The following is a 59,489-nucleotide window of genomic DNA, read 5'->3' as shown; positions in this document are numbered from 1 at the left end:
GCAATTTATATCAATAAGATAGTTTTGAATGCTTTTGTTACCGTTTTTTACAATGAACTTTACACAAACGTCCGTTTTCTGGTTCAGAATACAATTGAAGTAGTGAATGGTTTATTAAATAACATAATGTGTTGAGTTTAATCACTTGCAATTGTGAAGACATAATGATTTAAGAAATAATGAATACATTGAAGAAAATATTGATGGACTTTTATCAAACGAACATAATTCTGAGTTAGATAAAAGTCGATTACGACTTTTTGTGTTCTGCTCAATTCACATTTGTGATCCCATTTTCATTTCATAAAAACCAATCTATTCTTATATTTTAACAAAAATGAAATGATGTCAATGATACCTCTTTAAAAAGCTTGTTTAAAATACGATTTAGATCGGTTGAAGTTTAAAATGTATGTTCATATTATGAATGTGAAGAACTAATCACTAAGCTTCTTCATTAAACAGTTACATCTTCTGAACTAATGCTTGAATAACATTTTGAACGACGTTTTGATTGTGAGTTTCAACGCCTTTGTAATTTTATTATAAACACAATTACAATGGCTATTAAATATTCTGCAAAGAGAGTTGCTGAAGATTGGTATATAAAGGGGAAGATGAACTGATGAATACAACTATCAAATTTTTCCACCAGCTCACAACAGGGAACGTTTATTTATCCGTACGAAATACTAATGAAGATACAATTATAATTCATAATGTAGTTATTTCATCTACTGATGATATTTGGACTAAATATGGAGTAAATGGAATAAACTGATATTCCAATAAACGAAAATAATATATGTGTTAAGTTTAAAAGTTATTTAACATTTAACCACATAATCCCATGCACGAAAATGAAGCAATGAAGTAATCGGAATTTATATCTTTAGTCGTATATCTTTAATCGCAACTGATACTTCTAACTGGTTTATTGATTATCTACAAAATATGTAAGAAAAAGTCGGTTCATTTTTTAAAATTTTATTTTAATTATTTATACTATTTAAATAATTATTTTTTTACTTTTTCTTATTAGATCTAAACTTGCTACTGATGAATTTATATCAAAAGATTTATTAGATATTGTTTGCTTCCTGAATTCAGATATATATATATATATAACACAAAGAAAACTACATTTATGTAAATATAGCTCGAATAATAAAATGAGTAAAAAGTTGTCATCATAACGTTGATATAAAAATAACCTCTAGGAAATATTCACAAATCGCCTTCGGATATTAAACAACATATACTCACTAGTGACTGGCTTCAAGGGGTATTTCCTGGAGTTCTAGTGAGAAGCAGTGATCAGTGGTGTTCAACCGGGTCTGTTGTGAGATAGTAACTCACTGAAGAAAATGGTGGACGTGTCGCTCAATTTAGTGAATTAATTGAAGTTAGACATCAACACTAATGGATGCCGGCCAGCTCAGTGGTCTATAGGTTAAGCGTTCGCTGCGAGTCCGATAGGTTCTGGGTTGGAATCTCGTGAGGTGGGATCATGGATGCGCATTGCCGAGGAGTCCCACAGTAGTACGAAGCGGCTGTTTATTGTTTCCAGGTTTTCCATGGTGGTCTAGCTTCAAATGACTCATGATCTCAACTACTGAAATTGGTATAATTAGTATAAAACCTTTTCTGCTATTAATTTCTTAATCTGTCATATTAAAGGAACTCATTTTTGCGGTTGTTTGTGTTGCTTTTTTACTAATATCTGTTATCACATTAAACCTATTATACAATATATTATTATAACCTCTACTTGGAATCTGTGTAACACCCGTTTTCCGGGTAATTATCAGTGTAAGTATGTATTCCTGTCCATGAATACTTTTCACCTGATCAAATTATCCATTTTTTTCCTTCACTTCTTATTTACTCTTATCTTCTATACGAATGATTTATCCTTTCCTCTTACAATTTTAGGTTTTCTTTGCTCTTATTTTCATATATTCATTTTTTTCTCATTTAATCTCACTTTCAGTTCTTTACAGCTGAAATATATTTACTGGATATCTCATTCATATGTTGTTATGATTAAACAATTTTGTTTAAAGTAATATGTATTTCTAGGGAAAAGACTTCTAAATAAGCTGAACGAAGATTAAGTAATCAAGTAGAATGGACGATATAATGATAAACAAATTTATTATTTTTGTAAATGATTTACTGGTTTTCATTTTAATTTCTTTTTAGTTTTAATCCACGCATATAAATGGATATATATACTTTATAAGTAATATATATATATATATATATATATACATATATATATATATATATACATTACTTATAAAGTAAATTAATTTTAATTAAGAGTGAGGTTATTCACATTCATATTTTTATCGATGTTTATCTAATTTTTAAAAAGAGTTCTTGTTTGTTATAATACTATAATCATTAATGGTCAAGTGAGATATTTAATGTTTTAACTAGTAATGATACTTTTAAAACAATTAGTCCCTTTGATAAATTTCGATAGTGCAATGAGAAGACGAAGTTTATCAGAATTATGTGATATATTTGCGCAATACATTTCGAACAACAGGATAGACAGATATTATCCTCCATTGAGAAACATTTAATTAAGACTGGTTGACCTCAAGTCAGCATTTGTAGTGTTGTACAAAAGCCCTCATGGATATATACTAAGGTTTATTAAAGCCTTGGTTATACGGAAATTGAAACCCCCATTATGTGTTCAAAAACAATTTGTCCTTACCATTAACCTACCCAGGTAACACGGATTTATTATCGAGAGTGGTTATTACATTGTTTTTATGTACTTTATAATTTTTTTTCTTTGTCACGGCCTAACCTTAACCTGTCTAGTTAACCTTTTGATTTTCATATAAAAATATCCTAACAAGTATATGTGTGATCAGATTGTTCGAAATGTAATGTGCAAATATATTACATAATTCTGATAAACTTTGTCTTCTCGTTGCATTGTCGAAATATTACTTTTATTCATAGAAAAGTTAGGTATGTTCGTTACAATTGATGATAAATGTATTTATCAAAATACAAAATTTGTTAGGATGGCTTGAAGTTAAATTTCATCACAGGCTGACATCAAGTGGAAAACAATTTAAAACCAGAAGCACTAGAAATTTTTATCTTATTCTTATGGTGTTCATTCATGAGTTTATCAGTGAATGAATTTAGAATAGCAGGGATCTGTAACTAATCTGAGGTATTTACTTCTATGAAATTGCACATACGCTTAAGTCTATTCCATTTGCGACATAGCTAAAAAATCACAATGGATGGCCAATTCGAAGATACTACCAGTCATAATGACTAAAATTTACGTTCGGGCTACTTTCATAAAGTGATGAAGAAATAAACTTCTATTAAGAGTATGAGGTTGTGGGGATTGTTGAGTTTTAATGACGATAATGAAGCGATCAATGTTCGACAACAATGAAGACCTGGACGAACTGGACGGCCGTTTCGACCTAGCGCGAGACTCCTCAGAAGTGCGCATCCAAAGTATTGCTGGCGAACGCCTAACTTCTCAACCACTGAGCTGACTTCTGACGGTGTTAATGATTAACTTCGAAGAATTCCACTGACTTCTACCAACTCACACCCGACACGGTTCAACTCCGCTTGCATGCCTTCTCACTACAACTCCGAGAATCGCCTCTTGAAGGCAGTCACTAGCATTATAATGGTTGAAAAGAATTAAGCCAAATATAGTTGACGTGATCATTCCCATCAGTTCTAAAAACTTTAAGGATGATGTATGAAAGTTGGTTTAAGAAAAGTAAACCCTCTTTATATCACATTAAAAACCATTATCAAGTAAATAATACTGATGGTAAATTCTGTGTAGTTTTCGTTCACAGAGGTCCGTCGTTCTGAGTATAAGTGATAAGCGTTCCTGACATAACAATCAGCAACAACCAGACACAAAAAGTAGCATTAAAAGAGCTAAGACAATAATCATTCAAACGACGAATTATAACATAAACCCATGGTTCAAAACAGACCTAGACAATGCACAAATGATAACGTCCCATCGCGTTGTATTTACGAATTTTTATGTTGGTGCGGACAATGCAACCAAGCATCGTGGATTAAGTGCCGAAACGGCTTCAAAGGCAGTTAATGTCAAATGATCTGATCAACCTGGGAAGTAAGAAACCATGTTCATCGATAGCAAAACACATAGTTGAAACGGGGCACAGAATTGACATTAATACAGATTCGAAAACGTTGTATAGAAATTGTAGCGAATGGATTCTCAGGTTTATTGAAGCCTTGGCTATTTGTAAATTTAAACCCTCTTATGTGTACAAAACCAAATTGTCGTAACCTTGAATTTACCCTGGTAATCCTTAAGTCATTTTATGGCCTAGGGTAATGCGACAATTTCCTATTCTTTCTATACGATGTCAATTCTTTCTCTCTCCTTTATTTACAATTATCACTTTCTTTACTTGAACTTTCATTTGACTGACTTTTATTCATCTTTATATAAAATGTCCTGACAAGTACGTATGTGACCAGATTGTTCGAGATGTATAGCGAAAATGAATTACATTTTCCAGATCAACTCCGTCTTCTCATTGTTTTATCGAAATCTACAAAAGGAAATAATTGCTTTAAATTTCTTACACAACAAAATTTGGATGTTAAAAAGACTGGAATTCATCAATCGATAATTCATTAAACTGAAAATGAATAAATGGCAAAACGGTTGTGGTCAAATATCATATAACGAAAATCGTCAATCAGAACATCGACTTCTATGACCTGTTCCTGTGCTTAACTAGTGATGGGTTAAGTAGGACGGGCAGCTTTGAGTCATCTGTCAGCTCTTTTTGTTCTGTATATGTAGTAACTTTTCGTCTAGCCCAGCTCGCTCATTCCACAACACAAATATCAGCCCTCGCTGTGTGAATTATTCATTTCAGACATACATGGTTTATATACAACCAGACTAGACCGCATCACACCATAAAAGTAATTATACAAGATCAAGCCGATAGTAGCTGGAAATATGGGAACTTTAACTAATAAATTGGGAATAAATTAAGAATGCTATGTCGTATTGCAAAAGCCAATAGGTTAAATAAGAGCTAATGATAAAAGCAATATTAATAAACATATAATTTATTTGCTTAATAATTAAATAATTAGAATAAATGTAATAATAGTCTATGAATAACCCCTAGCAGTTACCATTCATCTATTTTTCGTTTGGTTACAACAGGTAGTTATATTCGTCAACAAAGATGGGAATGTTTCTGGAGTTTGTCATATACACTATGAGATTCTGGCTCAGTGGACTAGAGGTTAAGTATTTACGTTCAAGATAGGAGATCCTGAGTTAGGTCTACATTGATGAGGACGTGGACACGCATTGCTTCGGAGTCTCATACAAGAACGATACAGTTTTCTAGTTCTTTCAGGTCTTCAGTGATTCTCTGAGATCAATTTGTGATGTATTCTCTGTAACTTAATCAATCTTCACAAATTGAGTATACTAATAATTCAAATATAATTCATACTGACTTACCAATAAAATAAAACCTACATTCAATGCTTTAGTTAAAAGTTCGATTGAAATCTGGGAATTTCACGTTGATCTAAGACCTTTTAGATTTTTCTTTAAAACTGGTCGACCGAATATGCTTTCGCTATTCGAGTATTATCACAGAAATTTTCATTTTTAACATCATGGACCTGTTAAGTCAACCACATCATTTCTATAAACAATCTCATTATAAGTAATTAACTTGATTTTATTCCAATAGGTGACAAAGAAATTTGTGTAAATTTCAAAAGTGTACAAATCATGATCAGAGCACAGACTTAAATGAACAGAAAATTGGTTCTTTTTATCAACACACTAAAAATCTTTTACTTTTAGCTGACAAACATATGACAAATAAAATACCTAAAAGTACACAGTACAAAACTTTGATTTCAAAAACCATTTATTTAATGTTAACAGATCTATTTGATTGACAGGAAATTTTATTTAATCTTTGAATAGAGTTGTATATAACTGTCAAGTGTTCAGAAAAACATTGACACTTTCTTATAAACAATAGCAGTTTTCTTATCAATGTTGTTTTATCTTGTTCGCATCAAATATTCTGTCTAATATTTTTCAAATTACGTCAGATAAAATAAATAAGAATATTTTTGGAGGAAATCGGTAAAATATTTTAATTTGCGTGAATTTTATCTTAAATTAATATTGATTTCAGCTCATTCAGAATAACTGTCACGAAAAGTATATCATAGAATTTATGAAAAATTATCCTTGAATATGGATTGAAAACCGGGATAACTTTCGCGCATCAAAGCTTCTAGAACGCCTAAAGTTTTTGAAAATGTATAATGATGTGATTTTTCTTCGAAATACAGCTACATCACCAGTCTTTTTCTTCCACTAGGATCGAGTCTGTGGATAGAGAGATTCAAGCAGAAGCTTCAGTATGAATGTAGTCTTATTTCATCGACCATTTGTTATGAAGTAGCGATTGCTAGTCTACAAAAGTAAATGCCTGCTTTTTTAACACGCATTACACGATCACGTTCAACACAATTCACGCTGGATCAGAGTGTTCGTAGTTATTAATAGTAAACTCACTGGATAAATCCTTACTATTCTGATGCGATTGTCTTTGGTAACTTTTTAATCTTATGAAGAAGAAAGAGCGGATTGAAGATAGCACAAGTACATTTGGAACTGAAAATAACTCTTTATTCATAATTCCGTACGTTTGTCTTCTGTAAGCCATCATAGTGCAATTTTATCAGAAAAAATAAAACTACTTTTGTGCTCGGTTGTCATGATGAATAAATTTAGACATCCCATGTTATAGTTTAACATTAAAGCACTATCCTAAACGTACAGTTAAAATACAAAAATGTAGCAATTGTCTATGATATATGTTATCCAGTGATTAATGGTCAGTAGTTTAAAAAGATTCGTCTTCAATCCTGGTCTTATATCAAAGTTGAAAATGAACGATAATTCAAAATCGACTTAGCAAGTTGACATTTTGTAGTATTTTTCTACGTCTTTTGGTATAAATTAGACTGACCATGACTTAAAGGTAACTTTCACTGAATCATTGAAGGATGTTGTAATACCTTTCATATATTTGTTTCCTTTTGTAAAAGAAAACGTTTTTGGTTTGCATCACCAATCGTCTATTGTTAGAAAAACATTGAATAACAGAAACCATTAGACAGCTGTTTCCATGTTTGTAGCAACAGTTATCCACGATCTCACAAAGGATTGAACACAAGTTAGTAGCCCCAGACATGATTCCGATTAAATCTGACGAAGATGATTGTTATCGGGATATACATACCGCTAATCCTCGTATATAATTAATTAAATCGCTTTAGTGATTAACAATGAAAAGTAGTCAAATACGAGAATGAAGTTTGAATACGTATATTTTGTGCACTCATTGATCTGAACAGGTATACAGGGAAACGAAACGATGGGAACAAAGAGGAAAAAAGGAAGCGAAACGGATCGGAGATGGCAGATGTACCAACTCTAATCAAGTGTGACTCGATGTTTATAGTCAAACAATAATAGTTACAGACACATAACGAATAGGGTAAGTAATTAACACACTCAAATAAAAACAGAGTTAATATGCGAATAATTGACAAGGTAAGAATGTGACTTGAGAAGAATGAATATTTTGATCTGTCCATAGGCTAAAATAACCAATGTGGGCTTGGCATAGTATAAGCCCCTACAACAGGACTATCATAAAGTTTTTCGCGTCTATAACTTCAGTTAGTGCTTGATATTAAACTGTATACCGCAACAGTATCAAGTGTCACAAATATTAAAAATGGATGGTTTAAAAGTAAAGAGTTCACTTTGGGCTCTCTTAATCGTGACCTCGATGCATGGTGTGGTCCTACATGCAAATTACTGAAGAAATGTAAAGTGGGATCCAACAAGTGTCCAATGGTTTCAGATTTTCAAATTCATGTTCAACTTCATGACCGTCTGATTGATGGTAAAAATTATTCTAAACCACAGAAGCAACTTGTAAAAGCTCGTTTGCGCACACAGCTAAATACTTCTGCTTTACTTGTGACGATGTTAATAATGACCCTCTCAATGTACTTGAAATAAAGCATGGTTTACTATAAATTCATCACACTAAAGAAATCTCTGATTTCTTCGAATGAGGACAGTTCCAATGCATTTAGAAAAATGAATTATTTGAAAACCACGATTAGTTCATTTTCGGATACCAATCCTATTTTTCGTGAGGTAAATTCCATTTTTGCAGTTCGTGTAAGTTTCTGTATGTACACTGCCATAAATCCAACGAGACTGAACATATACAAGAAGTTTGTAAAAGCAATAAGTCGTCGATATTTAAAAGACTGAATGATTGTGAGCTGGAATCAATTAATTTGGACACAGAAATGGACTTATTATTATTATTATTTATTGGCTTTATTCAATATTATATTTTAGTACAATATAGAATTCTCAGCACAAAAAAAGATGTAAGTCGATCAAAACTTACAAAAATGGTTTCAGTGGGACACCAAATATCAAAACAGAATTTAAGGTAACAAGTGATAAAATCAGTAGTGATTTCCATTGAGTCATGTGTAAATAATTCCCAATTAGTCGTATGAAACATGTTTTTCAGATTTCAGATATTCTCTTCTGAGTAGTTCCTATATTTGACTTCCTTGGTTTGGTGTAAGAGTGTACTCTTCCTATGCTTTCCATTGACATTAGGTAGAACACGAATTATACAGTGATCCAAGCTTGACAATGGAGCATGTTTACGAGTCACATATTTACTCACATCATTAATGAAAACGAAGTTCAAATAAAAATTCACACGAGTAGGAAAATCTACTACACTTTGGTGACCTAGTGACTTAACGAAGCTACAGTCACAGAATTGAAATCGCCAGAGACAACTGAAATTGAATCACTGAAGGCAGTAACAGCGAACGCAGTAAGTTCATCAGCGAAAACAGATAGCGCAGATGATGTACAGTCACGTAGATATTGGTAAAATTAACATATTTGTATTTATTCAGATGTTTTGGACGACATCTTAGAGTTAGACAGTCGATGAAGTCATTTGAAAACTTGAAACACGCAGACGAAGATCGATATCAGTCCACGTTTACAAACGTAGCTACACCGCCGCCACATACCTTTTTATTGTTTGATCGATCCTGACGATAAATTTTAAAATCACGCAGTGATACCAGGCAGTCGTCCTGTGAATCATTTAACCAAGATTCTTGAATTGTGATGAGACCACAATTACGATACATATTTTGACTTAGTATGAATTGAAGATAGTCCACTTTGTTGATTGCTGATCAGAAGTTACAATTTAGCAGCTCGGGAATCGACATACGATTAATGTTCATTCTCTTTAACGCATATTACCAACCAACACGATGTCTTTTATACTACTTTTTTGTAACTTGTTCAGCGAAGGGTTGCACGCTTTTCATAAACGCGCTTGTACAGGTTATGTGATTAATGGACATAATGAAACGTTAAAACAAAATGAAAAAACAAAAAAGATAATTTTTCGCCTACTTCCACTTACAGCAGTACCTCACACTTAGATGTAAACGGAGAGCCCGTCTTTCTAAAGCGCACACAAGTATAATTCCTATACTTCGTGTATCACTCGTACTGATAACCATTATTGGATAACTCCTAACAGTGAATACATTTAGAAAGACAATACGAAGCAATGACTACAGTTTATCACCGTATATCATAGGTCACAAGACCAATGAGCGGATACGAATAAAATGTGAATGTGAACGCAAATGAAAGTTCAGGTGAATGAACTAGTATGGTTAAAACAGCACACACATATATTAACAAAAGAATAAGTTATCGGTAAGTTTGATTAACTAACATTTGAGCCAGTAAATAGAGTATATATCCAGGCTGTAGCAAGTGATCAGTTACACATGATCATACTAGCGTGAGAATAATAACGTAAAGACAAGAGCAAATTTTTGCTATTACGAATGATACCGTCTATCAAAAAGTTTATTAAAGGATTTGATAAATTTCAACGTGTACAAATCCAAGTGTAGTTGAGGGTGTTATGACGGTTGAGGAGACACTTTGAAGAATAAGATATATAGAATAGTTGGCAAGGAGATGGTAATTAGGGTTGAGTTGTCCATTTGGACAACTTCTATTGTGGCTCCGCTAACGGCCAACAGAAAAGCACTTCGATTTTGTAGTGACTAACGCCTAATGATAAATATAGGGTATCCTAACAGAGTTGTACAACTGAAGAAACTTTAGACATGCTATATAAAAATGGAGCGTCAAACTAATTTTCTAAAATAGACATAAAAGATGCATACTTACAAATTTCACTAGATAAAATTTTTAGTTGACTAACTACGATTCATACACCATTCAGGCTAATCAGATGCAAATTTATAGCGCTCGGATCAAATGTGTAGGCTGTGATATTCCAGAAATTTATTGATCAGATTGTTACTGGTCTTTGTGATGTTGAATCGTATCAAGATGATACCATAGATCATGCTAAAAATTTGAAGTTGAATAATCAATGCCTTTTAGAGAAATTTGAAAGTTTAGGGACATTATTTTTGTTGCAAATTCTTTCAAGTGCCAGTATCAACTTAACTCTATCAGTTGTCTAGGCTATACTTTGGATACCAAGTGTTTTAAACTTGATGTGAGTCTTATAGACCCATTGATTCAAGCACATTTACCTAAGAATATCTCAGCCGTCAGACCATTGATTGGTGTTATTCAATTTCGTTCTAGATTTATTCTTAACTTCCCAAAATTATTATCTCCACTTTTTGGATTAGTTTCTAACACAGACTTTGTCTGGGAGCAACGACACGAGGATATATCAAGGAACACTTTATAGTTTTTAAATGGTGGGGCTTTCCTCAAACCGTTTTCATCGACTGAAAAACCTATCTTTACTACTGCGGTTATGTTGTGGTGTCAGTAACTATGTTATGCGCATACACCCTATTCTAGCTTCTGGAAAGGCCAATTTATCCATTCTTGTTGAGTCATATTTTGACCTTATTAATTATTCGCTTATCAACCTTGACTGTTTTTATAGGAGCGTATGTGCATGCACTTCTTATCCTGTTCATCACATGTCTGTAACTTATTTTTGTTTGACTGTGAATCTTGATTAACACTTGATTAAACGGAGTTGGTTCACAGGCCTTCTCCACCGCATGTCATTTTACTTCGCTTCTCCAATATGCTTTACTGTTCCTTCTTTGTTTCATCTCCCTGCTCGCCTGTTCAAATTAATAATTGCATAAAATATACATATTCAAAATCCATTGTCGTCTTTGGCTTATTTAATTCCTTTATTCACTAACACGGATTAAGAGGATAGGCGACATATATATCTCGATAGCAATCATTCGATAACGATCATTTGTCCGATCTAACTGGACTCAGAATAAGGGCCAAAAAGTGTTGTTCTAGAGCAGAATGGGAAACCTATAATTTTTCTTTCTAGATGATCAAGGGTGAAGAAGGATATTCTCAAATCAAAAAGGCGGCTGTAGCTGCAATATAGCCATCAACTATAATGCAATAAATACTTGCCTGATGTAAAACTCCACACCGTAACTGACCACCAGGTGTTAGACTTTATTTATCATCCAAATAAGTCACTTCATTGGTTACCTGCTTTCGCTGTCCAGAGACGAAATTTAGGGTTGAGCACCTAGTGGCTAAAAATACACCACATGCAAATTTCCATCATGTCATCCGTATTTCGAAAGACGACTTGACGAAAGTGATTGTATGTTGGTACAACCATTACCTATTGATATAGCAGGACTTGTAAGGGATATTCGTAAATATTTTGGAACTTTCATAAATGTGATCAAACAAGGTTGGAATGTCCTGTGTAAACCTAAGTCCCCTGAGTTTTACAAACAGAGAGGAAATATATCATTACATCCTGAAAGTTTTTGTGCCTTAACGACAAAATGATCATTCGCCTAAACTCTGATCTGCATTATGAGTCGACCTTCGTTCCACCTATCTGGGAGCAGAGAAAATGAAATAACTTGCTCGTCAGACTTGTTGGTAGTCTGAGATTGATGCTGACGTAAGTTAAAAATCAGAAAACGGTTATGCCTGTCTTCCTAATCTATAACATAATGAAACTAATTGGAATGCTCAGGCTACATATTATGAGTCGTGTCAATGTATTCAGGTGGATTTCTGTGGTCCATTTTTAAACTCTTGTGATATTTTGGTTATTATTGATTCTACTCTGAATGACCAGAAGTAGTATTCTTAAGGAAACCGTACTCAAAGGGTAATGATAAGAATATTGAGTCGTGAAGGCCTATTCAGTGTATTATTAACTAAAAATTGAACCCATTTTACAGAAAACAAAACATGAACAAAGGGCCTAACAACTTGTATACCGTCGTCTTCAGTCACTTCAGTGAGTCACATTATTCTGAAAGAACTAAAAAACTTCACCTATAATTTTTTTCCTAGATGTCTCAATGCGAAACTCACAGAAGTCCAGCTTAGAACTTCAAACCTCTAATACTTAAAATTATTCAGTGAAAAGATCATTAGAAGTGCTCTTTTGCTGAGGAAATGACCATGAGCCATCTGAGGCAATCATATTTCAGTGAAATAGTAGTCGGATAGTATAGTTGTTTGTTTCAACTGAACATTAATTTCTAAGCAGACATATAGACAAATTGAGGAATTGATGAAGTGGGTGGTTCCAATTTTCATTCTGATAACATTCAAATGAATCCCTATTCTGTAGATAGTTCCGAAATAATAGATGAATAAAGTATAAGTCAGAATTATAAACAACTGAAAAGATCTGACTGAACAGCATCGAGTAGAAAAAGAAACATGATCCACTCTTTATCCTCAAGGATTTAGCGAATATGTTCTAATGACACAGTAGATGACGAGATACTTCAACTTCGACAGATACTCGTCAGAAATGGTTATCCACCTAGGTTTGTTGATAGAAACTTAATACCAAGACAAAATCCTGGAGAAGTATCGACAATTCAAAAGAAAATTCCATATGAGTATCGAATTAAAAGGAGATAGGATTGTCGAACTCCTGAATAAAACATTTTATTCAACTAACCTTCTAATAATTTTCTCAAGCCAGTCTATTATTCGCGGATGTACTAAAGATAAACGTCTGCTTTGGGTCACATCGATTAAGGTCTTGGCTTTGAATCACGCGTGCTAGATCGTGGATATGTACTGCTGAGGAGTCCCATACTAGAACGAAACGGCCGTCCAGTGCTTTCATGTTTTCAATGGTGGTCTAACACTCATCGGTTAATGATGTCAATCAAAAACTTAACAATCTCCACAACCCTACACTGATGAAAATATATTGATTCGAGACTCTTATTATCAAACGTGGTTACGCAGTAATCAAGAATTAAGAGGAGAATATAAGGATGAAAACAATTTACGGGTCAGAATTATGAAAGATAATTGTCCACTTGATAAATATGAAGAAAAACAAAAACATAAAGGTCATAATAATAATTGAATCATAATCATTGATAATTGTCAAAGGATTATAATAACTGATTAGGGTTTAGAATTACGAAACACTGATTTAAAAAATCATTATTAAAAAAACCAAAACAGACTACAAAAGGAAATTAGGCCCAAGGAAGAATGAGAGGTTGGTAAAAATACAATAAAAGCCTATGTAAACAATATAACAGCATTATTTATAACAATTATGAACCCCGTTCGCTTAAGAAATCTGCATTCATAACAAGACACGTTAACGTAATGTCTTGTAAGATTTATTTACAGTATCGAAGAAACTGGGTGAAAATTTCCAGGACTGAAAAACTGTTATAAAACCTAGTAAGCTAAATCGGATACAAAATAGGTCGAGCGGGAGATAGATTGGAAACAAAAATAAATTGATTAAATGTAAGATGTTGACAGTTTCCTAAGTGCATGGAATAAACAAGACAGACTGACTATGTTCAAATCACAGAACACGATTATGATGAAGAGATATGTCAAGATTTTTACTTGTAGGCAATCTTGCACAAGGTCAAACAATTAATGCCGTCCTTGTAAATGAAAGTATTCATCAATGGATATTTCTCTATGGCGTTAAAAAAGGTACTGTTAATCGCACTGCTGTTTTTGGAAAATGAGAAGGCAATAAAATTGATCATTATATTCACTGGAGTTCTTTATTATACTCCACTGGTATTTCTCTGCGAACAATTTCTCGACTATCCAAAATCAATAAGAATAATTTGATGTTTCATTGAAATCGTGGATCGAGCAAAACTATACCGCCATTGAAAACCTGGAAGCCATGAATGGGTGTCTCGTCCTAGTATGGGACAACGACCTGTAAACTGGACGTCAAACGCAGGACCTCAGATTCATAATTTCGATAGGATTCAAAACTCTTCACAGCACTATGATGACAATTATCATCTACCCACCAGTGAATAGCTTCAAGATAAGATTCCTAGAGTGATAGTATGAGACATCTACGATTCACTATATGGGACTCGATGCCAGGACCTTATGTCTCGCGTGAACGCTTAACCTCTAAACCACTGAGTCATCAACAAACAGTATTAATTCCTAACAATCCACCAGTTCACCATATTGCGCGACCATCCTCCATCGGAGTTCTTGTAGGAAACCATGACCCGCGAAGTTCAACCGTATTGGGTATAAGGCAGTTACACGCCAAAGTTAATGGAAGATGGCCGCACGATATCATGGATTGATTGAAGCAAAACGTGTACACCATTCGATCCTAGTTCAATGGTCTCCAGGTTAAGAGTTCGCGCGCGAGGCCGGACGTTCTCAATGTGACTCCTGGTACGGGGACCGTGAATGTGTGCTCCTGAGTAGTCCAATACTAGGCTAACGTGACTATTCAGAGCGTTCAAGTTTTCGATGATCGGGTGACTTAAATGGGTTTGTGATTTCACTGCACTCAAGTATTAAAATTCCTTTGTATGGTCATTGTTTAGGGTTTGAATTATTCCATCACCGATATTCAGGACTATATTAAAATCAGTCTTCGTTTGCATGTGTATATCTTGTGTTGATTGAGACAATATAGACATTTTGTCATAACATTCTTTAAAAAAAATGGATTGTAATTAGAAGTGAATTCCAGGACGTATATTTTGTTAAACGTGAGATATACTTGCATGTTTACTATGGTACTTGAATTCGGTCCCCATAGCTCCAGCTGATTGAACCCAGACTGAACAAACGCGCTCCCTGGATTCCACAAACTATTTTTCCAAACCTATACTCACTTTAAACCTATGAATTAAAGCAAAATCCATCATTTCTGCATAAATCGTGTTTACTTATGACAAGAATGCACCAATTGTCAGTAATGAGATAAAACTTTTAGTATTTTAATTACTATATCTACAAATAATACCAATCACCTGTTTTAAGTTTTCACGGTAAATTATTTCAAAAGTGCTCGTCAGATGAAGCTAGATTATTTGCGGTGTACTTTTTGTGTAAAAAATCAATCGTATTTCACAGTTATGGATTCTTTATTCTTTTTAGTCATACAACGTTAGTTAATATAACCCTATTCGAGCAGAACTTAGAATTTATTGAGTTACGATTTTATTCACATCAGTGATTTTATAAATTTCTCAAAAATTTAAATTTACAGATATTGTTCAGACTATGTCTGCGTACGTAGAATATAGACAACTGTATAATTGCTTTTTTATATTGTAAGAATCATCATAACAAAAAACACATAATATACACTTGGGATTTATTCTTTTTGTAGGTTAGGTTATATCCTCTATGTAAGTATGAGGTTTAATTTATCCGTCGTTGATGTTAAGGGCAGCAATCGGTCGGTCTTTATAAGTAATTGTGAGTTCGTAAAAGCATACCTCGACATTGTTTTTAGTTTTAATATACTCATGTGGTGGTTAGAGTTTATAAGAACGAGGAAGGCTGAAACCCTTCAGACAACTTATGCCTGAACAGGCTAGTGTAAATCTGATCTTAGTAGCTCAGTATTTAATATTTTGACATATTAAGAGAAAGGTATTGAATTTGAGTTTTAGTAATAAACATCAATTCTCGTAACCAGTAGCATTCAAACGATAACATGTTAAAGAATTATGAAATGCTATTCCTGAATTTTACGGCCTATCAACATCCAAGCATACTAAGGGCATTTCTATTTTTATATTTCATTGAATCTTACTTGTTGTTAAACCTATTCACATAATTTCTGGACTTTTGTGGTTCAGGAAGAAGCGTTTAACTACATTCGTAATTTGTTTTCATAGTCTCTATTTCTATATTTTAATAGTTTTATTTCAAGAAAATCTTTTTACTTGCTTTTGTTACTAGTAGTGCAATTATTTCGATAGTTTTGGTTCCCATCATTGTAGTTACTTCTGGACATGGTGACGTAATGTATGACAACTGAAACAAATATTTTACAACTTAATAAAACAACACTAATTAATAGAAATATTTCATATAAAGAAATAACTTGAAATAGAACATTAACTAATAATGTCTACAAAATGCCAAATATCATTTGTGCTAAATAAATAATGACAATATAGAATTTGGGACTGTTCATAGTGTTATCATTTAATCACGTTCTGACTGAAGCAGAAAATAAATAATATCAGCAGATAAATGTAAAGTGATGAGGTAACACAAAAACATCAAAAATATTTTTATAATTGGTAGATATTCTTTTGTGAAATCCGGAAAACTAAAATAAATAATGAAATATACATAACTAAGCAAATAAATCCTATTCGTAATGCTTATAAAAATCAAACTGAAGATTTAATATTAATCAATTTGAAATAATTAGACACTTTCAAGATTTTTCCCAAAAGGGCTTCATCATCAAGGTAGTTTTGTAACGAGTTATTGAAACTCAGGGAGAATTGACAATTTGTTTCAAGTTAGTTTTAAAATTTTCAACACTGAACAGCCATGATCAATTTAGACACGAACGAAGGACACTTTGATCATTCAATACATTCATGGTAAGTTTAATTTTAAACTAGGCAGTGATAGTCATAATAGACAACAATAGACAATAAGAGACAAACTTCAAGAGGTTTCTGTAGTACTTGTGATAAGTCATGATTGACAGGGTCCAGATATTTCAGGAGTGAAACAGCTGTCACCGATAGGATTGGACGATCCTCAAACCATTTTCAAAATTAATTTTAGTCATATTTGCTCAGTTGGTGCAGATGCAAACATTCTAGCTAAACGGCCACAGAGAAGTTTAAAGGAGCTATGTGTGGTAGTACCTCTCCTACAATTAAGTTTGTTAACGGTTGCTTTTGTTGAGCCCATTTTATTAAATTATTTAACAGACAGTGTCATTCGAACAGTAACAATTTATCAATTTCTTTGTATTATTACTACTATCATGTCTGTATCAAAACTTGTTTGCCTGATCACACACACATCACGCATATATCTCTCCAGATTAAATGTTAGTTCCTTAAATATGGCTTGATTGATCATTCGCTTTTCCATACATATATCTGAGTGCTTGAATCTAATTAATTGATTCGACTCTGAGTTCGCCTTTGTACTCGCTTGCTCGCTCGTATCAGCCTTTCTGAACTATAGTCGGAGCTTCGTGTTGCTTTCTAAATCTCTACACCGTTGTGGTTTAATTATTAAGGGTTATCAGGGTGATTGATAAATGAAGCCCACAGAGTTATCTTGAAACCGAGCCACTGCAGTGTGATCACTGGTGGGGTAGTGGATGTGCACATTTGGGAGTTCCCCGTTATGATGAACCAGCTATCCCATGCTATTCGATCTTAAAAATTAGCCTGACCGAGATCAATCTGTAAAGAATACAGTTTACATTAATAATGTCTTTAGAATGTTGAATCAAATTTCAACAATTCAAATTGCTGGTTTCACTCAATATCATTTCTGGGATTTTAAAAATCCACTTATGGCTTAGTCTGCAGTATGCATATAAACAATATTTACATAACTGTTTCCCAAAGATGAGTTGATTGGAAGCTCTTCATGGTCAAATGCTACTGTCAAATCGATAACTAATTCAAAGTCAAAAAGCATCGGATATCATATAACGATCGAAACTAAATTATTTCTTTTTTCCTTACTTACGAATTATTTCACATCGAACTTATTTGTAACAAAGTAGAAAGTTTTTTAAACTACACTTTGATATACTCACTACTTACAACAAACATACTTTAAGGGATTTCTTGGCTATTTAAGATTCTGCATACCCGGATTCCGTATTGAGTTACATTAAATCCCCAGAAGTGTTAAAAAAGTAATACATTTAAAAAGAATAATAAATGTTAATTTCACTAATATAAAGAACGGAACAGAATGTATAAGTCGAGAGACAATTTATGGATATGAATCTAATACTAATGAAATGTTTTCCACAGAAGACAGGAATTGAAGTTATATATTTTTGAGTAGTATTTGAATATTACTTTATTTCTATTTGTGTCTTATAAATTAAACACATTCTGCACATGCACAGATGGATAGTGCCTAGCAAAGGAATCCAGTTGGGACTCGCCAGCTGGATGACCCTGCACCTCAGAGTTGATATTCACTCTGGGACTGACCAATCACAGTCCTAAACGTCAATGGGAAGATTCAAACAAACAATATCAAGTGAATTAAACATCGTGCACAGTCTTTAACTTAATAAACAAGACGTAATGAAGTGATTTTTTTAATTTTTATTTATTCACTACATATCTATGTGATGACTGGTTATTTAGAAATTCATGTTTGATATTTAGATAAAACAACGATTTTCTAATCTTATTATATGTTTGGTTTTTCACTTATTTCTTGTTAACTTTTCCAAACTTCATTGTATTAATCTTCGTGACAGTCAAAATATTCACATTAGTAGTTTGATATGACCAGACAAAACATCAATCCATTCTGAAAATATCATTACTAAGATTTGAATTGATAATTTTATATATATTAAGCTTTCGTTGAACCTTTAAAGCAAAGATGGCTAGCAAAGGAATCCAGGACGCGCGTTTTGTCATACTTGGAACTCGTCAGCTGGATGTAACTGCAACGTAGAGTTGATGTTCACTCCATCTTTGCTTAAAAAGCTCGTGACTTAAGGCTATATCGAGGCATCCGTACAGGATGCACATATGCCAACATGAGACTGATCAATTGCAGTCTTTAATAACAATGGGAAGATACAGATAAAACAACACCAAGTGAATTATTGACGTTCGTTGGATGACCTTTTCAGTAAACAGTGAGCCGAAGAACCATGTACCTATTTATATTCGATAATTATGATTCACGATTATATTTGCTTGAAAATGCTTGAACCAGTTTGCCAGACGAAGCATCGGATTTACTTCAAATTCATTAGCTGAGATTTTACAAATACATTCTTCGTCTTTAATGTCTCACATTAACTCGGCGCCCGAATTCTGTGAAACTATTCGATCAGATTTACACGAAAGTTCTTATACAACCAAACATATATTACAAAGAGCAAAATAACTGAAAAATAGACTTTCCAGCTAAAAAATTGGTGGATGCTGGATGTTTTTCATAAACTTCTACTGTACGCAATAGAATATAAGGTTTAACTATCCACCCATCTAGGATCATAACCACGATCTGAATGGTATAACATTATTATGACATCCTTTGATTGTACTAAATATTCCGCTTATTACCATATCCTACTTATAGTTGAGCTTATTTAACTCGGTTATTTACTTATGTTTTGAATACGTCGTGCGATCTGGGAGGTCCAAGTTTTCTTAGCACTGAGGTAATTTATTACAATCAATCCATTCTCATAGACTTTATTAAGTTATCATAATCTATTCTATAGACTTTTGTGACATTCAATAAATCATTCATTTATTTCACTTTTACGATATTGATTTAGGGTGGTAAAAATAATAATGGTTGAATAAATAAATCTACAGATAATGGTGATATAACATACAAAACTTATGTTCATTGTATAAAGGTGTTTGACATAAACACACATACTTCAGATGACCAGTTTTTTTCTTGTTTTCTCAAGAAAAAAGTAATTCTGAATTTTAATCTTGATTATCACTGTATCTTGAGCTATTTTACACTTTTTCTGGTTACGATTCATTTACAAATTTCAACTTCACTAGGTAAAGTATGTCAAACCTTAATTTCTAATTATATAACTTTATGCAACTTTAGGCTGTTCGCAGCCGATGACAAGCCTGAAAATAGAATCCATTCATTTAATTCAACAAGTATTGGTCTTGCTTTATCTAAATGTATTAAGGGATAAATTTACAACTAATGCTTGGAATAAATTAATTTTTTATCTAAAAGCGTTGATAAATCCAAGCTAAACATCAAAATTCAACATTCAAAAATCAACTAATAGTATGCTCACTATTTATTAGATTTGCCATTTATTACAGACGTAATAGCATGATTTTGTGTCTGATAAGGATTAATCACTTGGTAGTGATAACAATCATTACTGATGATGGGGATTTCCCTTTGTGTTGTTTCGGGAAGACGTAAATGTTTTAAGCCAGTGAAATTCATGAACATACTCTTTAGGGAGTTAAAAATTTGAGTAAGGCATCTCTACTGATATTTTTAAATTACCTATCACATTATCATTTTATGCTAAAAACTATCATCTAAATAAGAAGTAATTGGTACACTTTACCACTTTCAGTAGTCGTAAATAAATTTTAAATGAATAATCCATCACAAAGAGAAGACGAAGACTATCTTCCCATTAGATTATTTAAATTTATTAAAATGATGTGCTGTTCGAAATTATGCAGTATTTAATTCAGCAGTGATTAACCCCATGGCATAATATTTAGACATTCTTGTCTGTTCACTTTAAGTCTACCATATACGCAATAACTTTACAAGTAGAATGAGGTTTTGAAAATTCATAAAATATTCCATTACAACAATATTTTTTAAAAGAGTCCACGCCACGGTCATGAATTAATAATATAAACGAGCACGTTCGGCGAGGTTATAGTCTCTGAAGAGGTTATTAAGAGGTTCCTTTATTTGTAATTGCGGTAATCAAATGACTTATGGACCTTGTGCAGACTATTGCGATGTTGTATTTCGATGTAATATATATATATATATATATATATATATATATATATATATATATTGGAGGGAAGAGTCTACTAAAACGGAAACTTTTTTCGCTTGATGCCGATTGAGACTTGGACAAATTATAATAATTGTTGCAAACTGAATAATAATAGCATAAGTAACATTGGCTGAAACCTTTTCAGGTGTTACTGAAGCTTCGGCAGTTCACTGGTATGAGTATTACAGAGATATATGTGCAATAAAAATAACACCCTTGTGTGAGTCGTTTGGAGGAATCGGGAGAATCGTAGAAATAGACAAAACGTCTGTTAGGAAACGAAAATTCAATGGAGGACGACGTGTTAAAGAACACTGGGTAAGTAGCGATCCCATAAATATACTCCACAGGACCTTGAAATATACGATGGATCATCTCAAAAAGAATACTTTCAACGCGTTAGAAATCGGCAAGTCACGACTATAATACTAAGTATACGTGAATATATGCAGCCGGAAACCACCATATACACAGATGACTGGACAGCTTAACGATGCTTACATAGACATGGTTATGTACGTCCTATCGTCATCCATAAGTGGCATTATATAGATCCCACCAGCGGAGTGTACACAAATAATATAGAAGTAATGTGGTCGAGGCCTAAAGAATTTTTGCGACCGTTTCTTGGCTCTAGAGGTCGATTATTTTAAAGTCATATGGATGCTTTCCTGTATCGTATTCATTATGATTTCAGACCTGTAGAGCCTCTTTCTAACCTTGAAAAGTTTTTAAACCATGTTAAAAAAGTGTATCCACTTTAATGTTCTGGTTTTGTATAGTATATCTTTACACCATACCAACTACTTTATGATTGGCTGGAATTTCTCAAAGCCACTTAGGATTCGTTCATAGGTCGCCTATAAATTATAGTCTCACCGCACCTTTATGATACAAAAAATCAATGAGAAAATATGTGGTTTATTGTCATGGGAACGCGTAAATTAAGAAAATTAAGTGTCAGTTGAAACACCATGTATCTCGAAGAATTTACGAATTTGATTAAGTTAATATTTGTACATAATATTATAATCTGTCATTGAAGGTAAAGCAGCAAGTCTTTCGAAACACAAAAGAAATAATTATTCCAGGTTAAACCACTTAAAGCTTATTAGTCACATGACTCAAGTTCGACCTGATTTTTTTGTCAACAGCCTTAAGTCTTACCTGTCATCTGGAACCATACCATAAACTTTCAAGAAGAAATAATCTCCAGGATTACAATATAATTATTAACCTTATGATATCAAATGAAATATTTATATAATGCACAGTTAGGTGTTTGAATTATGTCATAAAATGATACTTAACGTTCTTCTAAATCAACTACAAAGATCTGGTAGTCTTTTGAAAGTTATTCCGATGTTACACATTCTTTATAAATCGAGTCAATGGTCTACTCATTACTGATCTCAACTAACTTATGAGACTTCAGTTGAGATCTAGTAGCATACTAGTAATCGATTACTTTAGTTAGTTTAATTTTTAATAACAAAACTATGAGAAAACACTTATTACTAAAAGTAAGTTGTATACTGTACATATAAATTATATACTTGTTTATGTTTTTTCTCTACACGACTGGCTTTCTCCAGAAGTCAGATGTAGTGAGTGTAATTAACTATGTGGCTTAAATAAATTTATCAACCGACGGTACATATTTTCATTGCTAGACAGAAATCAGAACAGTGCAAATAAAAATGAAAAAGGAATCTATTTCTAGTATATATAAACTACAAGCTACCATTTTCAAGAAAAAATTAGTCTATTTTACAAAGTTTGGTATCTGTAGTGTACTTGGTCGGTAGGCATGTTAAAACGGAAACGATAAAAATTAGGTATAGGAGACAAAATTGGTGATGACTTATACTTTGATTTGCAATAGGAACTTTTCACAAACCATTATATCTACTTTTTCTCTAGAATCCAAAAATAAGCATAATTTGGTTTAACAGAATGGGTTTTGTGGAGAGTTTTAAAAATTTCACAGGTTGAAATCATGAGTCAGTTGAAGCTAGACCACCATGGAAAACCTGGAAGCACTGGACGGCCGTTTCGTCTTAGTATGGGACTCCTCAGCAGTGCGCATCCACGATCCCGCACCTCTCGGGATTCGAACTCAGGATGCCGGCTCAGTGGTCTAGTGGTTAAAAGCTCGTGCGCGAAACCAGAAGGTCATGGGTTCGACTCCCGCGGGGTGCGGGATCGTGGATGCGCACTGCTGAGGGGTCCTATACTGGGACGAAACGGCTGTCCAGTGCTTCCAGGTTTTCCATGGTGGTCTAGGTTCAACTGACTCATGATTTCAACCTGTGAAATTTGGTTTAAATTTGTATTACAGGTATTATCATCTGCTTTCAATCAACAGCGTTATACCATCAATTTTATCGATTGAATGCAATTACTAAGCTAATATAATCGTAGCTCCACATTTAATAATAACGTTGGTGGGCTTTCATTATTTTGTGTACTTGAACTTGTATTCACGTCATGTTTTATTTAATAGCTGTCCATTTAACTTGTGAATATTTAAAACTGGATATACGTAGTCTGAAAATATTTTAATCTGTCTTTCACATTCGTCCGAAGATGTTAATGACTTTTCTTGACTCTTGACAATTTCTTTCGTCATAATTAAATTTGACATACATTTCTAAGACTATATTTTTCATCTTAAAATATGAAACGAATCTATCAACCACAACAATTGTTTCGTTTAAATTTGACAATGTTTTCCGTTACAATAATTTATCGCCTATGATTAACATACATAGAAAGTTGTTTAAAACTATTCTGAAATGCAAAAGGAAACCTATAACATTTGAAAAATTCAACGACAAATGAATAATAAACCAGTAAGCTGAGAAAAAATTACACGTAAGCATGAGTGTTAATACAATCATGCATCAATACATAGAAATGAATAAACTTTATCTCCGGTAGATCCTTAAGTTACATTAATGTTAGCGAGATCCGTCTGTTATTGAGGTGAACTATTAACATACCCGTAGAAGTTTTTTTAAAAAGGTTTATTGATAAAGCAATGAATGCTGATTTAAACAGCTTTGTTTTGATCGTCTGTTTAAACCTTTAGTGTAATGTATTAATAATTCGTTTATTCACATTTCATCAACATAAACTGCAAATAATATTTAAAGTCACGTTCCGGTATTTTGGTTTGTCCTAAACGATTTTCTCTTCCACGCGGTGAAGTCAAATGTTATTTCAAACCAAAAACTTTTGATTGCATGTTTTCAGTAGCTTTGGGAAAAAAAATGTTTACTTTGTCATGGCCTTTTATTCGAAATACATTTCAATCATTAATTTGGTTAAACTATATTTCATCATCATTTTCCATTAAATGTGTTCGTAATCAAGTTAACCAGAAAATTAATGTCAGGTTTACGATCATGAAGCAGTAATAACAACTTTGATTCAATTTAAAGTGGCCCAAATTAACTCGTTGTTGATATTTGTAAGTGAAATTCGACCAGTTTTGCTTGTCATATGTGCATCCTGTTTGGATTTCTTCGTTATAGACATTATGACAAAAGCTGACATAAAATTATTGGAATATGGTTACCAGTGTAATCGAGGACGCGCATTTCGTCCTATTCGAGACTCATTAGCTAGATTTACATGCATACCAGAGCTTATATCTTTTCTGGGGTTCAAGCCCATTACCGTTTGCTTCAAGCATCATCGCGTCATCCATTAACACATATCCCAGTCAAGACTGATCAAATTTTAGTCAAAAATATCAACAACGGGATAACTGAAACCAGTTCAAATTGAATTGAATCTCATACTAGTGGCACTAGTGAGTAGCTATCTGAGCTCAGAAGCTAAGCAGATAATGCTATGGCGTTCGTAGCAAACGATACTAGATTTGAGTCTCGGAAAAGACAACTTTGGCGTGAAGATAAATCTATTTGACAAGTCCCGGATAAAACGAAACACACATCCTGGATCCCACTTCTCGCCTCATCAAGTTACAACAGCGTTCACTTTTGACGTTTCTTTACATCCTACTCAAGCTGTACGACGATATACAAATTATTCTTACTTGTCAATTTATGTAGTTTGCTGATGACAGTATAATAAATAATAAACAACTTAGTACAGAAACTGACGTGATATGAAAATCACTATTATTGAGAATGAAATGAAAGTCATTTAAGAAATCCGGTGTTTATTTAGTTGGATAATTTTCTTGACAGACTAATTTATTTAATTCTAATTCATTAATATTTTTGCATTACTGAAAATTGTTTCAATCCATTACTCGTCATAGGTGAGTACACATTTATTTTGTTATCTCATGACGTGCTTATCTAGATGTAACTAAAGTTCACTGCAACTCAGTAATCATCGAACATTTCATATAGGTATCGAAGCCTAGCTAAGGTAAAATGAAATCCTTATTCAAAGTAATAGTCAAGAGATGTTGAAGTCACTAGCACAAGTATAGTCAAATGTTGTCTTCGTATGTATTTTGTTTAAAATAATGAACTTAAAGCTTTGTTAGGCTCATATAACTTATTCTAGGTTCTGGACAGACAAATTTATCGATTTTTCTTGAGTCAAATTTTGACCTTGATAATTATTCACTTTGTAAAATATTATAATTATGGACTTATAAATGTAGAGCCTGATGATGAAGTTATTGAAATCAGTTGTTCTCTCTAATATTCTTCATTTTTGAATTATTCACTTAACAACCTTGACTGTTTTTATATGAGCGTATATGTGTGTATATGTTATCCTATTCATCACATGTCTGTAGCTTATTTTTGTCTAACTATAAATATTGATTTACGCTTAATTAAATTGTGTTGGCTCACAAACCTTCTCCACCGTGTATCGTTTCGTTTCACTTCGCTCCTTTGATCGTCTGCCTGGATCAATGATTGTACAAAACATATGTATTCGAAACCTATTCTCGTATTTGACTTATTTTAATTCCCTTATTCACTAATGCGATTTAAGTCGATAATTATATGCGAGGATAGCCGACATGAATATTTTGATAACAATTACTCATACGATATAACCACTAAAGTGGTGAACTCGTCGATAACATCGTCTGATCTAACTGACGTCAAGATGAAGGGCCACTAAAAACTCTACTTTTTAAATCAAGTGGTATTCTGAAGTTTCTTTTAATGCGTAAGTTTGTATTTATAACTGGGCAAAGTTTATTTGTGTACATAAGCAAAAAAATACCATCGATAAGAAGGTTACCACTAATTTACTCAGTGAATGATCTACTTATTATGGTAATAAAGGTAAAGAGTAGTTTGAGAAAACCTAAATGAAACTGTATTCATATATATATTTACCGTTCTGTGCATATCCGGAGCTCCATTTTATTTCCTGAACACTTTCCTGAATAGATACTTTCATTACCAAGTAAACGACACTCTCTGGTACGAAGTTTCCATCCATAGTTTGCATAAAATGTAGCTGAACATTCTGACCACGGGCTCCAAGGAAGCCTGAAGTATGATAATAAATACGAATTAGTATATGGTTCGATGGATTTGACTGACTTCAAGACTTAGCTTCGTTTTCTGTAACCCCGATAGATCCATCAGGAACTGCTTTTACTATTGATGCTATTAGTCAGAATCAGTGAAATGTTTCAATTGTTTTCCTTTTTAGCTTCAAACATACGTATTATTTATTATTTATAATTATTAGATCCATTGAATCATATTTCTTTACTTATCTGAAAATGTAAACCCTATTTAGATAATAAGTTATTCCATCTATTATTTTAATGATTTGAAACGTAGTTAATTGACATACACCATCACAAATAAAGTATGCCATTGAAATTCCTTTCTTTTAATATTATGACGGTATTAATTTAAATGAAGTTAATAGACTCAATCATAAATCAAGTATTTAAAAAACAACAATCGAAATAAATCTCATACGTCATATGACCCAAATTTCTTATGACAAATATTAGTTTTAACTATTGTCGTTCATACATACCACTGTCTAATTTCAGGTTCTGTACAATATTTGCCACTCCAGCCATATTCACATAGACAAAAAAACTTTTTACCGTCACCACTGGATATGCAAGTTCCTTTATTTTGACATACTATCTGTAAAACAATCAACAAATGTTATTGTTGAGACCATGTTACTTGTTTTAATGAAAGCAAATAATGTAAAAAAAGTATTTTCAGTTTCAGCAAATCTTTCAAAAACTTTTGAACCAAATATAATAAATAATTTGGAAATCACCGATATAGTATTGAACTGCAGAACAGCTATAAAATGTAATTACTTGAAATCATTAATGTGGGAAATAAAATGAAAAGTTCTCTGTACTAAATGTAAAACTTCACTTCATTTTGTAACTTTGTACTTTAGAATTGAACTGTAGATCAAAAAAGTGCAGAATTCTTATTGATCGTTGATAAAGTAATCGTTACCGGCTAACTTCAGATGCTTTCACTGTATGTTTGAAAATTTGTTGGAATGAGTAATAAAATAATTATCCTCTGATCAAACACTTTACCATCCGAAATATATATGTGTAAAAACTCAGAAAACGAAGTTAATTATTGGCCAATGACGTGCACTTGTCCTTTAGGAGACTTATGGTTGACACGACGTGGTCATTCTCACTTGGTAACTTTTGATTAACCTACTGTATGACTGACTATTCCAAATAGACTTAATGCTTCATATAGCGATCAATATTCATTAACTAATTACAAAAGGCTGGATACAAAGTCATTTCCTCTTCATTACTTTAAGATAACAAACTGGTTTATTGATATCGTGAAATGGAATAAATTAAAAAATCTTTCAAGTGTATTCAGCAGCCTGAGGTTGTGTTGATCACTTTTTATCGAACGTATACCCAAATATTTAACAAAAGGTAATTTCTACTTGTGGTACAATTCCGAATTACATATAAGTTTCTTATTAGTCTAAACTTGTGACATAATTAATCAGAAGTCCAAATACTTTACTGATGACATGTAAAGCCACATGAATACTTAATTAAAACAAGTTTGAAAAAATACATCTCCATATTACTTTTTGATGAAGACCATGCAAATAATAATTTTACGTCAGTTTACGATAGTTTTAATTGTCATCTTATTAAGATAATAAGATGTTTTCTATTCAAAACAGTTTAAATAATGTGCCAAGCAGAGTTATGTATCTTGATACAAACGTCAACAAAATAAGTTTCTGATCAACAGATTTGGATTTTTTTTACCCAATAAAGGTTGAAAACAAAACAATTACCGAGTGATTCAAATTTAAAGTATATACCACTCAGAAAAAAATCCTGATTTAATTATCAGAACACCGAACTCGCCAGGTAATTTATAAACTAAATTCTAAATATTCATTAGGTTTTTATTTTTAAGTGCACTAAATACACTTCATAATTTAACTAACGCTTTATAAATAATAATGATAAAAAGTATTTTGCCTCATTTCTGAAAACATGAATGAAGCATTTTAAACGTTAACAGATACCGCTACAAGGGAGACGTGACTGGTCTGACATGAGAATCACACAGTGAGACAGACGTACAAGTAAACGAGATACAAAATATAATGTGCAGAAATATTACGGCAATAGAAATAAGATAAAATAATGTTTTACAATGTTTAATAATATTAATTGAATATAAATGAATTATATCAACTTGGGTCATAATTTTAAACCAAATATGTATTCCTTGAAAAATAATGTTTACTAAACAGCTATGCAATTATGGTAATAATCTTCAGTACATACAAATAGTCGTTCCAGTGTTTAGATACGTGATCATCAGGTATCGTGACAAATGCATTAATTTTAAACCATAAAGTCATAATCCATTCGCTAATATCGAAAACCTCGTCCGATACGTGATGCTTGTGTGTGACGAAAACTAACATCCATTAATCAGTTCATTAACTACTCTCTTTTGTTACTTGAAATAGGAAAACTTCATCTTGACTTCATAATGTCACTCAGTGGTCTAAAGGTTGAGCGTCCGCGGACAAAACCACAGGTCCTGGGTTCGAGTCCCGCGTGAGGGATCGCGAATGAGCACTCCTGGAGAGTCTGCTAATATGTCAAAACGGCCGTCCAGTGCTATCAGGTTTTCAGGGGTGGTCCAACATTAATAGGTTCATGATTTGAATGGAATTCAAGAATTTACACACCTTTATACTGAGAATAATTTAACTTTTGTCTGCTGTTTAGAAAAAAACATATTATTGAATGAATTTCAATAATTCGTTTCATTTAAGGCTAGAGTTATCACAGAGAGCTTTTATAAAAAATAAGGCGTACTATTTACACAATAAATTAAGATATTACCATACTTCAATAGAAAACAACTTACGCTGTCACATATATTTCTTTGTTCATAACAATTGTAGAAAGAATATTTTGGTGAATGTTTATAATTCCCAACACAAGTGCATGTATAGTGGTTGGTACCATTTATTGAATTACATTTATTTCCTAAATATGTACGACATGCTTCATTTCCTGGTACACGATTAGGTAAGTTATTCTAAATCAAAATAATTGAAGGTGCTTTTTTAAGGCAAAAGTGTACTTTAATACAGTGAAGCGTATTTAAAGTAGGTTTAAAACTCTAAGAAAAAAAGATTCACTTACTATGAATACCAGCCAAATTAAAATCACATGAATCGAAAAACCAATATATAACTAATACCGCTATAAATAAAATCAAACGGAAACTGTCGAAAATGTTTCTTTCTTAATACTAGTATGGGGGTTGTGAAGATTATTACGTTTTTGATTGAGATCATGAACCGATTGATGTTAAACCAACAGTTTTGGAAACCTGGAAGCACTGGACGGCCGTTTCGTCCTATTGTGGGACTCCTCAGCAGTACGTATCCACGATCCTGCTCGCGGGATTCCAACCCAGGGCCTTCAGTCTCACGCACGAACGCTTAACCTACTGGACCACTGAGCCGGCATCCAATGGTGATAGTGGATGCGCACTGCTGAAAGGTCCCACAATAGGATGAAACGGCCGTCCAGTGCTTCCAGGTTTTCAAAATTGTTGGCCTAACAACAATCGGTTCATGATCTCAATCAAAAACGTAATAATTTCCACAACCTCCATACTAGTAATCAACATGTGCTCACTAGTGACTAGCTTCGTGAGGGAATTCTCGGAGTTCTGGTAAGAAGCCGTGATCAGTGGGGCTAATCCATGTCAGGTAGAGACAGGTATCTACCTCAGTACAATGGAAGTTGCTCGCGCAGTTTCGTGGATTGGTTGATGTTAGACACTATCACCATTGGATGCCGGCTCAGTGGTCCAGTAGGTTAAGCGTTCGCGCGCGAGACTGAAGGCCCTGGGTTGGTTTCCCGCGAGCAGGATCGTGGATACGCACTGCTGAGGAGTCCCACAATAGGACGAAACGGCCGTCCAGTGCTTCCAGGTTTTCAAAATTGTTGGTCTTTCTTAATAGTCAAATATATAAAATAGATAAAGTAAGGTAGATTTGTTTGTTGCATTTTTTCCTGTGCCATTCATTTACATTAGACAACTTATTTTATTCCTTAGAAAATGAATATACAATTACTATATTATATTACTTTGCGCTAAAGCATCAATCTATTTTTCAAATTAGCAAACACTTTGATCAGCTGTTTTTGTAAAGATATTATCACATCTTTCTTATCAAAATGCTAACGATTACTATGTACAAATGATTACGGATTATGTGACCAACTCATTGTATCTCGTTGCTACACACATATTTGTGTGCTTAATTATTTCTAGTTATTGATATATTCTCTACAAAGTTTATTCCACTTCAGTACTATGTACAGTAATACATGCAAAATTAATCCAGTGTATGTCATCTGTCTACTTCAGTTTTATGTATCAGTTTAGGCGTACATGCAAAATCATGTATATTGAAAAAGGGAAAAAGACAGTCTTCTACTAGTTTTAATGATCGCAATTCCGCAACCTTACTCCATCAAAGATAAAGCTTTGTGAGTAGTTTATAAGGGTGCCACCTAATAAATACGCAGTACAACGTTGATTCAATGAATCCGTTCAAAGTTATGAATAAACAGACACGATTTAAGTTTTCAAAACCTGTTGAAGCCATAGCAGTTAAAAAGCTTAACCCTGACCTTTTTATTCAAGGAGAGCCAGTAGTACACTTTCAAATGCCTTGGTAAAATTTTGATCTCTATTGATCAGATGATTGTAAACAGAGTTTACTGAGTTGAACTTATGCATCCTCTTCTCATTCTAAACTTCCAAAGTTTTTTATATAACACAGTAAAGTTATCTTTATATTCTAGAGTTATTACGTTAAGCAATTTTTAAAGAATCCACTTTAGAACTTCAATCATTAATTCTTTTCTCATTATGAACAAGTTTTTGTCATTGAATGGTAATTCAGCTTTCACAGTATGTAAAGAGTTGGAATTAATTAAACATATTGGTATGTCACAAGTTAAAATCATGAGTCGATTGAAGCTAGACCACCATGGAAAACCTGGAAGCACTGGACGGCCGTTTCGTCCTAGTGTGGGACTCCTCAGCAGTGCGCATCCACGATCCCGCACCATGCGGGATTCGAACACAGGGCCTACTGGCTTCGCCCGCGAGCACCTAACCACTAGACCACTGAGCCGGCACCCAACGGTGTTAATGTCTAACTTCAACCAATCCACGAAGTTGCGCCACCGTACACCATTGTCTTCAGTGAGTTGTTATCTCCCAACAGACCTGGTTGAACTTCACTGGTAACGGCTTCTCACTAGAACTCCAGGAGTTTTTCCTGAAGTCAGTCACTAGTGTGGGTCAACATCTGGCCAAAATCACTTGTTAAACTCTTCAGAACTGCATGAATACGACTCTGTCAAACGTAATCGGACCGACGTTCTTCAGTCTTGCGCACGATTGCCTAAATTCTAGACTGCTAAGCTAAAATACAGTTCTGTTGAATTTCGAGTCTAATCAGTTTACGAAAATGCGCGACCATCTTCCGTTATCATCTACATTTATTATGATTTTTAATCACACAGTATCGTTTAAGGTATAAGCCCGTTCAAATTAATATTACATTTTTATCATTTTAACATTATTTATAATAATAGCACACTACTGAGTAGTTCAACAGTAGGACGAAACGGCCGTCCAGTGCTTTGAGGTTTTCCATTGTGGTCTAGCTTCAATTCACTCATGATCTCAACTATTAAAACTAATAATTTTACGTAATATTACAAACAATCGTAAATTCTCATGATATCATTATAAACAGTGTATTCGTCTTAAATTTCCCTATTCTTTGCAATTATTAATTTTGATGAATTACTGTAGAACCTGATGAAAGTTTATCGAAAATAATATACTTTGTTCAGTGCATTGTAATTTAAGGTTTATTATCCGACTAAATGCAAGACGTAATTATGGTAAATTTTTTGTTTCATCCATTCCGTTTTACAAGCGACGCTTTTTTCTTTTCACAAGGAAATTTAACAAAGTTGATAAAATTCCGATTCTTTTGTTTATTTCTGTATATTTTCATCATTTATCATGTATGACATTGCTAGAACTGATGAACTGGATGTTAATTACCTGATCCGTATTAGTTTTTTTGGTATTGACCTGGAATGTTTAATTAATAAAGATGAAAGATGATAAATGATCTTTAACATATTTTTACGAAACAACAAAATTGTTATAGACGATATTTAGTAAAGTTAAAATGGTCTCAATAATTAGTAGAAACAAAAATTTCCGGTAAAAGAGTTCATCATTTACTTCAATTCCATTTACAGTATACAATACACTATTGTGTTTGTTTTTAGGTAAAAGATTTTGTTTAATTAATCTTTTATGTTAGAAGGAACAAGGTACTTTGAAAGTACATATTTTCTTCATATTTTTACTAAAAATGATCAATTATTGATAACAGCATAACAGATCTATGTGTTATAGTTATCTGATAATAATGATAAACATGAAAGTTTCATTTCCCTAATTCCATAGTGTAGTGAATGACGACATGGTGTTTTATACAAGATTACACAGTGACTTTTCAAAATATGAATATTCCACATTAAATACGTTATTTACATATCATCCTTCAGTTTTCCTTTATATACTTCATAATTTTTCCAATTCTTTTGTTATTCCAGTTGCCCTGTTTCCCTTCCTATTCTCTTCAATCCAATTCGATACTGGGAGCCATTCTTATTCCAATTTCCGCTACATACTATTTATATATGTCAGCATAATCAGAGTGCACTACAATACTACGTACAGTAATACAATTATTCTACTTTGGGAAAAAAAACTGTTGAATTTATGTGACGCGATGCATGAGAGAAGGGAACATGCCGGTTGAAAATCTATATTTTCATCAATAGTAAATCAGAAACTACATCGCGATACGCTGATTGTTCGAAATTTATTTACAATATCAACAATTTTGATATAGTTATGCATACCACTGATCGATCAATATTTTGCCATGGTTTTTAATTCTATTTCATGAATATTTATCTTGCTCTAATTAACTATTATGTAAGAGATTCATAATACATGTAGGACGCTGGTCAGCTGTATTTAATACTATCTTTGTAAAATATAATGTAAAAAATGAATACTAAAAGACACACAAGTAAATTCGTGATTAACTTACTTCAATGCATGAATTTCTTAAACGATCACAACGATATCCCATAAACTGAGGATGACATATACATGAATAGTGTAAACTAAGCCTTATTCGATGACCAAATATATCTTTGTTTCTGTAATATTGTGTATAAATACATCGTATAGTTCCTTTCGGATCACATAACCTATCTTCTTGAATTTCATTAGCCTTTACGGCTAATATCTGATCAAGTGTACAAGGATCCTCTGGTTCACATGACCGTGTATCAGAATTCCATGAATAACCCTTTGTTTGTAGAAGAAGGAATTAAATTAAATTAATATATTCAAATTGACTATTCAAATAAATACTAAATGACAGGTGACTTCCTTAAAGTTGAATATTTAAAACCTAGATAAAGTAGTTATCCATCTTCAAAGCAGTATAAACTTTAAAATTTAAAATGAAATCACCACTTTAGTAGATTATTTGTGAAAGAAATACTAGTGTTTTTCATAGTCCTTTCTGATGAGCACGATTACCGTTAATCGCTGACTACTCATTCTATTACGTCAGACAATTTATATGCTGTACGGCTATACGTATTTTTCTTTTACAATTAAATCTTTCCGTTTCTTTTTTATATAATGATAATCTATGTTCAGTGTTTCTTTATACTTTTTTGTTTTATCCACAGTAAAACGAACAATATATTGATTGACAGATTATTATTTAATAAATCCTATGGATAAGATTGATGGATATATTTCGCATCTTTTCTAACCAACCGAAAATGTATTTTACAAAAAAAATCAATGCGCTGATTCGGTACTACACTCTGTGGCTACTGGGTCCTTTGTATTATGTCAGTTTTAATTATATTTGTAGTGTACACGTTGATTTGTCGATGATAATGTTTAAAATGAAAGTTGATAACTCACTAAATATAAATTTACAGAATTAAACAATATCATTTTTATTATAAAGTTTATGATGAATAAGATGAAGTGGAAGATTTCTAGTTTTAGATCATCTTTAAAATTACATAAAATGAGTATTAGCTAAATATAGAAACTTTTTAAGAAAATTAAAACAAAAGAGATTAGTATTGATCTTAGATTGACATATGTATAAATTGAAATTATGTTTTGTATTGCTAATTACGAAATGACCATATAAAAAAAGAATTTTTTTTAAAACGAATAAAGGTATTAGTATTCTTAATAAAAGACGCGTAATATCATAACTGTATAATTACGTGTTTCTATAACGGTATATCTTAATATTCAAGAAGTTTCAATAAATATTCAAAATAAGAATCAGAGTGATGTATGATTAAAAATGAAGATTGATTGATTTCTAAGCAATTATGCAGAATACCATTTTTCTTAATCCAATTACAATTTGATTGTAGTGATAATAATAAATTCTGGAAATAATAATTACAGAATTCATGCTAGCTTACAGGCATGATCAGCTTGATATAGATAATAATATTAGATGTAGAGAACAAATATATCATATAAAACTGTTTTAAGTTTTCTACTTCACAGTGGGTCATAGATAGCCGGGAAAAGCTAAATAGTTAGCTTGTTCACATATCGGACAGGATGAAATCGTGAACATCAGGACCCTGTGTGAGATTGAACTCTAGGTACTGGACGCTTCGTATATGTCACTGATCAAAATCTGAAAGTCAGTGTAGCAACTTTAGTTACCAAGCAACATCCATATCTAACGCCAACAGCAAGTAACTATCTTTTCCATGGTTTCATTGAGCCCATACAACGTCTCGTAGTGAGCCATTCGTAAGTATAGAATTATAATCAATGTAGATCATCTTGTGGGACATCAGCGTTTTATAAAGTTGATTTCAACCACTATTATCCGTTATGTATGAACGATGATACTTGAATTAATGTATTGATTGAGAAATACCAAATATTCCTATTTGGATTGAACTATTCTTCTAGGTGCTAGGGTCATGCTAGTGCTATATCTTTAGATTGAGGCCCACTACGAGCCTAAGGTAGTTGCCAATTTAACAGGCCACTGGCTATCCGAACTCATCAACGTTTAGACACACTTACATTCCGCTGACGAGTTTCAGCTGTGACCAAACACCTGTCTTGAAGTCCGCTGTTAGTCACCAGCCAACCTTAATACATCAAATGAATCCTATTTTATCTACTAGCCGTAATTCATTAATAAACAGTTGATTAGATTCTGTAGAAGAATTGTCTCAATATCAGAGCTTTCAACTGTAAGCAGAGATGATGGTGGCTAACAGTGGAATTCAGGACCAGCGTTTCTTTATATTTGGAACTCGTCAACTGGATGTACGTGGACTCGAACCAAGTACCGTTCACTTAAAACGCCGATACGTTATCCACTTATCAATGTTTTTACAGTCGGTAGATCGTGGCTCTACTTAGTTTATTAATTTACACATTTCCAGCGACTTAACAAATACTAATTCTGATAGCTATTACCTAACTACTAAATAGCTTATTATTAGTAAATACTGAACTAATGAAATAACATTACAACAACTTACCTTTTCACATAGACATTGGTATTCATAATCGAATACACCTAATCCGATGGGAATACAATGTGTAATACTAGCCATTATTGACTTCCTTATATCACTAACTGTTCTTCTAACTTGTGGTTTACCAAAACATCTTACAGCACCATACGAACATGAATTCGGACATAAAATATGTCTCATTTTATTTTCTGGTTTTTTCTGCATTTCAGACCAAGTGATTGTACAGAAATAATAAATATAAATTACTAAAGGAAAGGGATAAAGGAAAGAAAGTTCCAAGGATTACAAACACCTTAAAAAATGTTTATTAGCTATAAATATGTTTTTCATTGGTTTCCCTTATTCATCAGAATATCCTATGCATATAATAAAATCAGCAGGTTAATTTTCCAGTCAGTAAACCTAATGCTCATATAGACAAAACAGATAATAATATTCCTAATCTAGTATCTGTATGAGTAATTATATGAATACGTAATGGAATATTCTAGACAAAATGAATCATTTCACAAATCCAAAGATTTAATTGGAACTGTATTTTGCAAAATAAAATATTGAAGTGAATAGATAAGGATTTTACTATGAACATTGTGTCGGAGATAAAGAAACAAAAATAGAAAATTGATTGCGTCAAACATTTTTTTGGAGTCTTCTCTTTCCGGGGACTATTATATTGGTATCATTACTATTAATGGCTTTATTTAGCATTACAAGTTTAGTACAATATGGAGCTCTCAGTATAAAGTATTTCAACAAGTTCCCTTTGCAAAAACAAAAGCTAAAAACTTCCCTCAGATAAAAAGGGGAGTTGTTGTTAACAGTCGAACTGGAACTAAAATCTGAATTGATTGATCATTAACAGGTGATCGGTGTCATGTTCATCTAGCTCTTTAGTTTTAATTGGATCCAGTTAATCAAGCTGCAATATACCGTCTATATGTAAATGACTTTATGATACACACTCAATGTTTCGTTACTAGATGGTTTGAGATAGTCGGTAGGAGACCCTGTACATACCTGCAGTCATGAGAAAATTAATGGTCACTGATGGATTCGAACCTGGGGCACAGCTGTGTTTTCAGCCTTCAGTTGGTCAATCAGTCAGGACAACTTAGGACCAGGCGCGTATATACATCTGTCCAAGTTGCCATACCTCAATAGCAAAACAAGATTTACACTGGATTCATAGAAGTTGTTAATTCAATAACCTTACTGATAACTCATCAATTATGTTGTCAGTGAATCGTTCATTAATAAAGGTTCGTGTGAACAATAATCAACTACTTGATGGCTAATATAATGTTTCAGTATTTTCTTTTTTAAATAAAGTGATTTATAAATATTAGAATAAACAAAGGGATGATGAGCTAAATATCGACCTGTCCCAGAAATTTTACACAAAGTCAATTAAAGTTGACACTTATGGCATTATGACAGTGGGATAAAATCTCAGATTTCAATGAACAACTTATTTATCTGTAGTAAGACATGTAATTTCAGTGAACGACTTTGACTAAAAAGTATGTTTACGAAATTATACATAGGTAGCAGATAAAAATCACGGGTGAGATGTCTTCCGTTGGTCAGGATGATTCTTTCCTTTTTAAAGATCGTACAGAGGATTTGTTTAGTTGAATGAAATAATTACAGATGATCATGATTCAAATTTAGAATGATAAACATTAGAATTGACTGAATCTTTTGTTATTTACACTGTGATAATAGTAGTAAATGGATGGCTGACATATCTCAATGTTTATACAAAAACTAAATTAAACCAATTATTCACAAACATTTCAGTTATTAGTGTTTGCAGGAAAATTACGTAGGCCATTCGCAACTAATCAAAATAAGAAATTAAAGATGGGTTAGTTTGTATTCAGGATTGAGTAGTGGAAGTCAGAAAAGTTTTTCATTCGGCTGCATGTCACATTTTATATGACTGATATCATATGTAATAAATGATCATGTTAACAATACGCTCAGCAAATCAAGCTTTGGAATTCTACTTCTTCTTTTGCTGTGTTTGGAGTGTTCGATAATTTGAAATTTTGAAACTACAGAAAAGTGTAAGTCTAAGTAACGTCACTACTTTTCACTAAAATATTTACAACAATTCTGGAAACTTCTCAAAGTATCTTTTATTCATCCACTATCTTCAGTAAATTTTATAATTTTTGCCTTTAATGTGACAATAAACCAACTAAAGCTTTATTATACGACTTTTAATATCCATCCTACAATTCTTCAGATTTTAAAGGTCGCCCATAATGAAATAGATAAGTCTATAACTGTGTATATTAACTAGTCTCAAACTCGATTACTGTTCTGGTACAGTGTGTTACCTCTGAGGTTACACATGTTTCAGAATCAGGGTTAAGACCAAGTTGGAAATTATGTAAATTCTTAGTTCTTTTATATTAAAAAATTAGTTACCCAAAAGACTGGAACAGAGATTTCTTTCAATTGATTAGAACGGCTATTAAAATATCAAACGAAAAAGAGATAATAAAGTGAGTGAATAAAAACTATATGTTTCAGTCAATATTTAAATTAGGTTTACTCAACATGTATTAGCAAACAGCTATTATGTATTCAGTTTATAAGATTCAGATGGATGATCTAGCAGATATAACATTTTTTGTTTAAAAATTTGAAATATGGTTATTCTTTGTCACAGATTTATCTATGACGACTTTGGATAATGATTGTTGTGAATGAATGTTGAAGTTTGTATCGTGTACCCATATGACCTTTGTTTATAACATAAATTCACCATACTGAATATTTCTTGTATAAACTTTGTATTCAAGGTTTAAATCTATTTACGATGCTGAGTGATAATTGAGTGGAATATGTAAGCATTTCTAGCCAAGGTCATATACATTTTCAAAATCCTATTATTCATCGGCTACTACGCAGTATAATTAGTGTCTCCATTTAGTAATATATCTCGAGGTATACGCTAAAGTTATGAAAAAGGCTAAATACAATTCATCAGAAAGAAATTGAAGGAACAGTTGGTGGTTCGTAACGACTTCTATCTTACATAGATTTACAGTTACGTGAAATGAGCTGAGAGAGGCTGATAAAGGAATCAAAAAATAAACTAAAACTATGTAGAAAGTAAGTTGTGTAACTATCTAACAACACTGGGTAAGATTGGGTATTCAGGTCAACCAGCATTCAGATCCTCCTATCCTTAGTCACGACCATTGATTTACTTTTCAAGAGACGGCACTGTGCCATTAACCACAGAGGCTATTGGCTTGATAGATAATAGGAACATTAGTTAATAGGTATACTTGATAATCGACTGCTTTCTATAATCAAGCGATGCAATAATGCGGGTCCCAAAATATAATGAAAAGAAAATTTTGGATCCACAACAAAATCAGCTACATAAGTTTAGGCAAAAATATGATGATAGTGTCCGTACAGACTGAGATGAATTCAGTCACTTCACGTCTATGTATTTGCTCCCACACACATATTTGCCTCTCTGCTTGAAATTCGCTAGATGTGCTTATGACTTTGTTGTTAGTGCTATTCGCTAATAAACTGTTGTTCCAGCTTCTTATTGTCTCCTGATTTCAAACACTGTTCAGATTTATGTAATAACGATTATAAATATGATTGATCAACTAAGCAAAGCCACTGCACATTATCATATCATCATCTTACCAGATAGAACTGAACTAGTATTAATGTATCCATAAACGTCGAGTGAATTACCATTTGAAACTAATTCAGTGTAATGATCCCAGTCACATAATGGTATTAATGTTTTGCCATTGAAGTATGCTAAATTCTTTCCACAGTGCAAAAAGAATGCTTTAAGTTTCATGTTTGTTATGTCACTATTCACTTGAATTTTCACAACTTGTGTGGACTTTTTATCCGCTTCTTCAGTCCATCTGTTAGGTATTAATTTATTTTGAACATGTTGATTACAATTGATGCTCTGTGATGTTGTATTTTGTAACAAGTTTATTTGTTCATAAGTAAAATGACAGCCAGATGGTATATATAATGCTTGACAATCTGTCATAGTCCAATATCCTGCTTTCTCTGGTTTACAGCGAATAAACTGCAATTTCACAGTTGGTAATAAACCACCAACTATGTTAACAGGTAAACCGTAATCTATATTTACGAAGGCATTATTTTTTAATTTCCATAATGACAAGAAATCGTATTGTGTACGTTCCGGTTTATTTGCAAAACTTTTTGTCGGAATACTGAGAAATAATACTATAAGTAGGATGTAAAATTTATGAACGTCCATTATTGTTAGTTGACCGTATAAAGTATTATTACCAGAAAGTTAATCATGTGAAGTTGACTGAAATTTCCTTATAAATCAGGAACCATAAGACATAGTATTCAGAGCAAGACAGGATAATAGAAACATTTTATTCATTCTTTTGTTATCCGATATACAACAATTGGTATAAACGGATCTAAAACGCCTCAATAAGATTTTGCATAAACTTCCGCAGTTAGATTAATAGAATCTGTTCACTAAGGAAAGCATCTATGAAACGCTTTCTAATTGGAACAAAACTCTAGAAAATCCTAATTGGTAATGCAAAAATGGTTCATACTATAAAAAATTCAAATTGTCAGTTCAATACGTAAATCGATATACTATGTAGTCTTGAATGTATGTGTTTATCTGTGGTGTTTGAATGAACTAATGATTCCTTTGTACTTGTTGAATGTTTAATTTCGAATTCCAAATATAGTACATTCGTTTGTGTTTATCCAGTACTTCTTGATGCAATTGCGTTATTTCTGGGATTCCTCATTTGTACTACAATTCAAATACTCCTGATTATCTTATTGGCGTCGCGATGGAGCCTGCGATGGAACAGTTAGATATTCATTCAACTTCTGAAGCTTTTGAGGATTATTTGGTTTGAAATCCGGAGCATGATCAAGAAAGATGGTAAAGGTGAAAAGGTGGAAAAGAAGCGTACAACTTAATAAAAACTTTGGCATATCCAGAAAAGCCTTTCTCACTTACTTATGCATTTCTTAAGGAGCTATTATTAAATCATGTAAAGTCCACTAGTTTTGAATGCCGTGATAGGGCGAAATTTCATATGATGATTCTTCGAAATGAACAAGAGGTTAGATAATTCATTCTTGAATTGCAGAAACAAGCTACCATATGTAATTTCGGTGATCAACTTCATGTGCAACTGAAAGATCGCTTAATTGCAAGAATTAGCATACCGGGTCTGGAAAGAGAGCTGTTAAGAATGCCAAACTATTCCTTTCAAGATGCTAGAGCTGCATATATTAACTAAGAGGCAGTGAATGAATTTGATATCCAGTCGGTGAAAATTTCTAATACTTTGCTTCGTCGTCATGATGAAATACAATTTCATCCACGTAATTCATGTGCATTTCGTAATGCTAAATGTTTTAAATGTGGTAAGATAGGACACATTCAGTCAGTATGCAAAGCTACTGTTCATTTCGCTTCAAGTAGTACTAGATCTTGTAATTTAGATCCCAATAATAATTCAGCTGTTCCCAATGATCATTTATCTTTGTCTACCGTTTCAAAAGGTCATGCTCATATTCAAAAGCGATTATTTACATCGCTTGGTTCATTTCATGACTTCATTGTGGACACAGGCAGTACAGAGTTCATTATTTCATTTAAGAACTTGAAATCTTTAGATCCTGACGTTGTGGTACGACCCACTGAAGTATCAATATTGGGGATTACTGAACACAGACTGCCCATACGAGGATGTTGTGAATCGCTAATAAGAGATGATAATTCTTCATACATACCTTGTGAATTTTTAGTTAGCGAAACAGGACTGACAATACTGGGTTTAAGGAATTTCAAAAGGCTTGAAGTGTTGTCTTTCCTAGTTTCTGAAGAAAATTCTGATGCCTTACTTAAAGATTTGATAGCTACGTATGCTGAATGCAGTGGAGGTATGAAAATTAAGCCTATAAAACTTCAAGTACAGGGTGATCCAGTCTTTCCTAAAAAAGACGAGTAATTCCTTATGGCCTTCGAGAAGCAGTACATAAGACATTAAACGATTTGTGAGCGAAAGGAATAATCAAACCGATTCAGTCTTCAGCATGGGGTACTCCTATTGTTACGCCACTGAAGTCGGAGGCCAAGACCCCTAGAATATGTGGTGACTATAGTTTAACATTGAACTCCTGTTTGTTGAAGCAAACGTGCACGACGGTAGAGGCTGAAAATATTCTAAATCGACTTCATGGTTCTAAAGTGTTCTCGAAAGTTGAGCTAAAAGATGCTAATCATCACATTCTGTGCTTATTACAGATGCATCACCTGTGGGTATTGGCGCAGTTTTGCAGCAGGAAGTTAGACCAGTTATTTGTGTTTCACGCAAACTTACTGTTACTGAACAATGTTATTCACAAACTCAGCGAGGATCATTAACTCAGTTTTGGGCTGTTAAAGGACTTCATAAATATTTGTTGGGAAAAAATTCACTATTGTTACGGATCATGAAGCTTTAAAGTTTATTTATCATTCTGAAAAATCCTTAGCACATTCTTCAGCTGCTATGGTTAAACGATGGAGTATTGCTTTGAGTGCATATGACTATACGCTCCAGCACAGGAGTGCCAAACAAATTCAACACATTGACTATATTTTTCGACATTGATTACAAGATAGACTTGTAAATACTTCAGACTGTTTGTTAGTGCAAACTTTACCAGTGAGACGTCCAGATCTTGTAGTGACCTACTTTTATCAAGAGGACGGGATTGGTTTAGTGGAAACAATTATTATCGTAACCAAATGTACTAGTGATTGCCTTCCTGTAATTGTTTGTTTGACAGTACTAAAGAAATTCTTTCTTCGGTTGATTGTGACATGTATGCACTAAGGTTTCCGCAGTGATTCCACTTGTACTCTTTTGGCACGATCTCGGTATTCTTTTGATGTCGCTGGACCACCAACAAATATATCACGCTACAATTTCCAATCGCCTTCTGATATCTGGTACGCAACCTTCTTGTAGTGGTGATCATAGTCAATCGCGACTCGACGACACGCTACGATTGGTGAACCCAAAAATACTAACACTTTTCAATCGAGGCCAAATCTTTCAAAGAAGCCAATTGCAGTGAGCCTGTTACTCATCTACCCACGTCTGTTACACATTTTCAATATCTAATATTCTGGCAAGAACTTGAAATGACGGATAACGATAAGAATAGTAATAATATGATAGACTCTGATGTATAGTTTATCCATTTTCGAACTGTATCTTTTATCCCTCATGAAATGGAAGTTTGGTTCGCTGAATTGGAGTGTCAGTTCGAGACCCGCCGCATGTCGCGCCAACGGCAAAAATATGCATACGCTCTCGGATCTTTACCAGAGGATTACATAGTCGCTGTCCGTGAGGACATCCTCAACCCCAATGTACCTAACGTTTATGATCGTCGTAAAGAGGGGATCCTCAGAATTTCTTCCCATCGAGGGAGGAACGTTTGAAGACATTAGTAATACGTCACCTTCTAGACGATGCTAAGCCGAACCACCGCCTCGAGCGCCTGCAATCTCTTGCAGGTCCTACGGCAGCCGATTCTGAAATTGTTAAGGAATTGTGGCTCGAATCGTTACCAGTACACATCCAACCAACGAATACGACCCTGCTCAGGGACGCACCACTCAACCAGGTGGCCCTCATAGCAGACAAAATATTGGCAAGGACTGGCAACCTAGTCAACTACATGGTTGCCTCAACGTCACGTTCGGATGTGGACATCGAAGCCGACAACTCCCCGGCTCTAGGTGATAGTGGCGATTGTATTCATACACGTCTTAGCTTTCGAGACCGCCGCAATATATCCAAACCCTACGTCCCTCGGGCCAGATTACACTCTCGGAAAGCCGCAACCACTCGCCAACGTGGGCATCTTCCAAGCCACGCGAAAAGGCGGCTTCAGAAGCGAGTGAGAGTTGTTGCTGGTTTCACCCCTCTTTCGGGTCCGGTCCTACAACACTACGAATTGCTAGTCGATTCATGTAGGCTGCAGCTAATTGAGACTTCGTCGAACAGCAAATTCAAAGCTCAAACGAACGCGTACCGAATCTTAGTCATCTTTTATTCGCGTGACGATGTATTCAACACTTTATTCGAGAAATTCCCCAAATTAATCGAATCACTCAAGGAGATTCCATCGGTGACCGATCGTGTGGTACACCACATAGTCATCCGCGGACCCCCAGTTACGGCGAGACCACGCCGACTGGCACCAGACAAGATAGATTTCGCGAAACATGAGTTTGACAATTTGCTAACTACTGGTATTATTCGTCCTTCTCACAGTCCACAGGCCTCACCTTTTCGCATGGTGCGCAGAAAGGATAGGGTTAGTTGGAGAATATGCTGCGACTACCGAGCCCTAAACGTAGTTACAGACTTTGATAGCTATCCCAACCCCACATACACGACATCACGGCATCGCTCGAGGGCACGACTATCTTTTCTAAGATCGGTCTGGTACTAGCATATCATCAGATCCCAGTCTCTCTTGAAAATATCGAGAAAGCCGCTATTACGACTCCTTTTGGTCTGTTCGAGTTCCTACGAATGCCATTTGGATTACGGAATGCTGCTCAAACATTTCAAAGGTTTATCGATAGCATAGCACGAGATTTAGATTTTTTTCACGTCTATATTGATGACTTGTCAATCGCATCATCAAACGTAGATGAACACTATCAATATCTTGCACTCTTATTCCAACGTCTTTCGGATAATGGAATAGTAGTCAATCTGGACAAGAGTGATTTGGGCGAACCAGAAATAATGTTCTTGGGTCACACCATTAAGCAAGAGGGTATTTTACTTTGCGAGGACAAGGTATGTGCAATAAAGGAGTTAAACATGCCGTTTACACTCAAGGAACTGAGGCATTTCTCGGTTTGGTTAACTTCTACCGACGTTTCCTCCCACACGCGGCAGAACGGTTACGACCATTAACTGATTAATTCGCGGCAATCCACGCAGATTATAATTGAACGATGCCGAACCTATCGCATCTTCAGAGATCAAAACGGTTCTTGCTAAGGTCACACTCCTCGTTGATCCTGAGCCATCAGCCACGCTTAGTATAGCGGTTGATGCATTGGATTTTTCTATAGAAGCCGTTATGCGACAGAACATCTCCGGTAGTTGGCAGCCTCTCGAATTTTTTTCACGACGCCTTACTCCCACGGGGACGAGATATAGCGCTTTTGATCGAGAACTATCAACACCCTACTGTGCCATCAAACATTTCCGGCACTCAGTAGAAGGTCGCAATTTCATTTTATTCACCGACCATAAGCCTTTAACATATGCTCTGCATACCAAGTCTGACCGCTAGTCACCACGAGAGTGCAGACATTTGGATTATATCTCTCAGTCCATGACAGACCTTCTTCACATTAAAGGCGAGTCAAACTATGTTGCCGATGCTCTGTCACGTATGCAACTGAATGCAGTTACTCTGCTGGCGCTCGATCTTCCTGCTATGGCTGCCGCTCAAGCAGACGATCCCTTTTTTACAGAAGCACCACAATCTACGTCCCTTCAGTGCTAGGAAGTACCCTAGCTACTAGCTCAGTACTATCCTATATGATACTTCTACTGGTCTTCCCCAACTCATCGTACACTCTGCTTACCGTCGTCTCGTCTTCGATGCCTTGCATGGACTGTCTAAGCCAGGTATCGCAGCTACATTAAGCCTCAACGCTGCACAATACGTCTGGCCGTCCGGGAATAGACATGTCCGTATGTGTGTAGATCAATGCTTACAATGTCAACGATAACAAGTGCACAGGCACGTAGCTACCCCCCTTGGTACATTCGCTACGCCCGATGCTTGCTTCGAACACGTTCACTTATATATTGTAGGACCACTGCCACCATCGCACGGACATGATCACATACTCACGTGCATCGACTGTTTCACAGACGGCCCGAATCTATTCCCATCACGTCTATTACGGCGGAGACAGTTGCTCACCGCTTCGTAGAACGACGGATAGCGCTCAACGGTTGTTCCTCGACTGTCACGACTAGCCGAGGACAACAATTCGAGTCCGAATTATTCTCCTCACTGTCCCGGTTGCTTGGTACGGAATGCATACGCACTACCGCTTATCACCTAGCATCAAATGATTGAGTTGAACGATTTCATCGCCAACTTAAAAGTGCTCTTCAAGCAGACGAAAACGACAGTTGGTACGATTCCTTACCACTCGTCCACTTAGGCGGATATTCAATGTTCCGCCTCTGAACTTGTAAACGACACGACATGGCATCTGCCTGAAGAACTTTTCATACCACGGAGCAGCAACGATTTCGGTAAATCAGACTACGTCAACTGACTGTCTGAATTAATGTGAACACTGCCTCCGGTGTAAACCCGAATACAACATCGACAGGCCGCTCTCCCTCGAGAGTTATCTACCTGTTCACATATTTTCATAGGAGTAAATTCGGTACACAAACCACTACAACATAACTACGAATAACTTTTACAATTGAGAATTCTCGCCACGAAAAGAACTTTAAGGTTGATCGACATTGCCGCATCGAGATCGTCAGCACTGAACGTTTCAAACCAGCACACATCAATGACGGTGTCCTACCTGATAAGTTGAGACCCAATGCTAGACCCATCAAACCTCCTAGCGGAATCTCTACATCTACTTCGGATCCCACGCTAAATACATCAGAGACCACATTCTCACGTCCCAGTCAACAGCACGTGTCATCTGCACCATCTACGAACGAGACTTTGGTCTCACGTCCAGATCAGCAAGCCACGCCGCCCTCGACTTCGGATGAGATTGCAGGCCCACGAAGTACGAACGAGACTACCGTCTCACCTTCCGGTCGCCGAGTACGCCTACCAGTACGCTTAGGGGACGAACCGCACAATCAACAACGGATACAGTGTAAAACTATTTTTATTCTACATGCATGCTACATCTTTTCTTTTTTTCTCGTTTGCTTTGTATTCTGAGTCCGGGCCACCGACCGTCGTACTTTTGGTACCGTCGACTTCAGTCAACGTTGGCGAAAGCAGACCTGATCACGCACGCTCTTGCCGACGCACTCAGTAGATGTTCTGGTTCCGAATATGTCTGGCATACGTTTGGTCCCTCAATTCCTTGTTATGGTCGCTTTTTGTTTCTTGGCTTAGAGTGAGGCACATGTAGTGACCTACTTTTATCAAGAAAAGGCGACTGCATTAGTGCAAACAGTTACTGACATAACGAAATGCACCAGTGATTGCTTTCCTGTAATTGTTTGTTTAACAGTATTAAAGAAATTCTATCTTCAGTTGATCGAGACAGGTATGCACAAAAGATGACGCAGTGATTGAAAATGAATTCTATTAGTACGATTACGAACTTCCTTCGAAAGTACTCACTGTGCCATAAGGAACACACGGAATTTTGATAAGAACCACGGACAAAATGCTTATTTTCATGGTCCGATTACCTATGAAATAAAAGAGATGGCGATTTGTGCCTGAATGATCGTGTTGTTATTCCTCATTCACTGCGTAAATCTGTCCTTGAAGATCTTCATAGTGGACATTTCGGTGTTGAGAAAATGAAGTCCTTGTCAAGGCTCACATGTTGGTGGGCAGAGATAAATGCAGATATATGTCGAACAGCAAACAATTGTGAAAAGTGTCATCAGTTGAAAAGTCAGCCTTCGAAGTGGACTCCATGGCCAGTGTCGTCTGAGGCCTGGCAGAGAGTTCATGCAGACTATTGTGGTCCGTTTCAGGGCAAATACTATGCACTTGTAGTCATTGATTCTTTTTCAAAGTGGCCTGATGTTTTTTTCACAACTTCACCAAGTGTGATTCCACAACCCAAGCCTTAAGAAAGGTGTTTAGTCGAGAAGGTGTTCCCATGGTGTTAGTGACCGATAATGGCTCTCATTTTGCTGCAGATGCAGTCACTACCTGGTTGAATGATATAGGGTGCAAACATCCGTTTACTGCTCCCAGACATCCTTGTTCTAATGGTCAGGTAGAAAATGTTGTCAGGACATTGAACACTGCTATTGATTCTATTGCCGCCTCAACATTTGATGGGCTGGAGAAGAGAGTAGATAGTTTTCTACTGCAATATAGAAATGCCAGACATTCGGTGACGAAAAAGACTCCATCAAAGCTATTAAAAGGAAGAATTCTTCGGTCGAATATGAGATGTTCGGAGTCTGCACAAGTTACATATTATCGTGGAAATGATCTTCCACCATTCACGGGATTGTGCTGAACAATGTCGGGAAATCGATGGTGCGAATTCTAGATATCAATGACTTGAGTACACACAATCGACATAATGATCAAATACAATTCCAGGAACCAGGTGAGCCTGTTCCCATTTCGGTTGTTAATTCTAATGCTAATGAGTATATTCTAGATAATGCAGTTTCTTTGTCCAATACGCTGTCGTACAAACACAAAATGAACTTAAGAAGAAGACGTACAATCGATTACAGACACTTAGACTGCAATTTAAGCTGTAGCGGATGTGGTGTTTGAATGAACTAATAATTCCTTTGTACTTGTTGAATGATTGATTTCGAATTCCAAATATAGTACATTCGTTCGTGCTTATCTAGTATTTCTTGATGCAATTGCATTATTTCTGGGATTCTTCATTTGTACTATAATTCAATTACTTCTAATTATATAATTGTTTTTATATATATCTTGAAACTTTATTACACTCGTGGTAGGTCATATATTTATATTTTTTTTTAAAAACTTTTTAAATCTTTGGTTTAATTGCATTTTTAAATTTAGTATTATCTACTTATTTAAGCTTGAGTGCATTGCAGATTTTTGAATTAATTTGTTTTATCATGGAGTCTGTTTTTGTCAGACGTTTCTTAGATGGGCTGAAAAGCATTTTATAGATTAATTTTAGAATTCTGAATGAGAAATATTTTACAGGGGCATTGACGTGCTTAATTTCGCATACCTTTAATATTCTACATCTTCAGGCCAGTGCACCAATGAAATTTTGGTTGCGTGTCATCTGTTAGTCAGTTTTAATGACGTAGAATGCATTACGTATAATAAAACAGATTTTCTGTTTAAGTGAAGTGTAGAGTGCAACGCAAAGGAATTCTGCTGGTTGTTTGGGAAATACATCTTTTGAAGTGTAGTTCACACCTAACAAGTCGTTTTATCCGAACTTGTATCGGCAATTTCTTTTTTAGTAAAATACTCAAATTGTTTAAGTTTTTTTAAATAAATCTCAACCAAAGCATGTAAAGCTCTAGATTTTATTCCAAGGATCGTCTTTTAAAATGTGTTTTGGATCATTCTTTACTTGACACGTGTAAGGCACATTATCAAATATTATCCGTTCTTACTTTACAACTTCAGTCTGTCTGATTTGCTGATGTTTATGAAACACAACGCTATTTTAATTGTAGAATGCTTAAAACTTATTTTTACACTATCTATTACGAAATGCTAGGACTTGAACCCGTATGGAAAAGAAGTCCTAAGATTAATTTAATTCTTGACTTTAAGCTACCATGCGAACTTATTCTTCTTATGCTAAAATCCCTGCTCAAGACCTGTCTATATACGACCTTCGCGATAAAGTACTATGATTAAAGTTGAAATATACAAGACAAACACTTGGGAAAACTTTATTACAAACAAATCATTCAGCCCTCAGATTACAACAAATCCAAAATCCTGAGCTACAAACATTATCCATCTAAACTTTCTGCTCATATGTGATGGACTAATATGGAGTAGTATTCTCGTGGAGCTAAGCACGGCAGATGGGTCACATGTGTCTACAAAACTTGTTGATAAAGGCCTCCCAAGTATGTATGAATTTGTTCACGTACAACCTGGGTCTAACATGCCTTTTACACGTGTTAATCATATTGGATACCAAGGGTTTTTTTTTAATTTTTGAAGCTATGTTAGTTTTTTCTACGAAGCATAATACACCTCTTTAATTTCTACTTGAAGTAAACAGATTACTTACTGAACATTTTGGTGCTGCCAAAGTATTACCGTACACAAGTAGCTTACACTGAGTCATGAAACGTCAGAAAATCTAATGTTTCTACTCCTTGGGATATTACAAGTATACCATTTATTTATAACAATCTGCCCAATGCTTGATTTATTCGAAATTATGAAGTCAAACCTTAGTAATGATACCGACACTACAGAGGTTCAATATAGCCCTCCTTTAAGATACTGACAAGATCAACGAATTCAAGACAAATCCGAACAGCATGTTCTAAGCCTAACAAGATCCACTCAAAGAAGATACTACTGTGGAGGACAATTGAAAATTGGTCAATGAAGCTATAACTTCAATCTGTCAGGAAGTGTTGGGACGCAACGAGCATCATCATAAGGAATGGAGTTCTATCGAAACTCTGGGCAGAATTTGAAAAAAGAAGAATAAGGAGACAGAAATTAAGAACAGTCGAACAAGAAAAAAGGCACAGTTTGAGCATACAGAAACAAAGAAGTCAGTATAGAGGAACATTGGAGCTGACATGCAGAATTACATGGAAGACTTTACAACGATGGTGGAAAACGCTGCAAGATGAGGAAATATGAAATAAATCTATAACAGTGGAACATATGGCAGTGAAATATAGTAAACCAGAGAAGCCATTCATGGACAGAGAAGGCAGGCTAATCACTGAGATTTAAGAACAGTGAAACCGGTGGATGGAACACTTTAAGAAACTCTTGAATAAGCCAGCTTCGTTGAATCCCACGGACATCGGGGCAGCACATACAGACCTTCTTATAGATGTCACTTTATCGACAACGGAAGAAATCAGGATGGTCATCAGACAAGTCAAGAATGAGAAGACATTAGGACCTGACAACATGCCACCTGAAGCACTGAAGTCAGACGTAGAAGTATCAGCAAACATACTCCACAATCTATTCAGGAGGATTTCAGAATAAAACAAGTGCCAACGGTCTGCAAAAGGCACTTCATCAAGATACTGAAGAAAGGAGGTCTAAGCAAATGTGTGAACTACGCAGAAACCACACTACTGTCAGTACCAGGAAACGTTCTCAACAGAGTGCTGTTGGATGCAGCTAGATGATTTGGACTTCGCAGATGATCTTGTTCTTCTATCTCATACAAATCAAGAAATGCAGATAAATGCCAATTGTGTAGCATAATGCATTACATCGGTAGGCTCAACAAACGCAAGGGAAAAATCAAGATCCTCAATTACAACACGGCAAACACCAATTCAGTTACACTTGATGGAGAAACTCTGGGAGAGGTGTAAACTTTCATGAATCTGGGAGACATCATCGATGACAAAGAGTTCCCGATGCATACGTAAAGGCAAGGGCCGCCAAAGTAAGGGCAGCATTTTTACAGTACAAGAACATATGCTACTCAAAACAACTGTCAACCAATATCAAAGTGAGAATCTTCAATGTGAATGTCTAGATATTTCTATTGCAGTTGTATTGGTCCCAACCACACAACCCTTAAAGCTGAACATGAGATAACTGGGGAAAGATATCCAACATTTAACTTCTTTAGACCCTGTCAGACTAATTGGAGGTTCAGCGACGCAAGCCTGCAAGCAAATTATCAGCACAAGCAGTCGAGCATATCTCTTGCACACTGAAAACATCACTGTCGAACTTACCCCAACATTGACAAAGGTTCAATCCATTATCATATGCATGAATTGGTAGTTGCACTCCCTTTAGTCAAAACTGAGCTCTCCTTGATAATCACAAGAACAGCGCTCACTGTTTGTCATTTTATAAAGATTTATCTATCCGGCAGCAATGTGCAACTCCACATCACCTATATTTGTAGCACATGAGCTCAGTTAATCTCAATGACTTATAATGACTTAGATTTATACAAATTGATCTCCATATTATCTCAAACTTGATACTCGCAACTGACTTGTATACACAATTAACCAGTAAGTATGAATATAGACAAATGGTTTATTGCACATCAGAACATTAAAAATTTCCACAAAACTAAATAAACCGTATTGAACTGAACGAACTGATTGGAACATAAGTTGTAATTATTCCTGTCCGCGTTTATACTTATGTTCCTTCAGTTAGCCTACTAATACAGATGCAGTTGTATATAAACTCATAGGGACAGTTTACATGCATAAACGTTAACTGACTTTATAACTTAGTCCAGAAACAATACCAATATCAACACTTCTATCATACTGATTATTTTCCTATTTCCTAGCACAAATTACTTATACGGTCTACAATTTGAGCCATTAACCAAAGGTTATTGCTGTGCATCTTAATGTGACTTGTTAAAATATCTTCATACTAAATCGTTCTTCGTTGTTATATTCATGCTTTACCTGACGTATAAATAATGTTGATGTAGATTTTCACTTTAAGCGTGTTAAGCATACAATTAAACACTTTGAAATAACTGCATGCATTTCGTAATCCGTTACTACCGCCTTTTTTAATTATCTTCCGGTTTATTAACATCAGGATGATTCTTATGATTCTTTTGATAACCTCAAATAAGCGATAATCCCAATCAATTTGGTATTGAATCACTGTCACGTCCATTCTGGTGGGACATTAGTGTGGTGGTATTGATTCCTAACCGCACAGTTCTCAAAACTGAACATAGAATTACTGATAAGAATATGAAGTGTCGGTTATTATGTTAAGCCCATAAACCTTATTCTAGCTTTCGGAAAGCCCAATCTATTTTATTCTACTTGAGTCATATTTTGATCTTGTTCATTATTCGCTTATCAATCTTGACTGTTTTTATATGAGCGCATATGTGTGTGTACATTTCTTATCTTATTCATCAAATGTCCGTAACATATTCTTTGTGACGATATATATTGATTAACGCTTGACTAAATAGAGTTGGCCTACCCCCCCCATCTCTACTGCGCGTAGTTTCTCTTCTCTCTATTCTATTCACTTCATATACAAAATATATGTATTCAAAAGTCCATTCTCGTTATTTGACTTATTTAATTCCGTTATTGACTAACACGATTTAAGTTGATGATTATATACGAGGATAGGTGACATATATATTTCGACAACGAACATTCATACGATCAAACCGATGTGTGTTCTTAACCTGTTAATTTGAATAAGTCTTATAGGAATGAACTGCAAACCTACCCAAGCAGGGCTTCTTGAACAAATGGTTCCTGACCCTCCCATGTTTTCCCTTGTTGTTCCCAGTCCACGAATGGCCTAGTCAGTTTTCGTACTTAACCATGGTATCATGTGGCCTTATGAACCCACCTCGATTTCAATCACTAATACGAGTCTGTTTGTATGAAATGCTTCGGGAGTGACGGTCGTCATTTGCAAAACGTAGAAAATTGTTTTGATCAACTGAAGTCTATTCTCCCATATTCCTAAAGCAGACTGTCGTTTTCGTCCTGAAATCTGTGAGGAAGACCTGAGACGTATTTTAGGTTCATGAATGTCAAGATCTTGCCCCTAGACTTGATCGATTTCTTAAATTTCCGAGTACGTTGAGGCTGAATTCCCTTTTGTCTAACCTTTTGATTGCAAAAAACGTATCTTCAACCGAGTTGTATGACGCTTGCTGGTTCCAGAAACCTTCCTGCTCTTGATTAAATGCACTCATTTAAAATAAAAATGTGTAAACATATAAACAATGGTAAAATTCACTAACACTGGAGCACTCGCGTATTAAGACTACTTAAGGCGAATGACTGCCAGACCTATCAAACTCGTTTACAGTAATTGCGGGCATAATTACCTGGTTAAACTTGAAGGTGTTCAAAGAAAGTTCACCAAAGCTGTTCTGGGGAATTCCGATAACAGACTATCACCAAAGATGTCAACAACTCAACTTCGAACTTCTCTGGATCAGGCGTATCAGATTAAACCTTGTTTTTATCTACCGGCTTATTAGCGGTATTTCCTAATTTTCGGTATCCGAAAGTGGATCATGGCACCCAATGAGTATCAATGTCTTTAATAATAATTTATACAAGCAAAGTCCGTCATCCATCTAAGTGACTGAAAAGCAAAGTGTAACCCTTGAAACTTTCAAAGTCTATTTTATTTATGAGGTCTGCTTATGTTCGTATTTATAATTATTACTGTTATTGATATCATTATCAGTCCCTCGACACATAAGATATTATTTTCATCTCATCCTATCCTTCTAAACATATTACATTCTTAAACATCCAAAGTCTATAACTAAAAACAAATTATCTCACGATACACTTGAAGAGATTAACTTCTCAGATTCATTTTATCATCACCACATAAATATAACACATATAAATTTATATTTGATTATCCTTTGCAATTATTCGTGACTTCATTCTTAATTATTTTTGCGCAAGTGTTTATATCAATATCCGGTTTCACTCTGTAAATTATTACATGAATTTACATGTATTTATACGAGTGCACTAAAGGTTTTTATTTTATTTTTCTAAATTGTTGGTTTAATTTAGATGTCAATATTCATGAAACAATTGCTATTATTATCATGGTTTAACCCTTTCACTAGGTGTTCATTTCTCTTTTCTCTTTTTTTCCATCTGAATAAATATTATTCTTAAGATTACAAAGTTTGTAATTAATACCATAACTTGTATTACACTTAAATTAACTTCTCAGACTCGTTTTATATTCACTATGCGTATATGACTCATTGATATTTGGTCATCCTTCTCACTTAATTGAAACTTTCATAGCATCACTTTAAACTGTGACTGCACAAACATTTATCCTAGCGTTATATTTTGCTGCAATAATAAGTTATTTTTTCTTAATTATTTTCTATTTTATTATTGTTACTAATTTGACGATACATGCATAGTCATTTATTCTTGTTCTGTGTTCATAAACACACTTAATAAACTATTTGCGTATTTCACGTCTCCTTAATTTCTATTCCCCTATTTCCTCTATTTCCTTCTTTAAACTCAATTCAATATTCTTCTCAATTACACAGACCCGCTTTATTATTATTACTAATATTCTACTATTATAACTCTTTTTTTTAATATGGCAAGTATAATGCTATTTAGTGGCCCGTGGATCTGACTCCTATTTAGATCGTATAAATGTTTGCTATCGCTGATTCTCGTATATCATCGTCGACTTAAATCGCATTATCCAATAACGGAATTAAATAAGTCGAATAACGAGAATTGACTTGAGAATACATATATTTCGAATATGAAGCGAATGAAGCACAGCAAAGCAAAAATGACACGTATGGAAGATGGCTGGGAAGCCAACTCCATCTTTGTCAAGCGTTACTCAATATTTATAGTCAGACAAAATAAAGCTACAGACATGTGATTAATGGAATAAGAAGGGCACACACATATACGCTCATATAAAAACAGTCTAGATTGATAAGCGAATAAATAACAAGGTCAAAGTATGGCTCGAGTAGAATGAATAAAATGGGATGTCCGGAAGCTAGAATAAGGTATATGGGCTTGGCATAATAACTGACACTACAGCTAACATTATTGAAAATTGTGTACTATTGCATTTTTTTGAAGAAACCTAAAATGGTTTCTTCACGACACTTATGTACCCACAAGATTTTTGTGAATAAGAATAACAATTATTAGGCGCGCTAATTAAAAGGACAGTGGTATTTTTCCTTGCTGAGTAAATCCTATTGTTTTGGTCGTTTATTACGTATCAAGACCACTGTTTTCACTTTAATTGAATTTATTTCAGTTAAAGTATTCAACTAGGGTATCGTTACTGTTTCTAAATTAGTTTTTCGTCGGTACTTTTGAGTACTTTGTTGTCCGTTCTATTTGTTAGTACTTTTGGTCCTAACAATCTACAGTTTTTCACTTTTTTGGTCATAGATCATTTTTGTTTCTGAGTATTAGTGCATCTAGTTCTTTTTTTTAAAAAAAAGACCTGTCTGATGACTGCACAGTGCAGAAAAGGTAATTGCCAACGTCTGAGCCGTCGATATCCCGTTGGAAGCGGCATGCAGTGTGGTGAGTGCCAAAACTGGTACCACGAAGTTTGCACGAATTTAACGCCTGCGGCTTTCAATTTGGTTCAGTAAGAACGGCTGCGTATGGATCTGTCAACAGTGCCGTTCGGATCCAAACAGCTTACTAACTGAGGCCATCTCATTGGTGAGTGCTGCCAAAAGTGTTTTGGCAAGCGTCCTCGGGACACATCGAACAGCACTCGTTCTGTCAACACGCAATTTGGGGTGAGTTTGAAAACAGGTGATTCTTCCCGACCAAAGGGGGAAAAACAGTCTTCAAAGAGGTCTGTCTCAACGGAAATATCAAGAAAAGTAGCTTCTTCTGTCCCCCGTCTTCTAAACGGTATCCAGCAGGAAACGTCTAGAAGTCAAAAATCGCAAGGCTAGATCGGTTTCTAGCGGGAAACATGACCTGACCTCCTAAGTCGTCGACAGCCCTCCGGAATCCCGCAGTATGTTTGACGCAACTGTGGTTGCCTCTCATAGCAACGTGGACGAATGAATGAGGGTTGTAAGGCAGAAACAAGATAACGATATAAAAGGGAATCCTGCCCCCGTAAAAGTAGTCGAGAAATCAAAGACTGATCACTGTGACAGATCAGTTATTTTTCATAGAATCAAGAAGAGTGAAAGCTGTGAACCGAAAACGCGTTTTGAGCATGACATTGTGCTGATCAAACAGCTACTTAATCAACTCATACCTCAAAATATACCCGCAGTCACCTTTCTAAAGGTGCACAGACTAGGTAGCCTGGCGGACTTGAAGCCTAATCAGTCAGGAATATTTAAAGTAGTATTCAAATCTTCGAATGAACGCGACTTCATTTTACAGAATGGACATAAATTAAAGGGTTCAGGAGATTTTATCCGTAAGGACTTGCCGTTGGCAGATCGCGTAAAAGGACGGGAAGCCGGAAAAGAACTACAACTTAGGTAAGACGCTGGTGAAAAGGACATAAAAATGGTAAACTTTCGGGTTGTAAGGCTTTGACAGAGAATAATGACATAGCCACTATAGGTGAAGCACGAAGCCACTTAAATGGACTTGGGATCTGCTACACTAATGCCCGAAGCTTACTCAATAAACGATCGGAACTAGGTGTACAGATTGACTCTATAAAGCCAGACATAATTGCAGTCTCAAAAACCTGGCTGTCACAGTCTGTAGATAGTATGGAACTTGATTTCGATGGTTTTACGTTAGTAAGGGCCGACAGAATACAGAAACGTAAAGGAGGGGGAGTAGCTCTATTCATTAAGAATGCTATCCCACTCACCATGATCGACAGTGTATCCCATGAGAGTGGGACGTGTGAATTAGTTAGTTGCCGGTTGAAATGCAAGGGAAAAGAGCTGCTGATTAGTTTGGTCTGTCGCAGTCCAGGCTGTGAGCTAAATGAGGTCCCGCTAATCAGTCTCAATAGTTGATGCGGTTATCGCATGTGCTCAAGTGCAACATGTGAAAGAAGCGACTAGGTACGACCGGTACACTGAATCATCCTTACTAGATCTTATATTGACTCACTATGAGGATGACGTCGCAAACCTCCATTGCAAGCCACCCCTAGGTAAAAGTGATCACGCAGTTTTAACTTTCGACTTCCATATAACGTTCACTCACGAGCACGCGTTAGCTCGATCCAGACCTAACGTCTGGAAAGCAAACATACCAGTTATCATGCACTCAGCATCGTTAGCAGATTGGACTATAGACCCAGAGTACTCAATTGAAACGGCTCGGGACGCTTTTCGAAATGTGTACTTAAAAGTAACCGCATCTCACATTCCTTGGACTACACCAAGGGAGCCGAGAAACTCTCCACCGTGTTTCAGTAGAGAGGTCCACATCCTCCTCCGTAAGCGAAGAAAAATTTGGGATAGATTTAGGTTACTGGGGACTGATGAGACAAAATCTCAGTATCGAAAAGCTCGGAATACCTGTGACTCGACCCTGCATAGGTCTAGAAGGATGTACGAAGAGAAAATTGTTAAGGAATCCACAGAATGTCCCAAACGCTTGTATTCTTATATGAACCATAGGAAAAAAAGAAGAGGAAACATTCCTGCACTATGGGAAGACACAACGGCCGCGTCTTTGGTGGAGGACGACTTTGGTAAGGCTCAAGTGTTCTCGAACTACTTTAGCAATGTATACACCACAGAAGCACCCTTCCCGTCAGCGCATACAAATCTCCCCACACATACACTTGATAGAGTGACCATTAAATAACTCGATGTTTTTGGTCTGCTAAATAAGCTTGACATAGGCAAATCCACGGGGCTCGATGAATTTCATCCTAGGCTACTGAGGGAATTATCTAACTTCGTTGCGAAACCTTCAGTTATATGCTTCAATCTATCCGTTACGCAGGGTCGTTTACCAAAAGACTGGAAGAACGCCATAGTAAGTCCTGTCTTCAAAACAGGTACAAAACATAAGCCTGGGAATTACCGAACAGTTAGGTCAACTAGTGTGGTTGTTAAAATCTTGGACAAGATTATTCGGAAGGAGCTGTTTAAGTACCTCGATGAAAACCGGATCCTTTCGGAGAAGCAGCATGGTTTCAGAATAAGTTACTCTTGTCTCACTAACTTATTAGTGGCTCGTGAAAGCTGGTGCGCTCTTAAGGACCAAAAACTACCTGTAGACGTAGCCTTCATTGATTTCAGTAAAGCTTTTGACAAGGTTCCGCACAACCGGCTCTTATATAAGTTAAGAAATGTCGGGATTGGAGGAAATTTTTTGATGTGGACAAAAGACGTCCTAGTTGGACGCTAACAAAGAGTACGGGTCAACTCGAAGTTATATAGCTGGGAAAATGTGCTTAGTGGAGTGCCAGGGTACAGTTTTGAGGCCAGTGCTATTCCTCTTGTATGTAAATGACCTTCCTCGTCTCCTATCATCATCGGTCTCGCTATATGCTGACGATGTCGAGATATGGAGAACGATACGATGTAAGGGTGGTAACTTAGAACT

The 59,489-nt window shown here is 34.9% G+C and overlaps 1 protein-coding gene across 3 annotated transcripts; it reads right to left on the bottom strand.

Annotated features, from left to right (window-relative positions):
* Window positions 1–16,664: 16,664 nt before the first annotated feature.
* On the bottom strand, window positions 16,665–41,046 carry MS3_00009564 (uncharacterized protein; the record flags this gene model as incomplete). 3 transcript variants are annotated; one of them, XM_051217939.1, is made up of 8 exons in its annotated part: window positions 16,665–16,814; window positions 26,588–26,743; window positions 27,249–27,364; window positions 29,624–29,797; window positions 32,867–32,896; window positions 33,936–34,199; window positions 36,451–36,692; window positions 40,132–40,735. In XM_051217939.1, the coding sequence occupies 8 exons, from the start codon at window positions 40,733–40,735 to the stop codon at window positions 16,688–16,690; spliced, it is 1,713 nt and encodes a 570-aa protein (XP_051064373.1). In that variant the 3' UTR covers window positions 16,665–16,687. The 3 variants fall into 3 exon arrangements, with proteins under 3 accessions (XP_051064373.1, XP_051064372.1, XP_035586227.1); XM_051217938.1 differs by lacking the exon at window positions 16,665–16,814 and having other exon boundaries at window positions 26,517–26,743; window positions 27,249–27,360; window positions 40,132–41,046; XM_035729691.2 differs by lacking the exons at window positions 16,665–16,814; window positions 32,867–32,896 and having other exon boundaries at window positions 26,517–26,743.
* Between the last annotated feature and the right edge of the window lie 18,443 nt (window positions 41,047–59,489).

This window comes from Schistosoma haematobium, chromosome 7 (genome assembly GCF_000699445.3).
Source record: "Schistosoma haematobium chromosome 7, whole genome shotgun sequence".
In the NCBI taxonomy this organism is placed as follows: Eukaryota; Metazoa; Platyhelminthes; class Trematoda; order Strigeidida; family Schistosomatidae; genus Schistosoma; species Schistosoma haematobium.
The sequence above is the reverse complement of the archived record's forward strand: the minus strand, read 5'-3'. Positions and strand labels throughout refer to the sequence as shown.